The sequence below is a fragment of the Triticum aestivum genome, chromosome 7B (assembly GCF_018294505.1).
Source record: "Triticum aestivum cultivar Chinese Spring chromosome 7B, IWGSC CS RefSeq v2.1, whole genome shotgun sequence".
Taxonomy (NCBI): Eukaryota; Viridiplantae; Streptophyta; class Magnoliopsida; order Poales; family Poaceae; genus Triticum; species Triticum aestivum.
The window spans coordinates 309,175,397-309,247,485 of NC_057813.1; the positions used below are offsets into that span (position 1 = coordinate 309,175,397).

The 72,089-nt window shown below is 44.3% G+C and overlaps 1 protein-coding gene and 1 long non-coding RNA gene across 8 annotated transcripts in view; both read right to left on the bottom strand.

Annotated features, from left to right (window-relative positions):
- LOC123156533 (uncharacterized protein OsI_027940) overlaps positions 1 to 1,040 on the bottom strand; it is a 6,183-nt gene extending 5,143 nt beyond the window's left edge. Inside the window, exon 1 of the mRNA XM_044574656.1 lies at positions 839 to 1,040. Coding sequence (XP_044430591.1) covers positions 839 to 843 — 5 coding nt within the window. The 5' untranslated portion in view covers positions 844 to 1,040. The remainder of the gene's footprint in view (positions 1 to 838) is intronic.
- An 11,096-nt stretch (positions 1,041 to 12,136) lies between these two features.
- On the bottom strand, positions 12,137 to 18,432 carry LOC123160619 (uncharacterized). 7 transcript variants are annotated; one of them, XR_006480273.1, is made up of 10 exons: positions 17,990 to 18,432; positions 17,770 to 17,908; positions 17,485 to 17,598; positions 16,818 to 16,959; positions 16,379 to 16,470; positions 15,867 to 15,963; positions 15,245 to 15,338; positions 14,364 to 14,497; positions 14,071 to 14,203; positions 12,137 to 13,980 (listed from the first exon to the last, which is right to left on the bottom strand). It is a non-coding gene; the product is annotated as an uncharacterized lncRNA (long non-coding RNA). The 7 variants fall into 7 exon arrangements; XR_006480271.1 differs by having other exon boundaries at positions 14,288 to 14,497; XR_006480272.1 differs by having other exon boundaries at positions 12,137 to 14,203; positions 14,288 to 14,497; positions 17,485 to 17,593; positions 17,770 to 17,903.
- Between the last annotated feature and the right edge of the window lie 53,657 nt (positions 18,433 to 72,089).

Here is a 72,089-nt window from a genome sequence, read left to right on the forward strand (position 1 = left end):
CGCCATTAAGCTCCGGCGTATAGAACCGCACTGCTGCATGCTACACATTACTTAATTATGTTATCCACAGTGGCCAGTAGGTGCTAAATTTTAAGCATTCCTTGCAGATCAGACAACGAGGTAACCAGCTCGAATTCAATCGGAAAGTGCTTGCAGAAACCCTAAGTAAAACCGAAATGTAACCAGAGCAGAATTCTTGGAATGTTGGAAGAAACATACTCCCACGAGATCTGAACAGACAACAAACAGAACAAAAAAAATCCAATATCCCACAAGATCGAGTTCTATCTCTATCAATGACAGCAGCAGAACCAAGTAAAGCCTAAGAAACAAAATACTCGCAATACAAACAGCACGCTCGCCAAGAACAACAGCAGAATACCAATTGAAATCTAGAAAAAAAATAACAATAAAATCGGAAGAGAGCAATTAACAAGTTAGCCGCGATGGGACCATGAACTGCCGTAACAACTATATCATCTAGACTCCACGTAGTAAATCAAAGCATACGAAGGAGAACGAAACAGCTCGAATTTTTCGCAACGTGTAAACAACGAGTGAGACAGACAAATCCGTAAATACCGAAACCTAGAGACGCATAACCCAACGGTACCCGGTCGAGCCCCATCTGAGCACAAAAATCTGACTGCTTAAGTGGACCAGCTAAACCGAGGGAAGCAACAAATCCTCGCGGGACCGCGAGACGAGGTATACCCCAGATCCAATCGCGCAGTTGGATGGTACAAAGTCGTACTTTGTATAGAATCTAAAGCCGAATTGGAACAGAAGAGAAGAGAGGAAACGCTAGATCGGATGGAGATGCTCAGGTTCCGCTCACCTCATCTTGCTAGGCACCGGCGGCGGCGGCGGCGGAGGCGGGGAGTGGGGAGAACGAGGGTTTTGAGAGGTTTTGGAATGGCAGGGTGCGAAGTGAGAAGAGATGGCGAACGAAAATAGGGTACGGCAGGTAATAAGGGTAAAGACGAGCAAATAGCAGGCCGGGTGTACCGATCTCGGAGACCGCTCGCGCGGACGTAGCCGGGCCGTGGCCCATTAACGCCTGGCTGGCTGGCTCGCTCGCTTAAGCACTCGTTCACTTTTATGGGAGCTCCTATACGGCGCTGCAGGCGCCCGTTCACGCTCCTGGCGCCTGCAGCGCCCCGCACTGGGCCGGCCCACGAAGACGTGCAGACCCGCGAACGGAAAAAGCTCGCAAAAAATAGGGGAAAAGGTTGCGTTGCACGGGTTTCGATCTCCCGACATCGTGCTAACGACCAGGTGCCACCATCCACTCGAACTACTTGCCTTCCGTGATTAGTAACAGAGGCAAATGCCTAATAACAAATACGCAGCGCTATATATATTGAACTGAACCATTCATCTACTGTACCACTTAATTCTTTTGAATTATTTGGGAAAAGAGAAAAAGTTCACAAAACTAAAAATAGTTCATTGATTTTTAAAGTAAGTTCATCGATTTTGCAACAAAGTTCATTAAATTTGGGAAAAGAGAAAACGTTCAGTGATTTTCGAAAAAAGTTCAGAAAACAAAAAAGTCCAGTGATTTTCGAAAAAAGTTTATCAAATTTCAAATAAAAGTTCATCAAACCAAAAAAAGTTCACTGATTTTAAAAAAAGTTCACTGAATTTGAAACAAAGTTCAATGAATTTGAAAAAAAGTTCAACGAATTTTAAAAAAGTTCAACGATTTTGGAAAAAGTTCATCTATTTTTATAAAAGTTCATTGAATTTGAAAAAGTTCATGAATTTGGAAAAAACAGTTCATCAATTTTGAAAAAAAGTTCATCGAATTTAAAAAATGTTCATGTAATCTAAAAAAGTTCATCGATTTTGCAAAATCGTTCATCGATTGTTTAAACACGAAATCCTTTTGAAAGTCACGCATTAAAAAAAGGAAAAAAGGAAAAACAGAATAAAACCGTCCGTAAACTAAACCGCAAACCGGGGAAAACCATTTTGGGAAGGTTCTGGAAGCTTCCCAAAACCGGGCATTCGCGAACCAGAAGAAACAAATAATAATGCGCGAGCGAATTTATTGTGCACACTAGGAGGGTGATGGCGCGGTGGTTAGAGCTCAAAGATGGTAACGAGCTTGGTGTGGCTTCGATTCCCAGTTCTATCACCTTTTTAATGTTTCTGCAAAACAAGAAAGAATTAAGATGGGCCGGCCCGGCTTGGGCTGCTGCAGGCGCCCGTTTGCAAATTGCACTATAACGGGCGCCTGCAGCGCCAAATAGGAAATCCCCACTTTTATGGCGTTCCCTATGAGAGCAACTAATTAACGAGCACTCTTTTGGAAGGCTCGCAACGATCAGCACCACTTGACGATTTGCCACGTGTCGCGCTCTAGACGCTTCCTCCGAATTTCGTTTTTTTAATTTTTCCGCACGGGTTTTCGGCTTTCTAAACGGTTTTCTCCTGGTTTTTTCGATGTTTTGATTTTCCACCGGTCTTTCCTAGCTTCTCGAAAAAAAATTGCGTAAAAAAACACGCTTTCTTTTTTTTCCTTTCACGAGAGTCACGGCTTTGTTTCTACGAGAGGCACGGTTGTGCTTTCGCGAGAGGCACGGTTGTGCCTCTTGGAAAACGGAAAAAAAGCGTTTTCTGTTTTTCTTTTCTTTCGCGGGAGGCATGGTACAAAACGAATACCATGTGTGTTTTGGATCGACTGCTAGGGTTTCATGATTTCTACAATGTGCAGGGCGTGATACTTCTTTTGTGTGCTTTTATTTTTAGGTTTTGACTGAGCAAGGGGAGAAGTTTCGAGGTGTAAACAACATTTTTTGGAGGTAATAGTCCATTAGAATGGTGGCTTTTGTGTTTTTAGTTTATGTGTATTGGTTCTGCCCTCACTAGTTATGCAACTCATTTGTGTCATTGAGAATGCTTGTTGATTTTAGATGGGTAAAAACAGATTTCTGTGTATTGTATTTTTCTGTCATTTTGTCATTGTTGTTTTCAGATGAAGATGATAATGCTTCTGTACAATGTCTGAACTGAAAGTTCCCATGTTTGTCCAGTTATGCTTCACCATGTGTATCTTAGTTAAATTTTCGGTATCAACTAGCAGTATATTAGTTAAATATAATTGTTGCTTTAATGATTATGAGGTTAACGACTCCCCAATTCCACCGCAATTTAGATGTCGACAAGCAGTCCTTCGTACTCCGCAGTGTTGTTGGTTGCTTCCTCCCTAAGGAAATGCATTTGAACCACGTACATGTGTTCTACGGTGGGTGCGACTAGCAGAACTCTAGCACTGGCGCGTTGTAGCGAGAAGGCACCATCAAAGTACATGATCCAATCCTTCTCAGTTTCTCTGCCAGGGAGATTTGATTCTTGAATCTCGTCATCTTGCATTGGCATCCAGCAATGAATTCCGCCAAGGCTCTGCTCTGAATAGTTGATGTACTCTCAAATTTAAGTGCAAAACTCGACACCTCCAATGCCCACTCTACTATTCTGCCAGTTGCCTCTGGATTCCTCAAAATGCGCTGCAACGGAAAGCGAGTGACCACGGTTATCTCATGCGCTTGGAAGTAGTGTCGTAGCTTTCTCGAGGCCATGAGTAGGCCAAAGAGCAACTTCTGCACGCTCGAATACCTTTATCTAGCCTCCTGCATGAGAGAGCTAACAAAGTATACTAGCCGTTGCACCACTTTTTTCTTTGGTGTCATCTACTGATTAACTTCACTTTCTTGCACTATTTTTTTCCTCCGCTGGCATTGGGACTCGCCAGGAAGGACTTTGCCTCGTCGTGGGATGGCTTCACTACCGTCATTTCCTCATTGCTAGCTTCTCTCTATACAGCTAGCGTGGCACTAACCACTTGGTTCCTTGCTGCTAAGTATAGTAGCGACGACTCCTGTGGCCTAGGAGTGACTAGGGTTGGTGCAGAGGACATGTATTTTTAGATCTTGCAGCGCGACCTCCACTTTCGGAGTCCATTTTACTGGACTCGCCTTTTTCAATATCTTGAAAAACGGCAGGGCGCACTCAGCAGGCCTTGAAATGAACCTAATCAAAGCTGCAACACAACCGGCAAGATGTCGCACATCCTTGACGGGCTTGGGCGCTTGAATTTGCTCGATAGCCTTGATTTTGTCGGGGTTTACTTTGATTCCACGCTGAGACACGAAGAACCCGAGAAGCTTGCTAGATGGAACACCAAACACGCACTTATTAGGGTTGAGCTTCATGTTGATTTTGTGCAAGTTCGCAAACGCCTCTTCCAAATCTTGATTGAGGGTCGATCCGTCCTTGCGCTACTGCAGGTTGGTCCCCAATAAAAAAATAGTTATGTTGGAGACGTATCAGCATCCCCAAGCTTAATGCATGCTCGTCCTCAAGTAGGTAAATGATAAAAACAAATTTTTTGATGTGGAATGTTGCCTAACATGTTCATCATATATTATTTTCTTTCGTAGCATGGACATTTGGACTTTTAGATGATTCAAAGCAATAGTCTATAATTGACATGAAGACATCAATACTCAAGCATATCAACAAGCAACCATGTATTTCAAAATATCAACAGTAAAGAAAGCTATCCCTGGCCCATTATGCTCAATCATTAATCCACTCATGAAACACACTCAAATATTAGCTATATCCTATGCACAAGTATGATAATAGTGTTCCCTAGTTGGAGCTTTATAAGAGAAGACGGAGAACTCAAATAAAAATAAAATTGCATAAAGTAAATAGATAGGCCCTTCATAGAGGGAAGCAGAGATTTGTAGAGGTGCTAGAGCTCATAATTTAAATTGAGAGATAAAATTGTTTTGAGAGACATGCTTTTCCTGTCAACGAAAATGACCGAGAATTTCCAATACTTTCAATGTTAGATAAATCATAGGCGGTTCCCAAATATAAAATAAAGTTTATTTCTTTTCCCACCATTCTTTCACAATCCATGGCTAGCCGTATCCACCGGTGCCTTCCATACCAACACTTTATAAGGAATCTATTATTAATAACATATAAATAAAAAATTCATTTCTGGACTGGGCATCCCTATCACCTGCCACACTCTCGTGCAATCACAAGTGAATAAACACTCATCTAGAGGATAACATATCTAGCATGGAAAATATTGGCCACTCCCTCCCGCTTCATAAGCGGTACGGGCACACAAAAAGGAAATTCATTTTGAAAATTAGATTTGGCACATATTGATTTACTTGGAAGGCATGGAAATACTGCATATAGGTAGGTATGGTGGACTCATTTGGAACAACTTTTGGGGTTTAAAGAGTTGGATGCACGAGCAGTATTCCCGGTTAGTGCAAATGAAGGCTGGCAAATAGATTGAGAAGCGACCAACCAAGAAACAAAAACGAGCATAAACGAGCATTAAACATAACTAAAACCGAATAATGCACCACAAATAAGATATAACTTCATTGCAAAACTATTGACTTTCATGCTTGCATAGGGAACCACAAACCTGAACACCAATATTCTTACTAAGCATAATTACTCACCAGCATGACTCACATATTACTATGTCCATATCTCAAAATTATTACAAGGAATCAAGTTTATGATATCCAATGATCTTCATGAAAGTTTTTATTATACCCCCTTGAATATCTATCACTTTGGGACTAATTTGATATATTACCATTGCTACTTTTCAAGCTCTCAAATAAATTTAAATGAGGCACGAGAGCATAAATATTTCTTCAAAATTTTCAACTCCCAAAATAATATAAGTGAAGTATGAGAGCTTTTCTTTAAAAAAAATAAACTACCACCGTGCTCAAAAATATATAAGTGAAGTGCTAGAGCAAATCCTAGTTCAAAAAATTTAAGTGAAGCACATAGAGCAATTCTAACAGATCATAGCATCATTATGGCTCCCTCAAATAGGTGTATACAGCAAGGATGATTGTGACAAACTAAAAAGCAAAACAAGCAAAGACTTGTATAATACAAGACGCTCCAAGCAAAACTCATGATATGTGACGGATAAACATATAGCTCCAAGTAAGATTATCGATGGTCGTTAGAAGAAAGAGGGGATGCCTTCTGGGGCATCCCCAAGCTTAGTTGCTTGGTAGTCCTTGAATATTACCTTGGGGTGTCATGGGCATTCCCAAGCTTAGGCTCTTTTCACTTCTTATTCCTTCATCCATCGTGATCTCACCCAAAACTTGAAAACTTCAATCACACAAAACTTAACAAAACCTTTGTGAGATCTGTTAGTATAATAAAGCAAATCACCACTCTAAGTATTGTTGCAAATCCATTCATATTTTACTATTGCATTGTACCTACTATATTCTAACTTTCCCATGGCTTATACCCTCGATACAATCCATAGATTCATCAAAATAAGCACACAATGCAACGAAAACAGAATCTGTCAAAAGCAGAACAGTCAGTAGTAATCTGTACTTTAACCATACTTCTATAACTCCAAACATTCTGAAAAATTTGGACAACGTAGGCAATTTGTATATCAATCTTGTGTAAAAAATTCAGATTTTTTGTTGCTCGAGTGATTTTTAAAAATTCTGCTACTAGACGTAAAAGTTTATGTTTTCAAACAGGATCAAGTCAACTATCACCCAAGCCATCCTAAAGGCATTACTTGGCACAAACAATTAAAACATAAAAAGCACAATAATCATAACAGAGGCATAATTGTGTATTTATTGAAAAACAGAAAAGAAACAAAAATTAAAGGATAAATATTGGGTTGCCTCCCAACAAGCGCTATTGTTTTACGCCCCTAGCTAGGCATAATGCATAGATTCAAGCATTGTCATCTTTAGTTTTTGCTATATTTGTAAGAGTTTTCTCAAACCCGTGAGGCTCTTTACGCTTCCCAATATTCTCGGGAAATGAGACCATCTTGAGATCCAAAATATCCAGCCGCTTATTACACAAAGTAATCAAAGTATTCATGTGATTGAGGTTTCCACTAATATTTTTGAGAGGTTCATTAGACTTTTGTAACGCAACATAATTTTTCTGTATATCACCCAATTTGTCTAATATTTGAATCCCTTCTTGAGTACAAGTAAATCCTTTTTGTGGTGGTGGAATTCCAAATATTCCCTCTATTATTTCATAAGCAACATTAACATTCATTGTCCGTGTAGTACTAGAGTTCATACCCGAGTAGGTTTAGCCAAGGTTGTTGGCTCTAGTAGTATATATAGGCATATACCCCCGTGTAAACAATCAGCCAAAAAGATCAAAAGCAATAAAGAAAAACAAGGAGCGACAAGCTCCTGTAGCTATCACCAAAAGTATTTTCTTCTATCCAGTTTGTTTTGTACGCGAGTGTTTCACCGACGACGCTGAAGTACATCGATCCAATCGATCAAGCTAGCCAGTCGAGGCGTATACATACGCAAGTTTCCGGCTAGTTGCACGTACGTGTGTACCAGGCACTAATCGATCAAGCTGCCAGTGTGCTTGTTCTAGTTAGCTCTGCACGTACACATACGTGGTGATCCTGGGTTGTTTTGATCTAGAGTTCAAAAACCAACAATTGGTATCAAAGCCTCGACGATCTACGATCTACGATGACAGACAGCGACAAGGAGACGAGCCGACGACAGCAAAGACGGTCCCTGAAATGCTACGAAGAACGGCAAAAGCAATGCCAAGGATATTTACTATGAGTAGTAGTCATCGCATTTGGGATCCAGGTCGCATCGAGGACGTCATGTTTAAGGGGGTGAATATTGGAATTAAACCCAACGTCCCATTACACGTGTGTGTACGTATCGGACTAGTAGTCCCAAGTAGGAACCGACTAGGTTAGCACTTGGGCTGTTTAGCTCCTTTATATACCCATGTAAACCCCACGATGTACCACAACGAAAAAAGAGCAATAAAGAATTTTGTATCTCATGATAGACAACGTCCCATGGTTAAACCTATATAAAAATCGCGGAGAATTTTTTTGCATCTCCTTTTATATTTCAAATACGGTAAGATTCCATTAACCTATACCAGGCATCTTTCAAATTTTCTCCTTATTTCTGTTTGAAGTATAGAACTTCAAAATTAGGTGACAAAGGAGGGGTAGTCATGCTAGTCATGATGACAAGATGACCAAAACAAAAAGGCAAACGATTTTTTTGCATTTTTGCAAAAAACATTTTGGAAGTGGGGGAGATGAAAACAAGAGGCGAATGGCAAATAAAGTAATTGCAAGGAGATGAGAGTTTGTGCGTAGGTACTTGATAGATGTTGATGATGTCTCCCCGGCAACGGTGCTAGAAATTCTTCCTGATTGCTTGTATCTGTGTTGGTATTTCCCCGAAGAGGAGAGGATGATGCAGCACAACAACGGTAAGTATTTCCCTCACTTATGAAACCAAGGTTATCAATCCAGTAGGAGAACCAAGCAACACTATGTAAACAACACCTGCACACAAACAACAAAAACTTGCAACCTAGGGTGTAAGAGGGGTTGCCAATCCCTCCTTGGTATTGAGATAGATTAAATTGTATGAGATTTGATAAATAGATCTAACTAAAACACAAAATAAAATAAATAAAGGAAAAATGCAGCAATGTATTTTTTGGTTTAATATGATACGAAAATAGACCCGAGGGTCGTAGTTTTCACTAGAGGCTTCTCTCGAGAAAATAACATACGGTGGGTAAACAAATTACTGTTTGACAATTGATAGAAAAGAGAATAATCATGACGATATCCAAGGCAATGATCATGTATATAAGCATCACGTCCAAGATTAGTAGACTGAAATGATTCTGCATCTACTACTATTACTCCACACATCGACCGCTATCCAGCATGCATCTAGTGCATTAAGTTCATGGAAAACGGAGTAATGCAATAAGAACGATGACATGATGTAGACGAGATATATTCATGTAGGAATAGACCCCATCTTTCTATCCTTAATAGCAACGATACATGTGTGTCATGCCTCTTTCTGTCAATGAGATTGAGCACCGCAAGATCGAACCCATAAAAAATCACCTCTTCCCATGGCAAGAAAAATCAATCTAGTTGGCCAAAGAAAACCAAAATTTCGAAGAAGAAATACGAGGCTATAACAATCATGCATAAAGAGTTCAACAAAGACTCAAATAATATTCATGGATAGAACTGATCATAAACCCACAATTCATCGGATACCAACAATCACATCGTGAAAAGTCATTACATCAAATAGATCTCCAAGAACATCGAGGAGAACATTGTATTGAAGATCAAAAAGAGAGAAGAAGCCATTTAGCTACTAGCTACGGACCTGTAGGTCTGTGGTAAACTACTCACGCATCATTAGAGGGGCAACAAGGATGACGAAGAAGCCCTCTGTGATCTTTGTCCCCTCTGTCAGAGTGCCGAAAAAGGCCTCTAGATTCGATCTCGTGGTTCTGGAACTTGCGGCGGTGGAAACTGTATTTCCTCGACTCCCCTAGGGTTTTGGGATGTTAGAGTATTTATAGAGGTCGATGTCGGTGGAGAAGCTTCCTGTGGGCTCCAATACCCACTAGGGCGTGCTAGGGGCCTCTAATGCACCATGGTGCCTAGTGGGCCCCACAGGCCTCCTCTCATGCACTTCTTTGGCTCCCTAGGTGTCTTCTGGGCAGAAAAAAAATCTCCAAAAAGTTTCATGGCATTTGGACTTCATTTGGTATTGATATTCTACAAAGTAAAAAACAAGCAAAAAACAACAACTGGCACTGGGCACTATGTCAATAGGTTAGTCCCAAAAATTGATATAAAGTTGCTAGTAAATTAATATAAAACATCCAATATTGATAATATAACAGCATGAAACAATCAAAAATTATAGATACATTAGAGACGTATCACCAGGTCCCACTCGTCATAAGTGGTCACGGCCATGACTCGCCTGCCATTCGCGGCCCACATGTCCAAAGAACTAAGGCCCCATAGGTCAATAACTGACTAGGTAACGGTCAACTGCATTGACCGGACGACAAGGCTCCATTTGGGCTCTTGTGAGAATGGGATGAGTGGTGGAGGGAAAAAGTGAGGAAGTTAGATGCTATGTGCAAAACTAAGCATAACTAAGGAAGGAGGGGCATAGAAATAGAAGTCCCAATAAACAAATATTGGCGAGGAGATCTACTAGAAGGGGGCCACCATACAACCACATGCTCAGGTGGCGCCCCTCCCTCGAGCTTTCGTTTGCCCTACCTCCGGTCCTATAAGTTCTGTTTTGTGGAGAATAAAATAGAGAAAAAGTTTCATCGCATTTTACGATATGGAGCCGCTACCACCTCCTGTTCTTCATTGGGAGGGCTGATCGGGAGTCCGTTCAGGGCTCCGGAGAGGGGGATTCGTTGCCATCGTCATCAACAACCCTTATTCATGAACAACTCCATGATGCTCACCATCGGTACTAAGTAATTGCTTCGTAGGCTTGGTGGACTGATGGAGTTGGATGGGATTTGTCATGTAATTGAGTCAATTTTCTAGGCCTTGATCCCTAGTATCCATTATGTTCTGAGATTGATGTCGCTATGACTTTGCTATGCTTAATGCTTATCACTAGGGCCTGAGTGCCATGATTTCATGTAACAGCCCAAGCGTGATGCTCCATGTTTTGTAACCTCAACCCTCTTGTCATGAGTGAATACCATGTTGGCATTAATATATTATTGCATCATCATCATTGTCAAGCATGTGCCATTTCATTTTGTTGCTTATGATCACCTTGTGTTACTTCATGCATTGCACCCATCATGCCCATATTCTGCTTGCCTCATGTATGCTAGTGTGTGTTCTTCTTTCCTTCCCTCTCTTCTTGCTTAGCTTCATTTGATTCAACCAAGTGGTCACCAAAGTCAAGCATGAACTCCTTCTTCTTTCATCTCTTCCATTTATTTGCAAGTGGGTTATTTTGTTGCCTCAAATAAATGTCCACCATTTCTCTTTAAATCATATACGTTTTCATTACCCTCTCTCTCAAGTTTCAGTATTTTCGAAGTTGATTTGGTTGGGTTAAAAGATGGCTCAACTTTGAATTTAATTCAAACTTGGATTTTTTTCTACCTTTAAAAATTGCCACAACAATTTATTCAAATATTCCATAAACCAAGGATTCTGGGCATATTCTTATTTCTTCCACACCCCTCCAATCTATCGGGGTTTTACTCTCTTTAATTCTGCTTGAAGAAACTGGAAAAAAGGAATAGCAGAGGGAGAGAGAGCAGCCCAGTAGTAGCAGTGGCAGTAGCCCAGCCAGCGAGGCCCAGGAGCGCCCGCCTAGCCCACCTCCACCCCAAGCGCGCCCTCCTTCCTTTTTTCACCTAGACGCACCCGCACCCCCGCTAAGTCGCAGCCATGTGGCAAGATCGGCCCCGCCTGGCAGCATCCCGCTACAGCGCCCGCATACCCACCTTTTCGTCCACCTCGCTCCCCCGCCATGGGGACCGCAAAACCATGGGCACGCGAGCTTCGCATCGTCGCCTCTGGCCTCCTATAAATCCCCTCTCCATGTCCCGGCCTCCTCCAGGGTTCCCCTCTGATGTAGGTAGAACCCTATATGCTCGATCTTTCACGTTTGGAGGGAATGCTATCAAGAACACGAAGAACACGGGAGGGGAAACGAGGAAAACATGAGGAAATACATAAGAGAAAACACTCAACCAACAAGAATGTAGTCACACATGCACTAGATCGTCGAGACACAAAGTGATACAAGATCCGAATCCAACAAAGGATGATACATATGCTAACTGATTCTTCTCCGTGAGGAGGTCTTTAAGAGGGTCTTCTCCGAGAGGAGATCTTAAATCCAACGAGGATCTTCTCCGAAGAGGTGTCGGTCCCTCGCGGTGGAGTAGATCCGGATGGATGAGCAAGGCTCTATCTCAAAGTATGAGCTATCACAATGCTAAACCTAGAAGAGAGGTGGAGGAGTCATATATACTAGATCGGGTTCGCGCCTTGGCGCAAGGGTGCTGGTCACAACATTTTTACAAAGCATGTAACAATTTGTCGGTAGGAACCCAAGTATAGCATGTGCAGACAACCAATTGTGTTAGAAGCAAAACATAATGTGACTGAAGATGACATCAGGTTATAAGGCAGAATCAAGCTCGGTGCTTTCATACGACCAGAGATAAAACACAGGACCATACATTACTTTTTATGACAGAGATATGTATTAAAATCTAAAGTCTATACATGTCTTTGTTCAGAGCAAACTGAAAATAGCAACATACCACCAGGTGGTACCTTCCACTACAAAGACAACAACGGGAATCTTTATGTGTTTGCTGATGGTGTGACTTGCACAAGTAACTCCACACTTAGTCCAACAAAATGATGAGGGGTTCCATGTCTCCATGGAGCTGGCAGATCTGAGAAGCACAAAGGATGACATTAGGAGTAAACTGGAGATATCATGAACACAAATTTGCCAAAAAATGCAGGGATCAAACCGAAACGTGCTAATTGAATTGGGAGTACAACAGTCACTTGATTTTATGCAGACCTGGCAAATAAAAGTAAAAGTAAGCACAATGGAGATGTACTGTCATACAACGAAAATAGGGAAAAAATACAGTTATCTGGTTCATGTTTATTGCCTCCTTGGTGCAGAGACAAATATTAAGAAGCTCATGAGGAATTAGTAGTCACCATGCTCTGTTTAGCACGCATAGTTGAGTAGTACATCATAGAAAAAACATATGTATTTTAGAGCTAGAAGGAATGATAAATTAGAGACCAGTATCAGCTATGCCACTGCTATAAATAGGAGTCCAGTTACACACTACTAACTATAGTTCCCCATATAATATAGAGTCGAATTTCTTTTGAAGACGTATACCTCAAAATACACACATTGAGTACTCATGTGCTGGGTAGTGACAGCGGCTCGTTTCATGTGCAATGAAAATTCAGAGGTCCTCTCCAAATAAATGAAAATAGCAGCTTTCTAAGAAAGAAAGAAAAGTTTGCATACATAGGCACAAACTATATTCACTGAATACTGACTAATAAGACCACCACATCTAGAATAAAAACAGTAAAGAATCCCAAGGCCAAAGCACACCCTGAACATTAACTTGCATATTGTTGGCATCAAAAAAGTAGAACTACCAAAATCAACCCAATAACTAATTAGGCCAAACACTCTAGGAGGCAGACATGTTTATAGCCAACAATAGTTTGCATTCATAGGGAAAGCCGATCTCTAACTTAGTACCCTATATTGTACAACCATGCATCTCATCTCAAAGACCATTCAGGTTTATTCATGTCATGCTTGAAATATATATCTGTTACTACATGGACAAACATTGGTATGAGAGAGAAGAAATCTTTACATAAGAGAGAGAAGAGTTCCTAACCAGACTAAATCAAGGACCAACAAAGAACAATAAAAGATCAAGAACAACTTATATGCAATAAAGTTATAAGAGAGAATAAATCTTTACACAAGATGGCTATAAACACTGGAGCATAAGTAAGCAACGCCTTTAAATACAAATAAAAAGGGTTTGATGTTCATTGCATAGTGGGCTCAGATTCGCCTTTCCTCGATCATATAACCTACCCCCATCATCTCTTATCACCAGATCAATCTGTTTATACAATGGAGCTTCCCTGGTTATCAATCAACAAGAATGACCATCCAAGGACAGATCAATAGGTATCACAGGATCAAAGATGATTCTAGAGACAACAGGGAGGATCCAACTTGATACCCATAGGTACCTCAATTGCTCAAAGGCACACTTATTTCAGCCACAGTTAATCATCATCGCCCTAGCACGAACACCACCGCCACAGACAAAGCAAAATGACGAGAATACCCTCGGTGGGGCACCAAAATAACGCACGGTGGCACGAAACAGAGTGAAATTATTCATTCTAGCAGTGTTTGCCCTAGATCCAACGGCCCAGCCTTCTCCAGATCTTGATCGGACGGACGAAAACACATCAAGGGGAACGATCCAACGGCCGAGAATCGCTGAGCTCTGAGGAGGCTTGTAGGAACATCCATCTCTTATTTCTTGATGTCACATACAGTAGCCAAAGAAGAGGAACAGGAGGAAGATGGAGCTCACCGAGGGAGGTTGTAGCTGAGGCAATACTCAGTGCGCGCCGGGGTTGCGCCTGAACGCCGTCCAACCGGCGAGGAATCGCGTCGGAGTTGCACCTTGCACCGTCCCGCCGACGAGCACAAACGCATCAAACAACCTGTGTAAGAAAGGCGTCACTGTTTATCAGAAACAATTATTTAGTAATTACTATTTAGCAGAATGGCTAATAGATAAGACATACAGGTGCAAAGATCTCATGCTCTCATGGTTAAGCCTGTCTTTTTTGAGAAAAGACACCCCCGAGTCAATCACCTCACCTAGCGGTAGCACAAGAGCAAGCTTGTCTTTCTCTCCCATTCCTTCAGCGTCAATACTACCGCCACCATAAATCCAGAACCAGAAGATGATAGCTCAATAATATAGTACATGTGCCATGCCACGCTTTATAAACCTACAGGAAGCACAGCAAACCCTCAAATATAATTTTCTGTACAACATCAACAATAATAATGTCAGTGAAAGCGACCAGAATGCCGATATTGTCGCACGTCATTTTTAGACTGTTCTTGATTAGCTAGCATCTTCAGGTTAGCTAGGATTAAGTCTTGGTTTTGTAAAGCTTGTACACACAGAGAGCTTAACCCAGACAAATTAAAATTAATTCATGGAATGGAAGGATATGTACTAACCATTAGTTATCTAAAATCTAAAAAATGCTCAAGGTTTGTGTAGTAGTAAATGGAGCAAAATGGAAACATACATATGTACAAATCCAAGAACAACACCAACTGAAGGATTGATCCTTTCCAAAGAACTTTGGAAGATGTAGGCATAGATTTAACCTTGGATATCTGGACCAACCTCTGATAATTCACCTATCTAAATATATATGTCATCAAGCATTAACTACACGATTATTTGCCTAGGAAGTTCTGCACAGTGTATGGATTAAGCAACTAATGCTCGTGAACCTGATGCACAGTGTATGGATTAAGCAACTAATTCAACCCTGGTTCAGAAACAGAGGTAACAAAAACATAGGCATTTTAAGCACCAGAAGAAAATCAATATTCATATGAATCATTTAAATAAACCAGGTCAATATAATCACACATGATTAGAAGGAAATAACTGCATTGTTATTGGCCAGGGGCAGGGCCATCGCCGCTCAATGCTGCAAGAACAGATCGTCGCTCACCTGAACCAAGGCACAAATCCAAAGCTGTCTGTGGCTAGTGCAAGACCATTGGGGTACCAAAACCCATAAAACATCTCATCCATACCTGATCGATCTGCAAGCAAACGTTACAAAGTAAATGCACGAGGTTAACCATTTTTCAGGGACAACTTATGAAAAAGCAGCATACACTACAAAAAAACATAGGAGCAATGTTGGAAGATAGGTCCACCCATGAAAATCCATTAGCAGCACACAAAACAACAAAGAAGGCAATCAAAAGAAGACTAACCTGCACATTCCATATTTAATTTTAAACTGAGCATAGATATGAACCTGAACTATTTTACCTAAACATATGATTAGGATAAATCTATGGTTAGGATAAGCCTTAAAGAGCTACATGTACATGCCTGAGACACCGTAGATTTCCTATTCAAGCATATAGTCAGGATAATCTGAAATAAGTAGGACCTACAGGCCTAAATACTGTAGATTCGAAATCACATGTTAAATTTTATCTCATACTAAGCTTATTACCTAAACTACATGGCTGTTGTCCACACAGGGAGAGAGAGAGATGTGTGAGAGAGAAGGAAGCGAGGAGAAGGAAGAAAAGGGGCGCAGTTCCCCAACGACTCACCGGCGCGGCCGATTGCAGGAGGAGAAGACATCATAGTGCGGGAGCAAGGATGAGGCGCGTTGTGCTCTGTCCAGTCGAGGCATCCATGGCGGCATTCCTGTGAAAAAAGTAGAGGAAGAGAGAGGTAAGGAGCAGCAGGGGAGAAGAAGAAGAGAGAGAGAGGGGGGGAGGCATCCATGGCGGCGTTCCTGTGAAAAATGCTTTGTGACTGACCAACAAAATTAGAAAACAATTGGATAAGAAGAATTTATGATAAAGGCTAGAAGATATAAAAGGACACCAAATTTAAACCGAGCCTTTGTTTCTATCATTTTTTTCCACCTAGAATGAAAAGCACAATCTGCGAGGAACTTGCAAAGCCAATCAGTACATACATGGTTTTAGAAGAACACGAACATAACTTTTCTTCATTAGGACTTTTGCAATTTATTAGGAAGAATTTGTTTCAGGAGGGCAAGCACAAGTTCATCATGATGCAACAGTGAACATTCACCGTGTAAAATCAAGATTACCTGAGACGGTGTTGTGGACCAGCCAAACCATCTAGTGTCGCTGCAACTTCACAAAATGCTATGAGTCTCTCCCTGTTGCCATGCACTACTACCTACGAGTTAAACAAACATGTTTTTATTGCCTCGGTCTTAAAAATGTGATGACAATATAACACTGACAAGCACAAAGCCTAATGATTTAAGGAGAGTGCTCGGCCTTTTCTGTCAGGATCAAACTTTGGACTAGATGTTCTTGCATCCATTATTTCTCCACAAAATTAAACATTGGAAGAGTACCATCATTTCACCAGCCTCTTATTCTGCTCTATTAATATTGCTTATTTTCTGAAATATGTGTCCCTACATTAGCTTTCTGAATATGTGACACATTACATCATATTAACTTGTAAAGGAGAGGAACTAAATCAAGCTAGGCAATAGAAGAGCAAGAGGAGCTTACCCATCTTCTTCTTCCCGCACTTCTCCGGACGAACAGTGGCGGCTCGGGTCGGGGCAGCATTTTGGGGCAGGCGTGCGGGCAGCGCTGTCATGGCTCACACAAGCGGTGGCACGGCCATTTCGTGGCACCAACAAACATGGGCCTACAGATCAACAATTACTATAGTTAAGAGTATGAACAACCATGATCAAGTGCAGTTCAACAATCAAATAGGATGAGAATAACGGACATGCTATACACAATAATCATAATAAAAGAATAATAATTGAGGCCTCATCCTTAACTTGTAAAAGAAAATTAAGCCTGCACTTGATCCTGTTTTTTGCTACTAATCAGTGAGTCCCTATTATTAGCTAAAAGGGGACCAACATTTATCTTTGTTCTTGCAAATTGTGATTAATATCACTGAACAACAATACTATAGGATATCTTGTAGTGCAGCAATCATGTACACTTATGTTCTTATTAGCCAACTAAGCAAGCAGAAAAACTAAAAACAATGCATCACTGTGTAGATAAGCGACAAGCAAGCAAACTGAACAACTAACACCCTGTATATAGTATCTCTGCTACAATCTAACGATCACACATAACACTTACATATGTAATTCACAGCAAAAAAATATTGAGCTTTCTCATAACAAAGAAAACAATTCTTGCATAATACCTGCAAAGCAATCTGGTTGGAACCTGCAAAGCCAATCAAGCCCACAACATCAACAGCCCCTCATTTCTAGTGAATGTATCCGTTCAGTATATTCACCAATTGCCCATCCCTATTCTGCAAAGAACAGAACATCACTCAAAAGCTTGCTTTGATTTTCATCGAACAACTTGTAGACATACAACTTGTACACATGTACAGAAAAGATTATGCACAAACAAATATGAGAAGGCGAGTACATGAGATAAGAGATCGGGCTAATCGGGAGGAAGAGAGAAGTGTGGGTACCTGCAAGAAAAGGATAGAGAAATTGGAGGTGCATGGAGGTGGTACGGTGTCTTCTTCCTCTTCTCCTCCTGCTCCCTCCCTTCTCTAAATCCATCTTTCATCTCGTGCTGGGTACATGAGGCCGACACGGCCGACTGACCTTGAGGAGAAGGGAACACAGTCAGGAGCTGGTAGCAAGAGGGGGTCAAAGAAGAGGAAAGAAAGAGAGACAGAAATGAACCTGCAGATAATCGCATCTGGCAGTGCTTGGGGATGGCGGCGCGCCGGGGTCGAACCGGTCCACGGCGGGCCCCTCGCCGCCTTCCTCGGCCCGAGAAGAGGAGCGGGAGCCGGCCGTCATCATCGGCGGTGACGAGGCGGGTGGGCACCACGACGGCCACACAGAGGGAGAACGCTTCTGTCTGCCTATCCTCCCCGTACGAGCGCCATGTCGACTGCAGTAGAGAAGGGGAGGGGCGCGGCGGCGGCTGCAGTGGAGAAGGGGAGGAGCAGGGAAGGGGAGGAGCGTGCTGGGAGATGGCTGAGCCATGACAGCGACGTCTGAGGGGCGTCGGCAGTGGCGAAGTGGGCGGGGCAGCGAGGTCTGGTGGAGGGAGAGGTGGGGGAGAGGAAGAGGAAGGGAGGCGGGTGCGTGGGAGGGAGCGAGGCGGCTGCGGGAGGGAGGAGGAGCCGGCTAGGGTTTCAACACGGGCGTGGCCCCCTTTTATACCCCTTGTATGCGAAATGACGAGAATGCCCTCGGCGGGGTAGCGTAATTACGCGCGGTGGCACGAAACAAAGTGAAACTATTCATTCCAGCAGTGTTTGCCCCAGATCCAACGGCCAAGCCTTCTCCAGATCTCGATCGGACGGACGAAAACGCATCAAGGGGAACGATCCGACGGTCAAGAGTTGCTAAACTCTGAGAGCGCCCGGGAGTGACTCGATCCCTTATTTCTCGATAGGCTAAGGGGACAAAGGGGTACATGGGCCTCAGCCCAACACGCGCACGCAGGCGGGGTCCGGATCATCCGGGTGGGGAACCAGATGATCCGGGCTCTGTCCGGATGATCCAGGTGATGGCCCGGATGAGTTGATGATGCACACGGTGGCGGCGTTGGCCCGGATGTCCGGATGGGGGTCTAGATGTCCGGCTGGTGTCCGGATGATCCGGGTGCTCGTCCGGAGGATCCAGCTTTGGGTGTCGTTGGGCTTGGCTGTTTTCCTCTCCGTCTTCACGCATGTCTTCCGCTTCCGATTCTCCTTGCTTCCTAGCTTCTCCATGGCTAACTCCTTGGTACCTGAGTATGCAAAGCTTCTCCGTTTGAGGTAGTAGCCATGTCCCGTGTGATTCGAAAGGGAGTTGTGAGAGGAGTGATGTCACCTTGGTTTCGAGAGCTCTTGCACGTGCTCTTGTCATAGGTCCAAGTGGTGTTGTAGGAGATGTAGATGCGTCCATGGGGATGATCATGGGATGCTCCGCATCACCCCCCCCCCCCTTGGGAAAGATCTGACCTCGGATCGAAAGCTTCATCACCATGGTATGGCGAGAGGTCTTTGACATTGAAGATGTCGCTCACGCTGTAGTTGTCGCTCGGGAGGTCGATCTTGTAAGCATCGTTGTTGTAGCGTGTGATACGTCACCATCGTATCTATAATTTTTGATTGTTCCATGCCAACATTCTTCAACTTTCATATACTTTTGGCAACTTTTTATACTATTTTTGGGACTAACATATTGATCCAGTGCCCAGTGTCAGTTCCTGTTTGTTGCATGTTTTATGTTTCACAGAAACCCAATATCAAACGGAATCCAAACAGGATAAAAATAGACGGAGAATTATTTTGGAATATTTGGGATTTTCCGGAGGAAGAATCAACGCGAAACGGTGCCCGAGGTGGCCAGGAGATAGGGGGGCGCGCCCTCCCCAATGGGCGTGCCTGGCACTCTCCTGGGCCACCCGTAAGGCAGTTGACGCTCTTCTTTTGCCGCAAGAAAGATAATTTTATGAGAAAAATCTGGGCGAAAGATTCACCCCAATCGGAGTTACGGATCTGCGGATATAAAAGAAATGGTGAAGGGGAAGAATCTGAGAACGCAGAAATAGAGAGAGACACAGAGACAGATCCAATCTCGGAGGGGCTCTCACCCCTCCCACGCCATGGGAGCCAAGGACCAGAAGGGAAACCCTTCTCCCATCTAGGGAGAAGGTCAAGGAAGAAGAAGAAGAAGCGGGGCTCTCTCCCCCTTGCTTTCGGTGGGCCGGCCCCAATGCTTACAGTAGCAAATTTCCCTCAAGTGGATGACCTAAGGTTTATCAATCCGTGGGAGGTGTAGGATGAAGATGGTCTCTCTCAAACAACCCTGCAACCAAATAACAAAGAGTCTCTTGTGTCCCCAACACACCCAATACAATGGTAAATTGTATAGGTGCACTAGTTCGGCGAAGAGATGGTGATACAAGTGCAATATGGATAGTAGATATAGGTTTTTGTAATATGAAAATATAAAAACGGCAAGGTAACTAATGATAAAAGTGAGCACAAACAGTATTGCAATGCTAGGAAACAAGGCATAGGGTTCATACTTTCACTAGTGCAAGTTCTCTCAACAATAATAACATAACTGGATCATATAACTATCCCTTAACATGCAACAAAGAGTCACTCCAAAGCCACTAATAGTGGAGAACAAACGAAGAGATTATGGTAGGGTACGAAACCACCTCAAAGTTATCCTTTCTGCTCAATCTATTCAAGAGTCTGTAGTAAAATAACACAAAGCTATTCTTTCCGTTCGATCTATCATAGAGTTTGTACTAGAATAACACCTTAAGACACAAATCAACCAAAACCCTAATGTCACCTAGATACTCCATTGTCACCTCAAGTATCCGTGGGCATGATTATACGATATGCATCACACAATCTCAGATTCATCTATTCAACCAACACAAAGTACTTCAAAGAGTGCCCCAAAGTTTCTACCGGAGAGTCAAGACGAAAACGTGTGCCAACCCCTATGCATAGGTTCATGGGCGGAACCCGCAAGTTGATCACCAAAACATACATCAAGTGGATCACGTGATATCCCATTGTCACCATAGATAAGCACGGCAAGACATACATCAAGTGTTCTCAAATCCTTAAAAACTCAATCCGATAAGATAACTTCAAAGGGAAAACTCAATCCATTACAAGAGAGTAGAGGGGGAGAAACATCATAAGATCCAACTATAGTAGCAAAGCTCGCGATACATCAAGATCGTGTCATAGAGAGAACACAAGAGAGAGAGAGAGAGATCAAACACATAGCTACTGGTACATACCCTCAGCCCCGAGGGTGAACTACTCCCTCCTCGTCATGGAGAGCATCGGGATGATGAAGATGGCCACCGGTGAGGGATCCCCCTCCGGCAGGGTGCCGGAACGGGCTCCCGAGAGGTTTTTGGTGGCTACAGAGGCTTGCGGCGGCGGAACTCCCGATCTATTGTTCGCTTCGATGTTTTTAGGGTATATGGGAATATATAGGCGAAAGAAGTCGGTCAAGGGAGCCATGAGGGGCCCACGAGAGTGGAGGGCGCGCCCAGGGGGGTGGGCGCGCCCCCCTATCTCGTGTCCTCCTCGAAGCTTCCCTGGCTTGCACTCCAAGTTCCCTGGATTGCTTCTGTTCCAAAAATAAGTTTCCCGAAGGTTTCATTCCGTTTGGACTCCCTTTGATATTCCTTTTCTTCGAAACACTAAAATAGGCAATAAAACAACAATATGGGCTAGGCCTCCAGTTAATAGGTTAGTCCCAAAAATAATATAAAAGTGTAAAGTAAAGCCCATAAACATTCAAATAGATAATAAAATAGCACGAATGCTTCATAAATTATAGATACGTTGGAGACGTATCAGCCCTCCACCCTCTGTATTCCGCCAACGCGGCTGATGATGGGCTCAATGCGCTCCTCGAGCACCGAGAGGTCTGCATCGCCCGACAAGCTATCCAGCACGGTGTCGAAGTCAAGTTCGGGGTTCCAGTATGCCAGCTTGGTGAGGACCTTTGTCATGGTGCCCCAGCAAAGTTTCCGGGCCTCGCTGGACAAGGAGCTCGCCCGGTTGGAGTCGAATCGTTCCAGGGTTCCAAGAACACCCTCGAAGAACAAGGTCAGCTTGGCGTTGGGGCTCGTGCTTGATTCTGGGGCGTACCTCACATCCGGCATCCCCATGTCGGCCAACTGCTTGGTGATCCTATTGGTGACGTCGGCGAGGCGGCTGATCCAAAGGTTCTCGCCCTTCACAAAATCCGCGTGGTTGGCCTTGTCGTTCTTCCGCAGCTGCCTCTCCTCCGCCAGGCTCTTGGTCAGGGTTCCCTCCCGGTCTTTGGCCTCCGTGAGCATCTTCTCAAGACCCTCCAGCTTCAGCTTCAGGTCCTCGATGGAGTCGTTGGCGCGGACAAGCTGCTTGGCCTTGGTGAGGATGTCGTCCTACGCCTCCGTTAGGGTGCAGCTGGTCGAGTCCCTTTCCTTCGTCAGCTGATCAGCCCTGGCCTTCAGGCCGTCCTGCTCCACCTCCAGCTCCTTCACCTTGTTGTCGTGGGCCAGAGCTTGGGCATCGAGCGCTTCCTTGTGCTTATGCTCCAGCTCATGGGTCCGCGCTGCAGCGAGCTTCTCGACCTCTTCATCCTTGCCGCGGAGTGCGGCGGCAAGCGTCGCCTCACGGGCGGCGAGGTCCTCCTCCTGGGAGTCCAGCTCGGCCTGGCGCTGGGACCGGATGGCCTCGGCCTTGGAGGCCTCCTCCCTCGCCTCCTCCTGGGTCTTCTCGATGTCGGCCTGCTTCAAGAGAAGCTCCAGCTCACACTGCACCAGCTGGCCTTGGGCGGCCTTCAGCTCCTCGTGGGCCTGGTGGAACCAGGCCTGCGCCTCGACAACGCGCTTCCCAACATCCGCCTCCGCCTGGCCCGCCATCGCCTCCCTGGACTTCGCCTTGTCCAGGTGGGTGCGATGGAGTGTCTGCAGCTTCCAGAAGCTGGCGCCCATGGCCTGAAGAAGCTGCTCCTCCTGGGTGCCACCGCCACCAGCGCTCGGTTCCTCGACAACCTCGAGCCCGGCAGTGGCAAGCACTTCATCATCGAACACCTCCCCCTCGGCCGATGCCCTGGTGCTCGCCATCCCGGGGAGGTGGACGAACAAGTCGTCGCTCACCTTCAGATATTTGCCGGAGTCGGGGGCAGCGGACGAGGAGGGTTGGTCGTCAACCTCCTCCTCCTCGGTGGCGTCCTTGCCGGCCTCCCCGGCAGGGCCCTCACCGGCCTCCTCGGCAGCGGCTTTGCCGGCCTCCCTGGCGGTGCCCTTGCCGCCCCCCTCGGCGACAACCTCGCCGGTCTGTTTGGCAAGCCCCTTGGCGGCATCCTCGACCGTAGTCTCGGTGGCCTCCTCGGCGGCGACCTCAGCCTCGGCCATGGCGACATCCCTCATGATGGTGTCGGTGTCCTCCTGGTTTGCCGAGGGGGGGGGTCTGGATGCCGAAGGAGGAGATGAGGCAGGGCCAAATCAAGAAAAGAAAAATAAGAATAAAGAAGGTCAAATGACTCACCCGTGCCGGCCTGAGAAGAAGTGGCCCCCTCCCCGCCAACATCCGTTGCCGGGATGGAGCCACCAGTGCCCAAGTCTACCTCCTCCTCCTCCGTGCGCATGGGCTCGGTGTCTGGTGCCCTTGCCGGGGATGCCCCTCGGGGTGGTGTGGTCGATGGGGGCGGCATGGTGGGGGTGGCCCTTGGTGGCTCCTCCTGCTGCTACCCTCCTCCTGCAGCCGCAACAAGGTTAGTACCAAAAAGTCACGCCCCGACGCATGTTGATAGGAGGTAGGTGGTGAACGCACGCCGGGGGCTGAGCCGGGGGCTGCGCCACGAGCTGCTGTCTGGGCTGCTCTCCACCACCAACGGTGCCTTTGAGGTACCCGCCGGGGGCTGGCTGCCCGTCGAGGCCTTGGCCCTTTTCGCCACCTGCTAGGCCAGCGTCTCCATTTCCCTGCGAAGATGAAGATGAATCAAGGAAAACGGCACGATTGGAGAGGATGGAAACGGTGAGGGGCGGAATGCTTACTCGTCCTCCTCCTCCTCTTCTGCTGCTTTCCTCTTCCTCCTCGGGCTTAGGGATGAAAAGTCGAAGGCCACATCTATGCCGGCGCTGGCGGGAGGAGGGGAAGGCGATGGAGTCTAGTAGCATTTGGATGAAGAAGAGGTGGTTGTCTTCTTCTTCGCCACCGTGGTCTTCTTCTTTGTTACCGCGGCCCTCGTCAGGAGCGCGGCTTCCCCTAGAACCCCTCGTAGCGGCTCGGCCCTGCCAGATCAGACCAGCTCACCAGAGCTAGCCCGATGCAGGACGTGTCTCTTATTCGTGCCCGAGGGGTCATGGGCCCCGGCCTCCTCCTTGGACGATTCCTCAGTCGCGTCCTCGACGGAGGGGGCCTCAGCGCTAACGCTGCCCGCCTCCTTGGCGGACTTCACCCACTCGGTGAGCTCCTTCTCTTCTGCGGCCACGGCGGCCTCGTTCTCCATGCCGCCAGCGTCGCCGGCTAGCCTGGCGAGCTCCACCTCCATCGCTCTGGCAGCGATGTAGTCCAGCTCCTCCTGGGTGGTGTCTTGGATGAGCAGCGGCTCGTCATGATCGAGTTCTTCGACTAAGTTGTCGAAGAACTCCTCCACCGCGTGCGCCGGGGGCTCGACCCAGGCTGGGTCAAGACCGTGCGCGTTGAAGACCGACATCATGGCGAGGATGTCGGCCTGCCGGGTGTTGTTGCTCAGCGGGACCACCCCCGGCGGCAGCCCGAACAAGGGCCCCTTGACAACCTTGCCAGACTTTGCAGCCTTGCCGGTCCTCTCCACCTTGCCGTCGGCGAACACGTCGAGCTGGAAGAGCCTCCGACAATACTAGGAGTGCCCCAGCACCGTGAAGTTGTGCTTCAGGCCGGTGCGAAGCCTCATGATGTCAACTGCATTCCTGAAATCCCAGGCCGGCCTCCCCTTGTTGTGCAGCGGAGCGATTCGAAGGCAGATGAAATCTGACACAACCATCTCGAGGGTGAGCCTGGCCTCGGTGAGGTGGTGAATTATGGTGGTGGCGATCGAAAATTTCTTGTCATTGGGGTCGAGGTCGCTCCAGTCCGCGCCACGAAGTAGCGGCTCCCGACAAACACCACGGCAGAACTCCGGTGGGTTCTCCTCCATGATCCAGCACCACTGGCCCCGCCACTCCTCCCACCTCTCCTTCGTGGCACCCTCTGGGTAGGCGCCTTTCTCCTAGGCCCTCGGGATCCAGGCAACGGTTCCAGAAAGGGCGCCCCGGGTAGGACGCGGGGGGAGAACTAGTGGCGAAAAAGCGCCGTGCTGGGCACCACCCCGACGAAGCCCTTGTAGAGGTGGGCGAAGTACGCCAAGCACGCCACAACATTCAGCGTGAGGTCCAACAGGTGGAAGCCAAAAGTGCGCATGACGTCGTTGAAGAAATCAAAAAAAGGGGGGCAGAGCCTGCAGAAGAAGAAGTCGACGAAGAATGGGTACCGCTTTGGGCCGCCCTTGTTGCAATCCACGGGGAGGGCGTGCGTGGCAGGGTGTGCCATCGTTACCGCCCCCCACAAAGGCTTGAAGTAGTACTTGAGCTCGAAGACGTTGACTGTTGACGGGGTGAAATAGGCGGACTGCCCTCGCTGCGCCGCCGCCTTGCTCTCCGACGTCTCCTTCTCCTTCGTATCCTTGGCTACGCCCTTGCCCTTGCCAGATTTAGGCGCCATGGCGGCTGGGAAGAGGGCGAGGAATCGAAGGCAGTGGGGGGCGTTGCAATGGTGAACAAGAGCTTGAGGAGGAAGAAGATGAGGACAGCGATGTCAAGATTGGGGAGAGCACAAGGAGTAAATGAGCCGCGCGCCTGCGGTTATTCCTTTTTACGGGGAAGACGTGGGCCGCCTCTTTCCCATTTACTATGATGTGACGCATGCCTGCAGCAACCGCCCCACGCATGCCCCCCACGTCGCGCATTCAACGCAGGTTGTGGGGAAGCGCAGCCGACGAAAATATTACCGCTATAAAAATGGCCCCGCCTGCCCGCACACCGTTTTTGGGCCTAGCCCTACAACACATTGCGCTTATGTGTGGCCCAGGCCCGGGGGCTCCTGTCGGTGTCTAAAGTAGGGGCGCTCCTTTGTAACCCATACTTGTGCACGGGCAGTCGGAGCCACGCCTACGTCCACGCCTAGCAGGGCAGAGGGAGGAGCCAAAGCTACAAGATAGTCAAAGCAACGCCAAGACAGAGGCATAAAGAGCAAGAAGGCGAGGTGGTTTCCCCCGGCAAGGTCCTTACCGGGGCAACCTCCATGGCCCCGGCGAGGACCTTGCCGGGGCAGCTTACCCAACGCCAGCGGGGCGCGCCACCCTTGAGTCCTAGGTTTTCCAACGCCACCAACCATGTTGAGACCAAGGCTCGGGAGGCGCCTCCTTGGTGGCATGCAGATCTTTGTGAAGACAAGAAATACTCCAAATCAGATGAGGATTAGAAGACGACGAACCTCGGCGAGATCCTCGCCAAGGAAACCCACGAGACCCCCGGCAAGATCCTTGTCGGGGACGACCATGACGCCACGGCAAGACCCTTGTCGGGGCCCCGACAAGGCCCTTGCCGAGGACATCCGCAAGGCCACAGCCAGGCCTGCACCCGCCAAGTTTCTGCCGCCGCTCCCATGCAGCTGCCAGCCCACCAGCTAGGCAGACACCTGCGTGTCAATGTGAGGTTTCCAAGCCAACTCAGCCTATGCCTACGTGGTGGCATGCAAATCTTCGTGAAGGCCCTACCACCACGCCACCTCAGCAGCCTGCCAGCCTACATGGCGCTGACCACCTCGCTGGACCGGGCGCATGTCGAAGCAGGGCGGGGCGGCGATAAAGCAAGGGGACACATCAGATGGCGCATTAAATGCGTCTTGTCCCGTAATGGCTAAGCGATAAGCTTAGCCACAGTACACCGATGCCACCTCCTGTGTGCCACGGTGGCGATCCCCTTGATTATAAAAGGAGGCCCAAGGCATCCAGGAGAAGGATTCGGACCCTGGGACAAGTTACGCTCATTGTAGCTAGCTCAAGAACTCCAAGAACATAGATATACACATCAAAGCAGGACTAGGGTATTACGCATCCTCGCGGCCCGAACTTGGGTAAACGACCCGTGTGTGTTTGTGCTGACTGTTGATCCCGCTCTTCTCACTACCCCGCGCACTGCAACCGTAGTAGGGATTCTTGTGATCCCATAGGTGTCGTTTTCCACCTACAAGTTTTTCGCTAAAGTATGCTATGGGGCGCTTCTCTTGCGTTAACACACCTCCTATGTCGTTACCACTAGCATCACAATGAATCTCAAAGGGTTTGTCGAAGTTGGGTAAAGCAAGCACGGGAGCATGAGTAAGCAAATTCTTAAGCTCATTAAATGCGGTATCTTGGGATGGTCCCCAAACAAATGGCGCATTTTTCTTACTCAAGGAGTGTAAAGGTGAAGCAATGCTGCTAAAATCCTTTACAAAGCAACGATAGAAACTGGCTAAACCAAGAAAACTACGCACCTGTTGCAAGTTGGTTGGTTGGGGCCAAGTTTTAATAGCATCGATCTTAGATTCATCTACATGAACACCCTTAGAAGACACAACAAAACCCAAGAAAACAAGCTTATCAACACCAAAAAGACATTTTTCTGCATTAGCATAAAGGTGCTCTTTCCTAAGGGTTTGCAACACAGTTCTAAGATGGGTGACATGCTCTTTGAGGGATTTGCTAAAGACAAGAATATCATCAAAATAGACCACAACAAATACACCAATATAGGGATGAAGAACAAAGTGCATGACTCGCATGAAAGTACCGGGTGCTTTGGATAATCCCATTGGCATAACTAACCATTCATATAAGCCAAATTTGGTCTTAAATGCGATTTTCCATTCATCACCTTCTTGGATGTGTATTTGATAGTAGCCACTCTTAAGATCAATCTTAGAGAAAATGGCGGCTCCGCTAAGCTCATCAAGCATATCATCTAAGCGTGGAATAGGATAGAGATATCTAACGGTGATAGCATTGATGGGACGGCAATCGGAAACCATTCTATAAGTACTATCTTTCTTTGGAACAAGTATGACCGGAACGGCACAAGGGCTCAAACTTTCACGTACTTGACCGTTGTCGATTAGTTGTTGCACTTGCCGTTGGATCTCCTTAGTTTCCTCGGGGTTGACGCGGTAGGGAGCTTTGTTAGGTAGAGGTGCTCTGGGGATGAGGTTGATTCGGTGCTCAATGCCTCGTAGTGGAGGTAGACCCGAAGGTACCTCATCCAGGAAAACATCTTGGAATTCCTGCAAAAGAGAAGACAACACTAAAGGTAGATCATGAGAGGTGTTAGTTTTTGGTGCCTCGTCTTTGCACACAAGGATAAAGTGCATGACACTTGATGGGTTCTCACATACTTCTCTCACCTCACTTTTGGTGGCAAATAGGAATAAGTTTTTCCTGTCGCTCATCATGGAGGCACTCGATTTTGGCTTGTGGCGCTCACTCTCTTTTGGGTGGTTCACTCTCTCACTCTTTTCTCCATGATGGGTAGCTTGCTTGTCAGCGATCACTTGACTTGGAGACATAGGTCGTAGCACATACTCCTTCCCTTTCATCTTGAAGCTATAGTGATTGGTATGCCCGTTGTGGATGACGTCGCGGTCAAATTGCCATGGTCGACCAAGAAGGAGGTGGCAAACGGACATCGAGACAACATCACACTCCAAAGTGTCTTCATATGCTCCAATTTTGAAGGAGACTTTGACCATATGTTCAACTTGTATAGTGCCGGAATCACTTAGCCATTGGACCTTGTATGGGTGCGGGTGCTTCATCTTGACCAATTGGAGCTTGGAGCATAGTTCTTCACTTGCCAAGTTGTGACAACTACCTCCATCGATAATGACCTTGACAGATCTTCCATTGGTGCCGGCCTTTGTGTGGAAGATGTGGCATCTTTGGTCTTTGTCTTGTTGATGTTGAAGAGTTAAGACTTTGGAGATAACGAGAGCGGGGCTCGAATCCTCATCACAAAAAACTTAATCATCTTCATCTTTGTTCGTGCGCCGGTGCATGACTACTTGCTCAAGGGCTTCCATCTCCTCTTCACTCATGGAGTCATAGGTTCCGTCGTCATTGGTACACTCAAAGGACTTGTGGCCTCGACCGGCGCAAGTGAAACACTTGAAGGAGCTTGTCTTGATGGTCTCATCGGTTGGAGTAGATGATGAAGCGTGCGGCTTGAAGTTGCTTTTAGTAGAAGGAGGACGACTTGAGGTTGTCGAAGCTTTCTTATAACGCGACTTGTCGCTGTTGCTTGTAGATGGCTTGGTTGAGGTAGAAGTTGTTGGAGTTGTTGAAGCTTGGGTGTTGGAGAAGCCGTAGGTCTTGGACGAGTACTTGGCGTACTTGAAGTCATCTTGCACTTGACTTTCCGCTTTGGTAGCTTGATGCACGAGCTCAATGAGGTTGGAGTAGGGTTGGAAGTCGGCAATCTTCTTGATGGGATGATTGAGGCCATTCAAGAAACGTGCCATAGTTTGCTCATCATCTTTCGTGACATTGGCTCTTATCATGACTATCTCCATTTCCTTGTAGTATTCTTCAACACTCTTTGTTCCTTGCTTGAGTAGTTGGAGCTTCTTGAAGAGATCGCGGGTTGTAGTAGGTTGGCACAAAGCGTGCTCGCATGACATCTTTCATTTGAGCCCAAGTGGTGATTGGTGGTTCACCTCTTACTTCTTGGCGCTCAAGGACTTGTTCCCACCATATGAGCACATAGTCTTGGAACTCAAGTGATACCATAGCGATCTTATTCTCTTCCTCATAGTTGTGCACTTGTGCAAACAAAAGATTTTGTCGAACTTCAATGCCCATGATAGGTACTCTTCTGGATCATTGCGTCCATTGAACTTGGGCATGGTGAGCTTTAGGTTGCCGTAGAGCTGCTCTTCATTGTGTTGGGGTCGAGGGTGATGATGACGCCATTGGTGTGGATTATTATCAACCTCATGTTGCTCTTGGTGTGGAGGATTTCCATAGTCGTCTTGCTCTTGTTGAACTTGAGGTTGTGGAGGAGCTTGTCGAGCTTGTGGAGGAGGTCGAGGAACTTGACGTTGCACTCTTGGTTGGTAGTTCTGCTCTTGGATTTCTTCGCGAAGTGCTTCCTCTTGATTACACCTATCACGGTTGCGTTTGGAAATGGCTCGACTTGATTCTTGAAGGGCACGTTGCGCCTCAAGAGCTTGTGCTTCACGTTGTTGTTGTTGTTGTTGTTGAAGACGTTGAGCCTCGATGTCTTGTTCATCTTGATGTTGTCGCGCTTGTTCTTCCTCTTGGCGACGTTGATGTTGTCGTTCTTGAGCTTGTGCAAGAGGAGCTTGGTGTTGACGATGACGATGTGCTTGCTCGTCGACTTGCTCTTGTGGATGATTATCGTGTAGATGATTATGAGATGCTTGACGATCGTGACGCACGGCTCGACATAGAGTGTTTGATGTCGGTGTACTTGAGCCGGAGAAGGTGTCGTCGGTGTGTCGACTCGAACGACTCCGTCTTGAGGATGAAGAAGTGGAAGAATGGTGGTTCACCAACAAGGCACGAATCTCATCCATTCTTGCATCGTTCTCTTGTTTGTGAGCTTCTAGCTTGTTGTCGAAGTAGTCTCTTGTTCGTTGCTTGGAGAGTCGCAAGTCGGTGGCGAGATTGTCGATGCGGTCACCCATTGCTTGTTGCTCTTGATGCAAAGCTCATTGTGCACCGAAGAGGTGGCTGTTGGTGACATATGATGACATGTCATCGTCTTGCTCGATGAAGAGTGGGTTGGTAGAAGAACTCGGCCTATCCATCATTCCAAGCAAAAATGTGAGTGGCGAAAGAGAAGAACTTATACCAAATGTACCTTGACGGATGTTGAAGATGGACCAATGATCATTCAAATGTGGACAAGGAAATAGCACAATTGGTGCCAATTCTTGTCGGTTCTCACACCTACACAAGTAAAAGCTTATGGTGGAGCTCGGTTAGGATGGTGGCACAAAATTTGATGCAATTGTTAGTTAGACTCAAAGATGTTGAAAAAGATTCGCAAATTCGCAAATGCAACAAGTAGACCAAGCAAGTAGCGGTACACGGAAACACACACACAAATAGATAAGTGGGGTTGTGCAAACCAAAAATGAGCCAAAATGTGGAGTCCACGAAAATGCACTTGTTGCACAACATTAAAGAGACGGTAGCATGATTGCACAATAGGCGGATACGGAACTTGTGCACAACCTACTAAGCAAAAATGCAACGACTTCTATCCCAAGTATGCTATATGTATGGTATTTCGGTGGTATGATCCAACATGATCGGATATGACAATCTTTATGTAGTATGATGCTATGGTTCTTGCTTATAAGCTCTTTGCTTATATTCCTCTTTTTGCTTAAAAGCTTGTTTGGCTCTTTCACTTTTGAGCTCTTTTCTCATGCAAAACTTCATGAACCAAGATAGCAATTGTGTATGCAATGACAACTTTGTGACACAAGAGATGATATCAAGATATGCACCATGATGATATGGTATGTATGCTTATGGAGAGTATGATCACTAATGTGCACAAGTCACGTTGCCGGCAATACGCAAAGTCTAGTCTCGATGGGTAAGCAACGCAAAAGTAAGGCTATGGTGATTATCAATGCAATGGCAAAACATAGACAAAGAAGTCGTCGAGGTTACCGTCTGTAGCAATGATGAGTAGTCGGCAAAAATGAGCGGTGGTGATGTTGATGTCGCGCCGTACATATATAGCCGAAACACAATAGGACACGGAAACCACAACTCAAATTCTCGAACCCAAAGTCGAATGGTGGTACGATGGGGGTATGTCGTGGGGTTTGCGGAGTTAAGGTGGTGGTGGTCGAAGTGTGGTATGCGGAGGCGTAGGTGACGGTGGACAAAAACTGCAGAAAATGCAGTTTGGGCAGACGAAGCCAGATGATCCGGGCCAGGAGCCGGATGATCCGGGCGGGTCCGGATGATCCGGGTCAAGGTCCGGATGATCCGGGCAAGTCAACTGTGCATGGGAATGGCTCGGGATGAACTCAAAAACAGGGAGAAATTCAAAGATTTCATGGATTTTGGATGGATTTCGAGGGTGAGATGGTGGGGAAAGGCAAGATCCACTAGTTACACAACGAATCCACGAATCAAAATCAACAAAACATCATCAAAACCAACAAATAGCAAAAAAAATTGGGGCTATTTTTGGTGGGGATTTTCGGATTTAGGATGAAATCAACAAAATCAAGCTAGAAAACAAAGGCCGGGGGCTCCAAAAACGTGATCAATGTGGCTCATGATTCCAAGATGATGTAGGGTAGAACCCTAGACGCTTGATCTTTCACGTTTGGAGGGAATCCTACCAAGAACACAAAGAACACGAGAGGGGAAATGAGGAGAACACGAAGAAATACACAAGAGAAAACACTCAACCAACAAGAATATAGTCACACATGCGCTAGATCATTGAGACACAAAGTGATATAAGATCCTAATCCAACAAAGGATGATACATAGGGTAACCGGTTCTTCTCCGTGAGGAGGTCTTGAAGAGGGTCTCCTCCGAGAGGAGGTCTTGAATCCAATGAGGATCTTCTCCGAAGAGGGGTCGGTCCCTCGCGGTGGAGTAGATCCTGATGGATGAGCAAGGCTCTATCTCAAAGTATGAGCTATCACAATGCTAAACCTAGAAGAGAGGTGGAGGAGTCATATATATAGGCTAAGGGGACGAAGGGGTACATGGGCCTTAGCCCAACACGTGCACACAGGGGGGGTCCGGATGATCCGGGTGATGGCCCGGATGAGTTGATGACGTAGGCAGTGGCGGCGTTGGCCCAGATGTCTAGATGGGGGTCCGGACGTTCGGCTGGTGTCCGGATGATCCGGGTGCTCGTCCGGATGATACGGCTTTGGGGTCCAACTTCGGGTGTCGTTGGGCGAGTTATCCGAATCGTCCGGACCGGGGTCCGGATCGTCCGGGCTCTGTCCGGATCGTCCCGGCCCTAGTCCGGATCGTCCGGCCAGCCTGGGACTTGGCTGTTTTCCTCTCCGTCTTCACGCATGTCTTCCGCTTCCGATTCTCCTTGCTTCCTAGCTTCTCCATGGCTAACTCCTTGGTACCTGAGTATGCAAAGCGTCTTCGTTTGAGGTAGTAGCCATGTCTCATGTGATTCAAAAGGGAGTTGTGGGAGTAGTGATGTCACCTTGGTTTCGAGAGCTCTTGCACGTGCTCTTGTCATAGGTCCAAGTGGTGTTGTAGGAGATGTAGATGCGTCCATGGGGATGATCGTGGGATGCTCCGCATCACCCTCTTTCACCTCCGACGTCGCTCCGACCGTGTCCTGGGCGCATCCGAGAGCCCGTACTCATAGCCGATGTGCTCTCTGTTGAAACCAGCCACCACCACATTATCCATGGAGATCGCCAAGTTCCCCTACTTCCTCGACATCGACTACTTCACGTCGGGAGCCCCAAGTCCGCTGTCTTCTTCCTATTCTTCCTTGTAGGCCACTTCAGTGTCTCCGGCCAAATTTCGGTCGGCTCCATCCTCCTCTCGGCCATCCAAGCACACCGCCGTGCTTGTGGTACGTGCGCGCATCTCCTCATGCCCTTCCCCCTCGAATGCATGATCTGATTATGCTTTCCATGTGCACCCAAGTCCGGAACCATCGTACCCTACCTCCGACGAGTGCTCCGCCCCCCGTAGGTCACGTGCGTATGTCCTGCAAGTGCATCACATTAGGTAGGGTCGATTCTACCTATTGCGTGTCTTGTTTAGCCGCAACATCGTCGTGGTTGAGTTCATCGCCGCCACCTCTATCACCTCGTCGCCCGCAGTGCTCCCATCATCGTTCGGCATCGTGTGTGCCATGCGAGTACACTGATAGCTTCCTCGCTTCCATCCAACCCCTTCACCACATGATTGGTTCACCGGAGTGACTCGCCATCACTGTTGTGCTTCCCTGCTTTCTCTATTTTTGTCACAGCCAATATGTGATCCTATCCGAGAGGAACTCGAAGGTCCCACCAGGGATAGAGCCGCATATTGGAGATGCTTTTGCAAGGTGGATATCATTACATCGTACCATTACATAATAGATGGGGATACATACAAAAGGCATACAATGCCACATGAATACGAGATATGAAAATATCCTCATGACCCTGGTGTTATGTGGAATTTGATAAAATTGAGTTGGACATTTTTAGAGGCAGAAAAATAAATCAAGTTTGAATTAAATTCAAACTTGCTCCATTTTTGAATCCAACCAAAACAACTCCAAAATGGATGAAATTTGACAAAGAGGTATAAGGCATGGAGTATGATCATCATGAAATAAATGAACATTAATGGAGGCACAAACAATGCCACTTGGCATGAAAGCGAAGGTTTGAAAGAAAGGAAGAAGTGATAAGGTTTGCACATGGAGAAAGGTCTTGATGAAATGATGAAGATGTAAACAACCGTAGGAGGAGGGGAATAAGGAGAGCGCACAAACAACACGTCAATATGATGAATGCAAACCCACAAGATAATCATGATGAAAATAAAAATGACAAAAGGGATATCATATATCATATAACAAGCAAGATGACCATATCAACAACAAGGATGGCAAAATATAATCAATAATGAGCATGATGCAAGAAGCAAAAACATGACAAGGCACTCAACATGATCATGGCATAAACATGTAGGAATGAAATATGCAAAACAATTATGATAAGAGGATGGAGAAGATGCATGATGCAAAATGAAATAAAATAAACATCACAATCATGAACATATATCAAAGTAAGATGATCATGGCATGCAACCTAGTTTTATTTAAATGCCATATGAAACTCAGGCATTACATCCGGGTCGTCACAATTTCCCCCTACCTCCCTCCATTCTTCAGGCTGCAAACGCGTGGGCCCCTAGTCCCTCATAGGGCTAGGTCAAGAGGGGCAAAGCCCCCACTTTGTCAGACCCACCAAACCAGCCCAGCTAGTCGAGTGGCACCACCTCCACCCAGACGACCCAAGTTCAAATTGCATTAGCCGCAATGGTTTATCGCCCCTTTTCCCGTTTTCTTTGTGCCACTCACAAGCGAGACCCACTTGTCATGCTCCCGGTCACTCCCACAGGCTCACCCTTCCCACGTGGCCCCCAGGGGCCACCACTCATCCCTTGTGGCTAGTGGTAGCTGGGGTACACCTAGCAGTTCCCCCTTTTTTCAGCTTTTATTCCAATTTTGGAGTATGCCAGATTTGGCATATCCCATGTTTCCATTTTAGGAGTAATAGTATATATTGAAATTGTGAGTTTTTTCATTCATGATCATATGCATAGTATATATCAAAATGGGGTAGAAAAATCCAACTAATCCAGCTAGGGCATTAATTCTGTCATTTGAGCAAGTTCTGGTGCATGTTATTGTGCATAACTTGCCATTTTGCGGTTTTTTTGTGATTTAATTCAAGCATCTTATGATGAAACTTTGTACATGTGTTTGGAGCACTTTCGTGCCTACTTGCTGCTAAAATTATTTTCTTGCAATGAAAAAAACTATTTAAGCACTGTTTCAAGCTTGCAAAGATATCATGATGTTATTGATGTCCTGCCATGTCTAGATTCTACCAAGTCTAAAACTGCATGTTATAAATCATTGCATTTGGTCTTGATGAATGCCAATATAACTCTTTTGGCCATGTTTGCTAAACATGATTTGCACTACATCAATAGTACTTGCTAGTCATGCCCTTTTATGACATGTGAAGTTCTTGTTGCATCTCTTAATCTTGGTCTAAATTGGTGATGTTACTATAATAGTTTCCTATTAACGAGAAGTTGCATCTTGTGAGCTCCATATTACTAAATCACGCATCCGTTCTTTTGTGCCAATGTAATAAAATGTATCTTCACTACAAAAAAACACTTCTGTTATGATACGTGTTTGTCACAACAGGTCACATTTTCTGTCATGCATGTGCATCCATGACAATTTCATGACATAATCAAGATAGTCATACTTGTGCTATCATAGAAGTGTTCCATGACAATACGTAAATTATCATCACGGAAGCGTCCACTTCCGTGATGATAAATGGCATTTCATGGAAGTGCTTTCGGCAAGGGTAACCGACACATGGCATCCACCGTAACGGGTCGCTGTTCAGCTATCAGGTTTCAGTTTAGATCCGATAACCCATTAACAGTCGGCACCAATGGGGATTTTCCATGTGTAAAATTCTCATTGGCTCTAGTAGCCACGTGTCAGCTCTGCATTGGGATAGATGTCAATCACCCAATGGACAGGAGGCGCCTACGATACATCAACACATGGCAAGACCCAACAACGGCCCATTTAGGTTAAAAAGGCTGCACGGTCAAAATTAGCGGGCTGGCCCATTAACGGCTTGCTTGTAGATGGCCGATTCGCAGTTAAGGCCCGTAGGAATAGTGTCAAATTGGCCCGTCGATGACCCGTTCTTGATTTGTCATCATTGCAGCCCATGGTCACTTCTGGCTAGTTAACAGTCTGCTAAGTATTTGGGCTGAATTATGTCCCGCTGTGTTTCTGGCCTGTTAAGGGTCCTGCTTCATTTGGGTCCATTTATTATGCAATGAAACTTTCGGCCCATAAAACAACCGTGAAGGAATTGGGTCATATTCAGCCATGTCTGACATCCGGCCTGTTAGCGGCCCACTGTAGATTTGGGCCACTTCCATCTTGTTGTGTTTTTCGTCCTGTTAACGTCGGACGAAATCCATGGGCCATATGTGGCCCAACATCACATCGGAACGACCCATATAAATGCTAATACTAATCAAGCCCGACCGCACTTCCGGCCTGGTAAAGGCCCGTGTAGTAGGTTGGCGCATTTACGGCCCGTCTGAATTTTGTCATGTGAATGATCGGCATTGTAAATGGGCCACCGTGAGCTGAGATACATTTTGGCCTCCGAATGACCAGTGGGTTATTTGGCACATTTCAGGCCCAACAATTTTTCAGTCTCCTAAAAGCAATGGGAATAATCTAGCCCAATTAGGGCCCAATCCGACTCTCGGCCTATGTCGTGGTTTGGTCACGGTAGATGTCCTAGTGAAAGGACTTAGGTGTGAGGCCATTGCTATGGTGATTAACTTGTCAGGGTTGAGCGGGACGAGAGACACGGGTTTACCCAGGTTCGGCCCCTCACGGTGGAGGTAAAAGCCTACTCTTGCCATTGTTGCTATTGCTTGAGTATCGATTACAAGAGAGCGGATTCACTTGACCTTGCTATTGATTGATTGTAAACTGCCCTATTCTATGCCGGGAACTCACCTTTATATACAGGTCGAGGCCGCCAGCTTACAAGAGTCTGGGTCAGGTCATAATACATGACAGATCCTAACTCTAACTCACCTTGCCTTCTATGACAAGTCTCCATAAGGCGGCTTACAACTTTAGGTCCCGTCTTCTAGCCTTGGGCCTTAAGCCGGCCCATCTTGTGAGCCACCCCTCCAGCCCCGCGTCTTGGTCACTTGGGCCTGTCTGAGGCCCGACTTAGTGAGTTGCCAGCGGCCTAACCCAGCCTTTCAGGGCGGTTATATCGTAGGGTTATATCCCCAACATTAGGCCCAAGATTGATTTGAACTTGTTCATGTCAATCTTAACTCCCTCCATCTGGTGAGTCTTTTCTTTATGCTTCTTAGTTGCAACCTTGAAAGTCTTCATAACCCGCCATAAGAAAAATATGACGTCACCTCCATAACTTCGGGAAACCCTTCATGACATCATAACGAATCTTCATATAAATCCATCATTTTGAGAATCGAGGCGTCCCTTAGTTGTAAAATTTATTGTGCCTCCTTGATTTTTCCCCTGGCCATTCATTGTTACCTTTTTCCTTATAAATAGGCATGAGGCCCCCTCTTTTTACTTTTTATCTCGTCTCCTCCACTTCTTCTTCTTTGCGAGTCCCCTTGCAACCGGAGCTCTGATGTCTACTATGCAACCTTGTTCTTGTAGACTCGTGTTGGGCCTCCAAGCGCAGAGTTTTGTAGGACAGTAGCAAATTTCCCTCAAGTGGATGACCTAAGGTTTATCAATCAGTGGGAGGTGTAGGATGAGTGCCAAAACATGCATCAAGTGAATCAATAGAACATCCAATTGTCACCATAGATATCCCATCGCAAGACATACATCAAGTGTTCTCAAATCCAATACTCAATCCAACATATTGAAACCTCAAAGAGCAAGACTCAAATCATCACAAGAAGGTAGAGGGGGATAAACACCATATGATCCAACTATAATAACAAATCTCGTAGTACATCAAGATCATGCAAAATCAAGAACACGAGAGAGAGAGAGAGAGGTCAAACACATAGCTACTAGTACATACCCTCAGCCTTGAGGGTGAACTACTCCCTCCTCGTCATGGAGATAGTCGGGATGATGAACATGGCCACCAGTGATGGTTTCCCCCTCTTACAGGGTGCCGGAATGGGCTCCCGATTGGTTTTTCGTGGCTACAGAGGCTTACGGCGGCGGAACTTCCGATCTAGGTTTCTTTTCGGGGGTTTCTGTATTTATAGGAATTTTTAGCATCGGAAACAAGTCAAGGGAGTTCCCGAGGAGTCCACAAGCCCGGGGGCGCGCCCTAGGGGGGCGCCCTCCACCCTTGTGGTTGCCTCGGGACTCTTCTGGCCCAACTCCAATGCTCCGTGGGCTTCTTCTGGTCCATAAAGAATCGCCGTAAATTTTTAGCTCGTTTGGACTTTGTTTGATATTCCTTTTCTGTAAACTAAAAAACAAGGAAAAAACAAAAACTGGCACTGGACTCTAGGTTAATAGGTTAGTCCCAAAAATAATATAAAATAGCATATTAATGCATATAAAACATCCAAAACACATAATATAATAGCATGGAACAATAAAAAATTATAGATACATTGGAGACGTATCAATCATCCCAAGCTTAATTCCTGCTCGTCCTCGAGTAGGTAAATGGTAAAAACAGAATTTTTGATGTGGAATGCTACCTAACATATTTATCCATGTAATTTTCTTTATTGTGGCATGAATATTTCGATCCATAAGATTCAAAACAAAAAGTTTAATATTGACATAAATACAATAATACTACAAGCATACTAATAAAGCAGTCATGTCTTCTCAAAATAACATGGCCAAAGAAAGTTATCCCTTCAAAATCATATGGTCTTGCTATTCTCCATCTTCATCACACAGAGTATTTAATCATGCACAACCCCGATGACAAGCCAAGAAATTGTTTCATACTTTATTTTTCAACTTTCACGCAATACATGAGCATGAGCCATGGGTATAGCACTATAGGTGGAATAGAATATGGTGGTTGTGGAGAAGACAAAAGAAGGAGCAAGTCTCACATCAAGTAGGCAAATTAATGGGCTATGGAGATGCCCATCAATTGATATCAATGCTAGTGAGTAGGGATTGTCATGCAACGGATGCACTAGAGCTATAAGTGTATGAAAGCTCAAAAAGAAACTAAGTGGTGTGCATCCAACTCGCTTGCTCACGAAGACCTACGGCAATTTGAGGAAGCCCATCATTGGAATATACAAGCCAAGTTCTATAATGAAAATTTCCCACTAGTATATGAAAGTGACAAAATAGGAGACTCTCTACATGAAGATCATGGTGCTACTTTGAAGCACAAGTGTGGAAAAAGGATAGTAGCATTTCCCCTTCCGTCTTTTCTCTCATTTTTTTATTTTGGGCTCTTTGAACTCTCATTTTCTTCTTTTTTTTTCTTTGGAGTCTCATCCCGACTTGTGGGGGAATCATAGCCTCCATCATCCTTTCCTCACATGGGACAATGCTCTAATAATGATGATCATCACACTTTTATTTACTTACAACTCAAGAATTACAACTCGATACTAGAACAAGATATGACTCTATATGAATGCCTCCGGCGGTGTACCGGGATGTGCAATGATCAAGAGTGACATGTATATAAAAAATATGAACGGTGGCTTTGCCATAAATACTGTGCTAACTACATGATCATGCAAAGCAATATGACAATGATTGTATGTGTCATAATAAACGAAACGGTGGAAGTTGCATGGCAATATATCTCGGAATGGCTATGGAAATGCCATAATAGGTACGTATGGTGGCCATTTTGAGGAAGAATATATCGTGGGTTTAATGCACCGGCAAAAGTTACGCGGTACTAGAGAGGCTAGCAATGGTGGAAGGGTGAGAGTGCGTATAATCCATGCACTCAACATTAGTCATAAAGAACTCACGTACTTATTGATACGTCTCCAACGTATCTATAATTTTTGATTGTTCCATGCTATTATATTACCCTCTTTGGATGTTTATGGGCTTTACTTTACACATTTATATCATTTTTGGGACTAACCTACTAACCGGAGGCCCAGCCCGTATTGCTGTTCTTTTGCCTATTTCAGTATTTCAAAGAAAAGGAATATCAAACGGAGTTCAAACGGAATGAAACCTTTGGGAGCATGATTTTTGGAATGAACGTGATCCAGAGGACTTGGAGTGCAAGTCAAGAAGCAGTCGAGGCAGCCACGAGGGTGGAGGGTGTGCCCACCCCTACAGGGCAGGCCCCCCTATCTCGTGGTCCCCTTGGGCGGCCACCGACCTACTTCTTCCTCCTATATATACCCACGTACCCCGAGAACATCCAGGGAGCCAATGGAAAACTATTTCCACCACCGTAACCTTCTGTATCCGCGAGATCCCATCTTGGAGCCTTTGCTGGTGCTCCGCCGGAGGGGGAATCGACCACGGAGGGCTTCTACATCAACACCATAGCCCCTCCGATGAGTTGTGAGTAGTTTACCACAGACCTTCGGGTCCATAATTATTAGCTAGATGGCTTCTTCTCTATTTTTGGATCTCAATACCATGTTCTCCTCGATCTTCTTGGAGATCTATTCGATGTAACTCATTTTGCGGTGTGTTTGTCGAGATCCGATGAATTGTGGGTTTATGATCAAGTTTATCTATGAAAAATATTCGAATCTCCTCTGAATTCTTTTATGCGTGATTAAGTTATCTTTGCAAGTCTCTTCGAATTATTAGTTTGGTTTGGCCTACTAGATTGATCTTTCTTGCAATGGGAGAATTGCTTAGCTTTGGGCTCAATCTTGCGGTGTCCTTTCCCAGTGACAGCAGGGGCAGCAAGGCACATATTGTATTATTGCCATCGAGGATAAAAAGATGGGGTTTATATCATATTGCATGAGTTTATCCCTCTACATCATGTCATCTTTCTTAATGCGTTACTCTGTTCTTATGAACTTAATACTCTAGATGCATGCTGGATAGCGGTCGATGTGTGGAATAATAGTAGTAGATGCAGGAAGGAGTCGGTCTACTTGTCACGGACGTGATGCCTATATACATGATCATGCCTAGATAATCTCATAATTATTCGCTTTTCTATCAATTGCTCGACAGTAATTTGTTCACCCACCGTAATACTTATGCTATCTTGAGAGAAGCCACTAGTGAAACCTATGGCCCCCGGGTCTATCTTTTATCATATAAGCTTTCAATCTACTTTTATTTGCATCTTTACTTTTCCAATCTATATTATAAAATACCAAAAATATATTTATCTTATCATACTATCTCTATCAGATCTCACTTTTGCAAGTGGCCGTGAAGGGATTGACAACCCCTTTATTGCGTTGGTTGCGAGTTCTTTGTTTGTTTGTGTAGGTGCGTGGGACTTTTGAGGAGCCTCCTACTGGATTGATACCTTGGTTCTCAAAAACTGAGGGAAATACTTACGCTACTATTGCTGCATCACCCTTTCCTCTTCAAGGAAAACCAACGCAAGCTCAAGACGTAGCAAGAAGGATCTCTGGCGCCGTTGCCGGGGAGGTCTTCGCTTAAGTCAAGACATACCAAGTACCCGTCACAAACTCATCTCCCTCGCATTTACATTAGTTGCCATTTGCCTCTCATTTTCCTCTCCCCCACTTCACCCTTGCCGTTTTATTTGCCCTCTCTTTCCCAATCTTCTCCTCTCTCTTTCGCTTGCCTTTTTCTATTAGCTTGTATGTTGGATTACTTGTCGCCATGGCGCAAGATAATACCAAATTGTTGATTTCTCCAATACCAATAATAATGATTTCCTTAGTACTCCGATTGCTCTTCTTAATGATGTCGAGTCTTGTGAAATCAATACTGCTTTGCTGAATCTTGTTATGAAAGATCAATTCGCCGGCCTTCCTAGTGAAGATGCAGCTACCCATCTAAACAACTTTGTTGATTTGTGTGATATGCAAAAGAAGAAAGATATGGATAATGATATTGATAAATTGAAGTTATTTCCGTTTTCACTTAGAGATCGTGCTAAAGTTTGGTTTTCGTCTTTGCCTAAGAATAGTACTGATTCATGGAATAAGTGCAAAGATGCTTTTATCTCTAAATATTTTCCTCCTGCTAAGATCATCACTCTTAGGAACGATATTATGAATTTTAAACAACTTGATCATGAGCATGTTGCCCAATCTTGGGAAAGAATGAAATTGATGATTCGCAATTGCCCTACTCATGGTTTGAATTTATGGATGATCATACAAAATTTTATGCCGGATTGAACTTTGCTTCTAGAAACCTTTTAGATTCGGCCGCGGGAGGCACGTTTATGGAAATCACTTTAGGAGATGCTACAAAACTCCTTGATAATATTATGGCTAATTATTCTCAATGGCACACCGAAAGATCTACTAGTAAAAAAGTGCATGCTATAGAAGAAATTAATGTTTTGAGTGGAAAGATGGATGAACTTATGAAATTGTTTGCTACTAAGAGTGCTCCTATTGATCCCAATGATATGCCTTTGTCTACTTTGATTGAGAATAATAATGAATCTATGGATGTGAATTTTGTTGGTAGGAATAGTTTTGGAAACAATGCTTATAGAGGAAACTTTAATCCTAGACCGTTCCCTAGTAATTCCTCTAATAATTATGGAAATTCCTACAATAATTCTTATGGTAATTTTAATAAGTTGCCCTCTGATTTTGAGAATAGTGTAAAGAATTTATGATCTCTCAAAAGAATTTTAATGCCTTGCTTGAAGAAAAATTGCTCAAAGTTGATGATTTGGCTAGGAACGTTGATAGACTTTCGCTTGATGTTGATTCTCTTAAACTTAGATCTACTCCTCCTAAGCATGATATCAATGAGTCTCTCAAAGCAATGAGAATTCCATTAATGAGTGCAAGGAAAGAACCGCTAGATTGCCTGCTAAGAAAGATTGCTTTGTAAAAGCGTGTTCTTCTAGTTTCAATGAAAATAATGATGAAGATCTTAAAGTTATTGATGTGTTCCCTATTAGATCTTTGTTTTGCAATATGAATCTTAATAATGATGGGACTGAAGATGAGTCAACTTTAGTTAAAAGGCGTCCCAACAATTCGGAGTTTTTAGATCTTGATGCTAAATTTGGTAAAAGTGGGATTGGAGAGGTCAAGACTTTAAATAGCATTGAACCCACTATCTTGGATTTCAAGGAATTTAATTATGATAATTGTTCTTTAGAAGTTTGTATTTCCTTGTTGCAATCCATTGTGAATTGTCCTCATGCTTATAGTCAAAATAAAGCTTTTACCAAACATATTGTTGATGCCTTGATGCAATCTTTTGATGAAAAACTTAATTTGGAAGTTTCTATACCTAGAAAACTTAATGATGAGTGGGAACCTACTATAAAGATTAAAATTAAAGATCATGAGTGTTATGCTTTGTGTGATTTGGGTGCTAGTGTTTCCACGATTCCGAAAACTTTATGTGATATTCTAGGTTTCCATGATCTTGATGATTGCTCTTTAAATTTGCACCTTGCGGATTCCACCATTAAAAAGCCAATGGGAAGGATCAATGATGTTCTCATTGTTGCAAATAGAAATTTGGGGCCCGTAGATTATCGTTCTTGATATAGATTGCAATCTTTCTTGCCCTATTATTCTTGGTAGACCTTTCCTTAGAACGATTGGTGCGATTATTGATATGAAGGAAGGGAATATTAGATTCCAATTTCCATTAAGGAAAGGCATGGAGCACTTTCCAAGAAATAAAGTCAAATTGCCTTATGAATCTATCATGCGAGCCACTTATGAATTGAGTGCCAAAGATGACACTACTTAGATCTATCCTCGCTTTTATGCCTAGCTAGGGGCGTTAAACGATAGCGCTAGTTGGGAGGCAACCCAATTTTATTTGTGTTTTTTGTTTTTGTTTCTTTTTAGTAATAAATTTTGCATCTACCTTCTGTTTAGATGTGTTTTTATGTTTTAATTAGTGTTTGTGCCAAGTAGAACCTATAGGATAACCTATGGTGATAGTTAATTTGATTCTGCTAAAAAACAGAAACTTTGCGCGCACGAAATTAGTTTTGTTAAATCACAGAAACGTGCTTTTGCGTTGATTATTTTTGCTATAGATCAATAGATAAATTTCCCAGGACTTCCTATTTTGGTAGGATTTTTAGAGTTCCAGAAGTATTCGTGGGTTACATATTGCTACAGACTGTTCTGTTTTTGACAGATTCTGTTTTTCGTGTGTTATTTGCTTATTTTGATGCATCTATGGCTAGTTTTAAGTGGTATGAACCATAGAGAGATTGAAATACAGTAGGTTTAACACCAATATAAATAAATAATGAGTTCATTACAGTACCTTATGTGGTGGTTTTGCTTTCTTTCACTAACGGAGCTTATGAGATTTCCTGTTGAGTTTTGTGTTGTGAAGTTTTCAAGTTTTGGGTAAAGATTTGATGGACTATGGAATAAGGAGTGGCAAGAGCCTAAGCTTGGGGATGCCCATGGCACCCCAAGATATTCAAGAATAGCCAAAAGCCTAAGCTTGGGGATGCCCCCGGAAGGCATCCCCTCTTTCGTCTTCGTTTATCGGTAACTTTACTTGGAGCTATATTTTTATTCGCCACATGATATGTGTTTTGCTTGGAGCGTCTTGTATGATATTAGTATTTGCTTTTTAGTTTTCCACAATCATCCTTGCTGTACACACCTTTTGGGAGAAGCCCACTTGATTGGAATTTATTAGAAATTTAGAATACTCTATGTGCTTCACTTATATCTTTTGAGCTAGATAGTTTTTGCTCTAGTGCTTCACTTATATCTTTTAGAGCACGGCGGTGGCTTAATTTTGTAGAAATTGCTAGTCTCTCATGCTTCACTTATATTATTTTGAGAGTCTCTTAGAACAGCATGGTATTTTCTATGGTTATAAAATTGGTCCTAGAATGGTAGGCATCCAAGTTGGGTATAATAAAAACTATCATAGGAAGTGAATTGGATGCTATGATCAATTTGATACTTGATGATTGTTTTAAGTGGAGGTAGTGATATTAAAGTCATGCTAGTTAGGTGATTATGAATTTAAAGAATGCTTGTGTTGAAGCTAGCAAGTCCCGTAGCATGCACGTATGGTTAAAGTTGTGTAACAAATTTGAAACATGAGGTGTCCTTGGATTGTGCATCCTTATGAGTGGCGGTCGGGGACGAGCGATGGTCTTTTCCTACCAATCTATCCCTCTAGGAGCATGCGTGTAGTGCTTGGTTTTTGATGACTTGTAGATTTTTGCAATAAGTATATGAGTTCTTTTGACTAATGTTGAGTCCATGGATTATACGCACTTTTACCTTTCCATCATTGCTAGCCTCTTCGGTACCGTGCATTGCCCTTTCTCACCTTGAGAGTTGGTGCAAACTTCGTTGGTGCATCCAAACCCCGTGATATGATACGCTCTATCACACACAAACCTCCTTATATCGTCCTCAAAACAGCCACCATACCTACCTATTATGGCATTTCCATAGCCATTCCGAGATATATTGCCATGCAACTTTCCACCGTTCCGTTTATCACCATGACACGCATTACTATTGTCATATTGCCATTGCATGATCATGTAGTTGACATCGTATTTGTGGCAAGGCCACTTTGCATAACTATTCATACATGTCACTATTGATTCATTGCCCATACCGGTACACCGCCGGAGGCATTCATATAGAGTCATATCTTGTTCTAGTTTTGAGTTGTAATTCATGAGTTGTAAATCAATAAAAGTGTGATGATCATCATTATTAGAGCATTGTCCCCCAAAAAAGAAAAAAGATGAAAGGCCAAAAAGGAAAAAAAAGAAAGGCCAAAGAAAAAAAAAGAAAGGCCAAAAAAAAGAAAGGCCCAAAAAAAGAAAAAAAGGGGGCAATGTTACTATCTCTTTTCCACACTTGTGCTTCAAAGTAGCACCATGTTCTTCATATAGAGAGTCTCATATGTTGTCACTTTCATATACTAGTGGGAATTTTTCATTATAGAACTTGGCTTGTATATTCCTACGATGGGCTTCCTCAAAGTGCCCTAGGTCTTGGTGAGCAAGCAAGTTGGATGCACACCCACTTAGTTTCTTTTGTTGAGCTTTCATACATTTATAGCTCTAGTGCATCCGTTGCATGGCAATCCCTACTCCTCATGTTGACATCAATTGATGGGCATCTCCATAGCCCGTTGATTATCCTCGTCAATGTGAGACTTTCTCCTTTTTTGTCTTCTCCACACAATCCCCATCATCATATTCTATTCCACCCATAGTGCTATATCCATGGCTCATGCTCATGTATTGTGTGAAAGTTGAAAAGGTTTGAGATTATTTAAGTACGAAACAATTGCTTGGCTTGTCATCGGGGGTGTATAATTTGGGAGCATTTTTGTGTGACAAAAATGAAGCATAGCCTAACTATATGATTTTGTAGGGATGAACTTTCTTTAGCCATGTTATTTTGAGAAGACATGATTGCTTTGATTAGTATGCTTGAAGTATTACTATTTCTTATGTCAATATGAACTTTTATTTTGAATCATTTGGATCTGAACATTCATGCCACAATAAAGAAATTACATTGAGGATTATGCTAGGTAGCATTCCACATCAAAAATTCTGTTGTTATCATTTACCTACTCGAGGACGAGCATGAATTAAGCTTGGGGATGCTTGATACGTCTCCAACTTATCTATAATTTTTGATTGTTCAATGCTATTATATTACATGTTTTGGATGTTTATGTGCTTTACTTTACACATTTATATCATTTTTGGGACTAACCTACTAACCGGAGGCCCAGCCCGTATTGCTGTTTTTTTCCTATTTCAGTATTTCGAAGAAAAGGAATATTAAACGGAGTTCAAACGGAATCAAACCTTCGGGAGCGTGATTTTTGGAACGAATGTGATCCAGAGGACTTGGAGTGCATGTCAAGAAGCAGTCGAGGCGGCCACGAGGGTGGAGGGCGTGCCCACCCCTATAGGGCATGCCCCCCTATCTCATGGGCCCCTCGGGCAGCCACCGACCTACTTCCTCCTCCTCTATATACCCACGTACCCCGAGAACATCCAGGGAGCCAACAAAAAACTATTTCCACCGCCGTAACCTTATGTATCTGCAAGATCCCATCTTGGAGCCTTCGCCGACGCTCCGCCGGAGGGGGAATCAACCACGGAGGGCTTCTACATCAACACCATAGCCCCTCCGATGAGTTGTGAGTAGTTTACCACTGACCTTCGGGTCCATAGTTATTAGCTAGATGGCTTCTTCTCTCTTTTTGGATCTCAATACCATGTTCTCCTCGATCTTCTTGGAGATCTATTCGATGTAACTCATTTTGCGGTGTGTTTGTCGAGATCCGATGAATTGTGGGTTTATGATCAAGTTTATCTATGAAAAATATTTGAATCTCCTCTGAATTCTTTTATGTGTGATTAAGTTATCTTTGCAGGTCTCTTTGAATTATCAGTTTGGTTTGGCCTACTAGATTGATCTTTCTTGCAATGGGAGAAGTGCTTAGCTTTGGGTTCAATCTTGCGGTGTCCTTTCCCAGTGACAGCAGGGGCAGCAAGGCACGTATTGTATTGTTGCCATCGAGAATACAAATATGGGGTTTATATCATATTGCATGAGTTTATTCCTCTACATCATGTCATCTTTCTTAATGCGTTACTCTGTTCTTATGAACTTAATACTCTAGATGCATGCTGGATAGCGGTCGATGCGTGGAGTAATAGTAGTAGATGCAGGCAGGAGTCGGTCTACTTGTCACGGACGTGATGCCTATATACATGATCATGCCTAGATAATCTCATAATTATTTGCTTTTCTATCAATTGCTCGACAATAATTTGTTCACCCACCGTAATACTTATGCTATCTTGAGAGAAGCCACTAGTGAAACCTATGGCCCCCGGGTCTATCTTTCATCATATAAGCTTTCAATCTACTTTTATTTGCATCTTTACTTTTCCAATCTATATTATAAAATACCAAAAATATATTTATCTTATCATACTATCTCTATCAGATCTCACTTCCGCAAGTGGCCATGAAGGGATTGACAACCCCTTTATTGCGTTGGTTGCGAGTTCATTGTTTGTTTGTGTAGGTGCATGGGGCTTTTGAGGAGCCTCCTACTGGATTGATACCTTGGTTCTCAAAAACTGAGGGAAATACTTACGCTACTATTGATGCATCACCCTTTCCTCTTCAAGGAAAACCAACGCAAGCTCAAGACGTAGCACTTATTGCAAAAGTCTATTAGCTATCAAAACAAAGTACTACACGCATGCTCCTAGGGGGATAGATTTATAGGAAAAGACCATGGCTCGTCCCCGACCGCCACTCATAAGGAAGACAATCAATAAATAAATGATGCTCCGACTTCATCACATAACGGTACACCATACGTGCATGCTACGGGAATCACAACTTTAACACAAGTATTTCTACCAATCCACATTTACTCACTAGCATGACTCTAATATCACCATATTTGTATCCCAAAACAAATTCAAGGAATCAAACTTCTCATAGTATTCAATGCTCTTTATATGAAAGTTTTTATTATATCCCTCTTGGATGCCCATCATATTAGGACTAAATTCATAACCTAAGGAAATTACCATGCTGTTTAAGAATCTCAAAATAATAAAAGTGAAGCATGAGAGTTCATCAATTTCTTCAAAATAAAACCACTGCCGTGCTCTAAAAAGATATAAGTGAAGCACTAGAGCAACTACCCAGCTCAGAAGATATAAGTGAAGCACATAGAGTATTCTAATAAATTCACGATTCATGTATGTCCTTCTCAAAAGGTGTGCATAGCAAGGATGATTGTGTCCAAATAAAAAGCAAAGACTCATATCATACAAGACGCTCCAAGCAAAACACATATCATGTGGTGAATAAAAATATAGCCTCAAGTAAATTTACGGATGGATTGAAGATGAAAGAGGGGATGGCATCCGGGGCATCCCCAAGCTTAGATGCTTGGTTGTCCTGTAATATTACCTTGGGGTGCCTTGGGCATCCCCAAGCTTAGGATCTTGCCACTCCTTATTCTGTTGTCCATCAAATATTTACCCGAAACTTGAAAACTTCACAACACAAAACTCAACAGAAAACTCTTATGCTTTGTTAGTATAATAAAGCAAATCACCACTTGGGTACTGTTGTGAACTCATTATAAATTTTTATTTGTGTTATATCTATTGTATTCCAAAATTTCCATGGTTCATACCCTCCGATACTACTCATGGATTCATCAAAAAAGCAAATAACACAATGAAAACATAATCTGTCAAAAACAGAATAGTCTATAGTAATACGTAAACTTCGTATACTGTTGCAACTCCAAAAATTCTTAACAATTAGAACAACATAGACAATTTGTATATCAATAATGTATAAAAAACTCAGAATTTTCTCGCACTCCAATGAATTGAAACAATTCTGTGACTAGAAGCAAATGTTTCTGTTTTTGCACAGAATCAAGTCAACTATCATCCACACTATCCCAAAGGCTTTACTTGGTACTTTATTGAAACAAAAGATATAAAACATGATTACTACAGTAGCCTAATCATGTGAACATGCAAAAATAGTAGGGGTAAATATTGGGTTGTCCCCCAACACACTTTTCTTTAATGCCTTTTTAGCTAGGCATGATGATTTCAATGATGCTCACATGAAAAGATATGAATTGGAACATAACAGGAGCATCCTGAAGCATATGACTAGCAAATTTAAGCCTAACCCACTTTCTATGCATAGGGATTTTGTGAGCAAACAATTCATGGTTACAAGAATCAACTAGCAAAGGAAGGCAAAACAAGCATGACTTCAAACTTTCAACACATAGAGAGGAAACTTGATATTATTACAATATGTAAAAGCATATGTTCCTCTCTCATAGTAATTTTCAATAGCATCATGAATGAATTAAACAATATAACTATCACATAGAGCATTATTTTCATGATGCACAAGCATAGAAATTTTATTACTCCCCACATAAGCAAAATTCTTCTCATTCATAATAGTGGGAGCAAATTTAACAAAATAACTATCATGTGAGTCATAATCCAATTGAAAATTAAAATCATGGTGACAAGTTTCATGGTTATCATTATTCTTTATAGCATAAATGTCATCACAATAACCATCATAGATCGCAACTTTGTTCTCATAATCAATTGGAGCCTCTTCCAAAATAGTGGATTCATCACTAAATAAAGTCATGACCTCTCCAAATCCACTTTTATCAGTATTGTGAAAGATTCAACATCCTCCAAAATAGTGGGATCATTAACTAGAGTTGACACTCTTCCATACCCACTTTCATCAACATAATAATCATAAATAGGAGGCATGCTATCATCACAATAAATTTGCTCATCAAAACTTGGGGGACTAAAAATATCATCTTCATCAAACATAGCATCCCCAAGCTTATGGCTTTGCATATCATTAGCATCATGGATATTCAAAGAATTCATACCAACAACATTGCAATCATGCTCATCATTTAAAGATTTAGTGCCAAACATTTTATTAACTTCTTCTTCTAGCACTTGAGCACAACTTTCCTTTCCATCATTTTCACGAAAGACATTATAAAGATGAATAATATGAGGCAACCTCAATTCCATTTTTTTCTAGTTTTCCTTTATAGACTAAACTAGTGATAAAACAAGAAACAAAAAGATTCAATTGCAAGATCTAAAGATATACCTTCAAGCACTCACCTCCCCGGCAAAGGCACTGGAAAAGAGCTTGACGTCTACTACGCACCCTTCTTCTTGTAGACGTTGTTGGGCCTCCAAGTGCAGAGTTTTGTAGGACAGTAGCAACTCCCCTCAAGTGGATGACCTAAGGTTTATCAATCTGTGGGAGGCATAGGTTGAACATGGTCTCTCTCAAACAACCCTGCAACCAAATAATAAAGAGTCCCTTGTGTCCCCAACATACCCAATACAATGGTAAATTGTATAGGTGCACTAGTTTAGTGAAGAGACGGTGATACAAGTGTAATATGGATAGTAGATATAGGTTTTTGTAATCTGAAAATATAAAAATAGCAAGGTAACTAGTAACAAAAGTGAGCAAAAACAGTATTGTGATGCTTGGAAACAAGGCCTAGGGTCCATACTTTCACTAGTGCAAAGTCTCTCAACAATGATAACATAATTGGATCACATAACAATCCCTCAACATGCAACAAAGAATCACTCCAAAGTTTCTATCGGAGAAGTAGGACAAAAATGTGCATCAACCCCTATGCTAATTGGATCACATAACAATCCCTCAACGTGCAACAAAGAATCACTTCAAAGTTTCTACCGGAGAAGTAGGACGAAAATGTGCATCAACCCCTATGCATAGATTACCCCAATGCCACCTCGGGAATCCGCGAGTTGATTGCCAAAACATACATCAAGTGAATCATTAGAACATCCCATTGTCACCACAGATATCCCATCGCAAGACATACATCAAGTGTTCTCAAATCCAATATTCAATCCAACATAACGGAACCTCAAAGAGCAAGGCTCAATTCATCACAACAAGAGTTATAGAGGGAAGAAACACCATCCAACTATAATAACAAAGCTTGCGGTACATCAAGATCGTGCCAAATCAAGAACACGAGAGAGAGAGAGAGATCAAACACATAGCTACTGGTACATACCCTCAGCCCCGAGTGTGAACTACTCCCTCCTCGTCATGGAGACCGTCGGGATGATGAAGATGGACACCGGTGATGGTTTCCCCCTCCAGCAGGGTGCCAGAACGGGATCCCGATTGTTTTTTGTGGCTACAGAGGCTTGCAGCAACGGAACTTTAGATCTAGATTTCTTTCTGGGGGTTTCAGGATTTATAGGAATTTTTGGCATCGGTCTCACGCCAGGGGGGTTCCCGAGGAGTCCACGAGCTAGGGTTACGCGCCCTAGGAGGGCACCCTTCACCCTTGTGGTTGTCTCGGGACTCTTCTGGCCCAACTCCGATGCTCCATGGGCTTCTTCCGGTCCATAAAAAATCACTGTAAATTTTCAGCTCATTTGGACTCCGTTTGATATTCCTTTTGTGTAAAACTCAAAAACAAAGAAAAAACAGAAACTAGCACTAGGCTCCAGGTTAATAGGTTAGTCCCAAAAATAATATAAAATAGCATATTAGTGCATATAAAACATCCAAAACAGATAATATAATAGCATGGAACAATAAAAAAATTGTAGATACGTTGGAGGCATATCAAGCAACCCCAAGCTTAATTCCTGCTCGTCCTCGAGTAGGTAAATGATAAAAACAAAATTTTTGAGGTGGAATGCAACCTAACATATTTATTTTTGAGGTGGAATGCTACCTAACATATTTATTTTTGAGGTGGAATGCTACCTAACATATTTATCCATGTAATTTTCTTTATTGTGGCATGAATATTCAGATCCATAAGATTCGAAACAAAAGTTTAATATTGACATAAAAACAATAATACTTCAAGCATACTAATAAAGCAATCGTGTCTTCTCAAAATAACATGGCCAAAGAAAGTTATCACTACAAAATGATATAGTCTGGCTATGCTCCATCTTCATCACACAAAGTATTAAATCATGCACAACCCCGATGACAAGCCAAGCAATTGTTTCATACTTTTGATGTTCTCAAACCTTTTCAACTTTCATGCAATACATGAGCGCGAGCCATGGATATAGCACTATGGTGATACAAGTGTAATATGGATGGTAGATATAGGTTTTTCTAATATGAAAATATAAAACCAGCAAGGTAACTAATGATAAAAGTGAACACAAACGGTATTGCAATGCTTGGAAACAAGGCCTAGGGTTCATACTTTCACTAGTGCAAAGTCTCTCAACAATGATAACATAATTGGATCATATAACAATCCCTCAATGTGCAACAAAGAATCACTCCAAAGTTTCTATCGAACAATGTAGGATGAAAACGTGCATCAACCCCTATGCATATATTACCCCCAATGTCACCTCGGGAATCTGCGAGTTGAGTGCCAAAACATACATCAAGTGAACCAATAGAACATCCCATTGTCACCACAGATATCCCATCGCATTACATACATCAAGTGTTCTCAAATCCAATACTCAATCCAACATAAGGAAACCTCATAGAGAAAGACTCAATTCATCACAAGAAGGTAGAGGGGGAGAAACACCATATGATCCAACTATAATGACAAAGCTCTCAGTACATCAAGATCATGCCAAATCAAGAACACGAGAGAGAGAGGGGTCAAACACATAGCTACTGGTACATACCTTCGACCCCGAGGGTGAACTACTCCCTCCTTGTCATGGAGACCATCGGGATGATGAATATGGCTACAGAGGCTTGCGGCAGCGGAACTTCCGATCCAGGTTTATTTCTGGGGGTTTTGGGATTTATAGGATTTTTTGACGTCGGTCTCACGTAAGGGGGGGGGGGGGCGAGGAGTCCACAAGCCAGGGGGCGCTCCCTAGGGGGGGCACCCTCCACCCTTGTGGTTGCCTCGGGACTCTTCTGGCCCAACTTCGATGCTCCATGGGCTTCTTCTGGTCCATAAAAAACCACTGTAAATTTTTAGCTCATTTGGACTCCGTTTGGTATTCCTTTTGTGTAAAACTCAAAAACAAAGAAAAAACAGAAACTAGCACTGGGCTCTAGGTTAATAGGTTAGTTCCAAAAAATATATAAAATAGCATATTAATGCATATAAAACATCCAAAACAAATAATATATAGCATGGAACAATAAAAAATTATAGATACGTTGGAGACGTATCAAGCTCTGCCACACCCGTCGACCCACGCCAATCTTCTTCGCTTGAGGTCGCAATGCCACTTCATCGTTGTCGGGACTCAGCGACGCACCTTTGCTTTCCTCCATCACTGTTAGGTACCACTTTTCTTCTTTCTCAGATCTACACTAGGTCACCTGAGTTCATGGAGTTCGTAGGCATTCATCCATTTCCCTGTTCATCAGAACTTGAGTAGAAGTTGTTTTTTGATCTGAAAATATCATTGAAATACTGCGATTGTAAGCTTGACATCCATCTAAGATTTTGAACAAACTTTCTTCTCTCCAAATTCAATGGGTAGCTCATTAGTACTTCTGTCACCATTGTTTTAGGTTTAGCAATTATTTTTCTTTTTTGAACTGCCCACAGATCCATAAATATAGCAACTGATATTGAAACTTGTTTGCTCCACACTTAGCAGAATTTTGCAATCCTGAATCATAGATAATCCGCCCTTGCATCTTGGGAGGCTTACCGACATACCTATAACCCGCCAACATTTGGGGTGACTTACCTGATGCGGAGCATCCCACGTTCATCCCCATGTACACTCCAACTACTCTCCAAGCCCCAAGAGGACATATGATGAGACCTCGAACATACGCCATTGGACACAAGGTGAATTCACTCCTCTTAGAACCGTCACTTTCCGCATGTGAGACATGGCTACTAACTCATGCATGGACCTTGCATATACTCAGGTACAACCAAGATGACCATGGAGAATCCAAGGACCAAGGCAAGCATGGAAGAGGAGAAAGAAGAAGAAGAACGGAGCAAGACAGGACTTGCCCGGATCATCCCGACCCCCAGCCGGACGATCCGGACCAAGCCCGGATGATCCGGATCCCCGCCCGGATGATCCGGGTAACGTGCTCGAAGACACCCGAAGCCTGCTCGATGAAGCCGCATCATCCGGACGGCCGCCCGAATCATCGGGACCCCCGACGCCCGGATCATCCGGGACCCCATCCGGATCATCCGGACCATGCCTGCGTGCGTGACTTGGGCCGAGGCCCGTGTACCCCTTCGCCCCTCACTTACCCCTCCGTGGCTTAGCACTATAAATAGACCCCTCCTCCTCCTAGTTAGGGTTAGCATTGTGATAGCTCATACTTTGAGATAGGGCCTTGCTCATCCATCCGGATCTACTCCACCGTGAGGGACCGACATTTCTTCGGAGAAGATCCTCGTTGGATTCAAGACCTCCTTTCAGAGAAGACCCTCTTCAAGACCTCCTCACGAAGAAGAACCGGTTACCCTATGTATCATCCTTTGTTGGATTAAAATCTTGTATCACTTTGTGTCTCGATGATCTAGTGCATGTGTGAGTTTATTCTTGTTGGTTGAGTGTTCTCCCATGTTTTTCCCTCATTCCCCTCCTCGTGTTCTTTGTATTCTTGGTAGGATTTCCCTCCAAACATGAAAGATCGGCCTCTAGGGTTCTACCCTACATCATCTTGGATCAGAGCAAGGCTGATCACAAATTTTGAGCCCCTACCCCTCTTTTTCTAGCCTAATTTTGTTGTGTTCTTCCCCAATTTTGATAATCCCCAACAAAATAGCCCCAATTTTTTTTTGTGATTTGTTGGTTTGATGATGTTTTGTTGATTTTGATCAGTGGATTTACTTGGTTTCAAGTGGATCTAGCTTTCCCCCAAGTTTCCCCACCTTCCATCCATGAAATCTCCGCAATTTTGGCCCCGAAATCACCATTTTCCGCCCAAAAATTCGTCCCAGAGAGGAAATCCCGAGCAGTTTGACCTGCCCGGATCATCCGGACCTTCACCCGGATCATCCGGACACCTCCCGGATCAGCTGGGCCCTCTGCCGGACGTCCGGATAACCTACGCACCCGAATACCCGTACCGGAGCTGACGAACCCGGATCATTCGGAAGTACTCCTGGATCATCCGGACCAAGCCGGGATCATCCAGACCTCCTCTAGGATGTCCGGCTAACCCTGAAACTGACACTGCTGAAATTTTGTTTTGGTCATAACTAATTCATCCGAAGTCCGTTTTTGACGTTCTTTAGTTTGTTTTGAAGCTATTGACACCCCCATCCCATAAAAATATCACCAACATCATTTCACTCCATCAAAGTTTCGGAACTTTGGCATCTTTGCCTAGGGCCACCACCATATCATCCGCATTACCACCACCGACTTCCGCAACCTAACCCATTTTGTTCCCTATAGCATTAGTGGTTGCTTGAGTAGTGATTCGAGTCTCCTAAGGTGTTTCAGCTACTTAGGGACGGTTGCTTCTTCATCAACCACCACCAGCACTTTCAAATAACCTTGCCCACCATACATTTCGCCAACCCAACTTAACCCAATTTTTGTTTGAGCTTGTTTGAGTTGTGGCTTGTGTCTCCTAAGGTGTTTAGGCTACTTAGAGATGGCAACTTCAACTCCAACTCGCATAGCCCATCATCCCACTTCCGCATTGCCGAGTGCAAACTACCACCGCTTTCCGCTACCACCATTTGACTTTTGCCTTTGGAGATTTTGAGTTTGCGGTTTTTCCTTTTCCTAAGGTGTTTCGGCTAATTAGGAACGGGCAGACTTCGGCAACACTGCCTCTCATCATCACCAAGGACGGTAACCTCGACGACACCATTGTATATTCCCCTTTCCATTGCATTGATAACCCCTAGCCCATTTTGCGTTAGTTGCCTATCGAGACTAGCCATTGAGTATTGCCGGCAACATTACTTGTGCACATTAGTGATCATTGGTCTACACCTTCTATTGCATATATACCATATCATATTGGTATCATTTCGGCATCATATCATCTCTTGTGCCACAAGTTTGTCCCCGCATATATACAATTGCTATCTTGGCTTGTGCATTGTGCAAAAGTGGCCATAAAAAAGAAATAAAGCTTTTAAGCAAAAGAAAGAGAGAACAAAGAGCTTGTAAGCAAGTGCCATAGCATCATACCACATTGCATATAAGATTGTCATATCCAATCATCTTGGATCATCTTGAGAGAAACGTCGGGAACCATATATACATAACATACTTGTGATAGAAAGTTGCTACATTTTGCATATCATAGGTTGTGCACAAGTGTTGTATCCGCCTATAGAGCAATCGTGCTAGCGTCTCTCTTGAGTTGTGCAACACGAGCGTTTTCCGTGGATTCCACATTTTGTGCTCATTCCTTGGTTGCACGACCCCATTTATCTATCCATGTGTGTGTTTCCGTGTGCCATCCATATTGCTATTGGTCTACTTGTTTCGCTTGCAAATTTGTGAATCTCTTTCAACATTATTGACTCTTGCTAACATTTTGCATCAAATTGTTTGTGCCACTATCCTCACCGAGCTCCATCATAAGCCTTACTTGTGTAGGTGTGAGAACCGACAAGAATTGGTACCAATTGTGCTATTTCCTTGTTACACATTTGAATGATCATTGATCCATCTTCAACATCGGTCAAGGTACAATTGGTCTAGTTCTTCTCTTTCTCCCACTCATATTTGCTTGAGTCTTGTGGTGGATAGGAAAGCATTTCATCTCCGGTCTACGACAACAACGACGACGTGAACAACTACATCACCAAAGCATCCATCCTCGATCTACAATGGCAAATGCAGGGCGCACAATCAAGACTGCGAGAGCGCATCGAGAACATCTCCATATACATTCTTCACTCCGAAGCAAGGAAAAGGGACTACATTGACAAGAAGCTTTCCACACAAAAAGAGGAGAAAGATGCAAGGATGGAGGAGATTCGGGCCTTGATCAAGTCTTCTTCCCCTTCGTCATCTTCAAGGCGGCGACGTTCGAGCCACAAGTCCTCGGAGCGCGAAAACGATGCAAGCGCAATTCGTCCACGTCCACATCTTCGTGACGACCACCATCACATTCGTGATCCACATTGTCATGAAAGACAAGTCACCTCCAAGCAACATGTGCACGACGACGACGAACGACATCTCCTATGAGATCAAGTATGACAACGACACCATCATCATGAAGATGCTCCACAAGAGCAAATGCACAAGTCCCAACAAGCCCTACTTCACACCAAGTCGAAGCTTCATGAGCAAAAGAGAAGACCACGAGACGAGCACCACCACGATGGAGCTATGGCTACATCAACCACTTCGGCATCTTCACCAAGTGTTCTCAAGGCATCTTCGCCTTTGGACGTACGACATCTTCGCCTACTTCCCATGAGTTTGCCTACATCGACATCTTCAACAACAAGGCGACCACCTACGAGCAAGAGCGACACTCCCATCATCGGAAGCCCCCCAAGGAAGATGGCCGAGCATGGGAAATTCCCTTTGGGTATGGAGACAAGCTACGAGGTGCCACATCATATGGGCCTCCCACACCAAGATGGTGACAAGAAGGTCGAGAAAGGGCCATCCCCTTCGACCACGGCGATGAGCATGAACCTCTTCAACTACATGAATATGACACCCACATTGGACTCATACTCCGAGTCAAGCTACGCGACCGCACATGGATACATTTGCACCTACATCTCTCTGACACCCACATATGTCAAGATGACCCATTTGTCATGTGAGGAGAGCCACCACCCCATGAGTGAGATGAGTGACTCCACCATATATGACATTGAGAGCATTTCCTATGAGAGGATGAGTGTGACCACCACTAGCCCCACACATGAGAGCATGCCACACATCCTATGTGAGGGTGAGCGCCATTTGAGTGACTCCATCACCCATATGAGTGAGAGCATCCTTGAGGGAGTGAGTGAGCCACAACACTTAGAGAGTGAGGTAGTTGACACGGCATGTGGGGCCACTAGATTTCTAACGACTTAACCTCTACTCCTAGTGTGTTTTCTTCTTTGGTGCTAGGTCTCCTACATGACAACATGCCTACCCTCGACAAGTCCATCCCTCCAATGGGAAAACCAATGGCCAGGGTGGACGATGATGCACCCCCCACATGGTTCCATCAAGACGAAGATGACAACGAGTGGATCTTAAACACCTCACCTACAACACATGAGCGGTGCTCCAAAGGTAACATAGGTGATGGTGCTTCTCTTGTCCCACTAGCGGACTATCTTACCAATGATTGCTTGCATGATGTTGACCCACCTATTCCCATGCTTCATGCTAGTGCGACTTCCTCATGTCATGCCTTACCTATTTATGATGAATATGATGATGAGCATGTTGAGTTGCCTAGTTGTGATGCTATGCTCCATAGGATATCGTGTGAAAATTCTATTGGTCACGTCATGTTTGACAATCCTTTGAACTTGTCATATGCTATGAGTGAGATCTCCCATATTGCATCATTTCGATCTCAACATAGTAACTATGCATGCCCCGTTAAAATCAATCCTATTTGCACTTATGGCATAGATGACGAGATGATGGTCATTGGCTTTTGTTTTTCATGTGATGATATTGCCATGCTTCCTTTACATGATTTGTGAAATTCATCTACTATGTCATGCCATGATCACATAGAACCAAATATGCTTTCTTTTGGATGTTGTCAATATTCTCCATGTGATGTTTCCACTAATGCTCATGAGGAGACCCCCATAGTTTCCTCATACATATTAGGAGATTTTGATACATCCCATACTTTGCATGATTCCCATAATTGCGTGCATCATATGCATTTGATGAATAACAATGATGTACATATATCTCATGATGCATTACATTCTTTGAGTCTCCGTTATGCCATACATAATAGCAAACCTCTCATGATGGATGACATGTTTCTATATCACGCATCTCATTTATTTGAGCATTGGATATTTTGTGCTAACCAACACAAGCACGTGCGCATCATGATGGATGATGTGTACATATACCACACACACACAATTTTTCCTTTGCCTTTGCTTTGTGTAGGTACTTATGAACAATCTTCAACGTCACAATCCCAATAGTTGACGAAATGAGCTCTTGAGAGCAACGACGGTTTGAGATCTCGTGGACTATCATTCCCACCATTCTCTTTGCAGAACGACTACGCGCATCTATTTTACTTGTCTCTCACACGGCTATGGGCTATTTACCACTTGTCACCTTATGCTCATTTTCCCGTCTTCACTTTGCATGTTATCCTTGCTTCTATGCCTTTGCCATGCAATTGTAACCCTTGTTTGCATCTACCCATGATTCACCATTATGCTACTTCTATGTGTATTTGCATGCTTGGTGGAGATACTTGTTGCTATTGCCATGTTTACCATGTGCCACATGCTATTATTGATTCTTGTGTTAGGAGAGTCATGATGTCCCATTGCTATTTACATATCGCCTCTCGCCAATACATTGATAATATTTTTCTCATATCTTGCTTTCGTGCTTGTGATATGTCATGTGCATTATTCATGCCCACTATTTGCACACATGACATGCTTGCCATAATTCCCTCTAGTATGTTGCATCTTCGCACTACTAGCTTGCCTAACTTGATTGCTATGATTGCTTGCTATGTTGCATCACCCATGTTCCACTGTTTCTCGCTTTCTTGGGTTGATGACATATATGCTACATGCCTCTCACATGATATATCTTGCTCATTGTCACTTGCCTCCAATAGTTGCATTTATGCTTATTGATCATGGAGACTTGGACATATTAGTTGTGAAGCATGCTTGTTTACTTGAGCCTCTTGTATTTGGTTGTTCTTGCATCATATGCCTCCATATTATGAAATGCTCCCTTGTACTTTCTTATGATCAGTATGATGCATACACTTGTTGGTTATCTTACCACATGAATGATAGGTTTTGCACTTCCGCTAACCTCATTTGTTTTTCCGAGTGTTTGTCATGTTCTTTCGTTTTGAAGGATTCACAAGACATTACCGTCATGAGACATATTGGCTATGTGAAGGCATACATGATGTGCAACACCAACATTTTCGACATCCTCATAAAGGTGAACTCCTTCCCTTCGAGCCACCCTCAAGTACGCATATTGGATGGGTCACTCTTTCATTGTTGTTTCCTCCTTGTTGTCTACATGATACATCTCGCAAACGGAGGAGCGACATTGGAGATTGGTTCTATGGACCTTCACATTGAGGAGCACTCACACTTATTGGATGCACCTTCGGAATTCCACTCATGCAACGACATCGAGCATTGGTACACCAACACCTCCATATTTGTTGATTGTGCTCACACATGTCATGCTCGATGGACATATCATACTCACCACAAGTTTTCACCCTATGCATGGATTGAGTCACATTATGATTGCCTTGTTTCATCTTGTATTTCTATGTCATCCATGATATATGAGCTTGTGCACTTCCTTAGCAAATTTGTTGCGATCTTCCTTGATGGCATATTCATACATCATGATCATATTGTCCACCATCAATTGCATGATAGCATACATATATTGAGCCTCCATTGCCACATTCATGCTATTGATGAACCGACTCTCTATGACATCATTTTGCACAATGGTAGAATTTGTCACTTTGTGCACCATGCTATTTACCCCATGAATGCTTTATGTATCATTTTACATCTTCATCATGTGTCTTGCCACACGCAATCTTGCCGCACAGACTCATACTTACTTCATGGACACTTTGTGTGCGCTAACCATTGTATTTCCAAGTGTACTTTGTGTTTTCTCATTTTGCATGTACCACATACCGGAGACACCTTGGAGTACTTGGATTGCGCAATGCCTTCATCTATGTCCAACTACAAGTCCGTCTACGACAACCGTTTCCATGGTGATGAGGATCACGATCCGAGGTCGGATCTTTCCCAAGGGGGGGGGGGATGATGCGAGCATCCCACGTTCATCCCCATGTACACTCCGACTACTCTCCAAGCCCCAAGAGGACATATGATGAGACCTCAAACATACGCCATTGGACACAAGGTGAATTCACTCCTCTTTGAACCGTCACTTTCCGCATGTGAGACATGGCTACTACCTCATGCATGGACCTTGCATATACTCAGGTACAACCAAGATGACCATGGAGAATCCAAGGACCAAGGCCAAGAATGGAAGAGGAGAAGGAAGAAGAAGAACAGAGCAAGACAAGACATGCCCGGATCATCCGGACCCCTAGTCGGACGATACGGACCAAGCCCGGATGATCCGGACCCCTGCCCGGATGATCCAAGTAACGTGCCCGAAGACACCCGAAGCCTGCTCGACAAAGCCGGATCATCCGGACGGCCGCTCGGATCATCCGGACCCCCGACGCCCGGATCATCCGGGACCCCATCCGGATCATCCGGACCATGCCTGTGTGCGTGACTTGGGCCGAGGCCCGTGTACCCCTTCGTCGCTCACTTACCCCTCCGTGGCTTAGTACTATAAATAGACCCCCTCCTCCTCCTTGTTAGGTTTAGCATTGTGATAGCTCATACTTTGAGATAGGGCCTTGCTCATCCATCCGGATCTACTCCACCGCGAGGGACTGACACCTCTTCGGAGAAGATCCTCGTTGGATTCAAGACCTCCTTTCAGAGAAGGCCCTCTTCAAGACCTCCTTTCGGAGAAGACCCTCTTCAAGACCTCCTTAGGGAGAAGAACCGGTTACCCTATGTATCGTCCTTTGTTGGATTCAAATCTTGTATCACTTTGTGTCTCGATGATCTAGCGCATGTGTGACTTTATTCTTGTTGGTTGAGTGTTCTCTCGTGTTTTTCCCTCGTCCCCCTCCTCGTGTTCTTCGTGTTCTTGGTAGGATTTCCCTCCAAACGTGAAATATCGGCCTCTAGGGTTCTACCCTACATCATTACCCTTATGTTACTCATTCATATACCGCTCATGATAAATCATTGCCTTTCTAAATAACTCGCCTCTTCCTTTGTAGTTGGCTCAATATGTCTAAAACTAGTATGTACAATTGTTGGCCTTCCCTAGTCACTGAAGTTATTCTCAAAGATTATCAAGGCCCTCCTGGCAACTTAGGAAGAAATTGGTTGGCGAGTCAGTCAAGGAGAGAATATCGCCAATCCTGGTGAAGGAGAAGTGATAGTCTTTACTGATCACATTCTTAGAGGCTTTACGCCGCCCGAGTCTAAGTTCTTTTGGGACGTCTTGCACTACTTCAGCCTTCATCCTCAAGATATAGGCCCAAATTCAGTATCAATCTTTGCCACTTTCAAATTTTCTGTGAAGTATATATGCAAACAGAGCCTACTATCACGCTCTTCAAGGAATTCTTCTACATGAACCACCAAACTGAGTGCGGATGGTCCAAGTCAAGTATTGGGCGGAATCTCAATCCAGAGACGTGGGTTTCCTGCAGCTACCCTACCTAGTCACCCCAAAGGATGGGTTAGGACCTGGTTTTACTACAAGAATACTACCCCAGCAAATGATAACCCTCTGCCGGGCTATAGAGCTGATCGTCTCCCTATCAACCATGACCTGCCAAGCAAGCTTCTTCCAGATGAACACACCGAGGCGCTCCAACTATCCAAAAGTAAAAGCTTTGTTGGCCAATGGGTTAACTGGAGTCGACTTAACCCGATGATGAGTCTCATGGAAAATTCTTCCCTTAAGTCGTCGGCCGGGTTAATGTATGAATACTCCAGCGAGTCAGATGACCTTCAACAGTATAGCTTCGACAATTTTACTGCTGAGGAGATTTTTAAAACTATGAAGACCTTGCTTGGAGAAAGCCAAGAAAGTTGTAATAAAATAGGACTATATTACCATTCTTCAAACTCAACCCGGCTCCAGATGTAAGTACTTGTTTATGTCCGTCTTGATTTATTCTGTGTCTTACTTGTCAATCCCTCTTCATTACACAGCCTGACTCTGCTTTCTGGAAAAGAAAGATAAAGACTGCTGTGGCCAAAGCCAGGACTAGCCCAAAGTCGAAGAAGAACAATCCAGCTACTGTAGTTGAGCCGACTGCTGTGGGCGAGTCAGCTAATGCTGGCGATCAATTAGAGGTAGAACTCGACTCTCTTGGTTGACTATTTATTGAATTAGCTGACGCCTCTTATTCTCAGGATGAGGCTGCCACAAGCCGGGCTGACGACATTGAGGTACTTCCTATCTCTTCCAGCTCAAACTCCGCACCTCCAGAGAGAATACAGCGGGTCTTACAGAAAGTAAAGTTTTCTCATCTAGATGCTCACTTAGATCCACACTTTATTTTGAAGAAAACTCAAAATGAGCCAAGACGCCAGACTCGGAGTGGCGGCTCAGGCGATTTAATGGTCGGGTTAGCTCGTGAACCCTCTTCCCGTAAGTGGCCTGCTGAGGTGCCACACAGTCCAACTCCTTCTTTACCCAAAGCTGGTCTTATGAGACATCCTCTTAACCCTTCTGACCAATTACTAGGAGTCGTCACCGTCTTCAGGCAGCTCATCTTCAACCCAGCTGCATGTCTTCGTTGTAAACCCAGGGTGAGTACTTGAACTTATTGTTAACTTAAAACTTATTTTCATATACGTCTTAATATTCCAATGTAATCACATGGTCAAAGACAAGAATAAGAAAATAAAAGTTGGCAACTCTTCCAAGGCCCCCAAAATACCTGAGTCGGAGGAACAGGTGCTGGCGACCCCTGAGGCCAACACCAAAAACCCTGAAGAGCCTCACAACCAACAAGATGATGAAGACATCAATACCGTTGTTACACCCACAACCCCTACTACTATACATACTTGGCTAATTACTAGAGCTCGGGCACGCCAATTGAATCACCAGGTACTTTTATTTCTTGGTAATGTTTCTAATGTTCATGAGAATATGATGTTGCCTAAATTTGATACATTTGTTTTGCTTACAAATGAAGGGCCTAGCTTGGAGAAGGATGAACATTGGACCAAGAACAAGCATGGAGATGATGGCATGCACAAGGGAAACAAGAACGAAGTTTCAAGTGATGATTTCAGGACTTTGAAGCCACCGTAATGAGTGCATGAAGTCTTGGACAAAATATACAAGATGCCACTTCATAAATTTCGTCCAGATGCTATTATAGGTGTCGCGTCACCTTATTATTGGGCCAGGCCCATGTAATTTCGAAATACATAAGTATAGGCCATTTTAGAGTCCGTATGTGTGGGGAAATAAGAGTTAGGGTTGGTTTCTGACCCCTTCCCCAAGGACCACGAAATTCCCCCCTCTTCCTCCATATATACAACCCTTAGGGCGTCGTTTAGACTTTGGGTTTTGTTTAGATTAAAAGTTCGCCATAGCGGCAACTTCGCGTACTTCATTTGTGTTCAACAACCAGACCAAGACATCACAGAACCCCATCTTGATCAATAAAGCTTTCATCTTATATTCGCAATATCCAGATTGCAATTTCAGTTTCTTGCTTGTTCTTCGTTTGCTCGTAGGAAATAGACCCTCGTGGTCAGGTTAATCATGCTCTGGCATGGTCAATAACCTCTCGGAGTTGGTTTAGCAATTGCCAAGGCACGACGTCCTCGCACGTATGTAGTCGAATCGTCAAAGTCTACTCCTCCAAAACGATAATCACCATCTCATTGAAAGACATGACACCTTTGCCTCTATCAAGTGGTATCAGATTTCCAGGTTGCTCGGTGAGATTTTACAGTTTTCATAGTTTAGATCGAGTCTGTTCTTCATACCTACAGTCCACAAAAAAGCCAAAAAAATTTAGGGTTAGTTCATCATATCCGAACCAATCTAAGCCTTTGCATAATCTTTTTAGGGTTTTTGCTTTGTTGAATTTGTGGTTGCATCGTCGTGTCTAGTTGCTGGTCTTAGCTTCTAGTGTTTTAGAGTTACGAGTTCTGGTCATAAGTTGTCACGCCGCCGCCGCACTATCATCATTGCCCCTGCCATCTACCACCACCGCTTATCCGCCACCGATCCATATCCATATACCATCACCAATCCGTATCCATATACCGCCACTAGTACGTATCCATATACCACCACCGCTGCCATATTTTTCCATCATATATTCGCCACCAGTCCGTGTTCCACCGCCCTACATATATCCGCCACCAGTCCGAGTTTCCACCAGATTCATCTCCGCCACTAGTCCTAGTCTGAGTCCATTATTTGCTCCTTTGTTTTCAATTTCTAGATCATGACATACTCCGAGTCATGACCAAGTTGGACTCCCCAACTTCAGTGCTACCCGTAGTAGAAAAATAGTTCCAGTTTAAAGAAAACTAAGTCTTGAAAATTTTGGCTAGGCAGTATTTAGACCATTTCTAGACTTTTTCGAGAAAAAAATTTGTTGCAGAGCAAAAAAAAGGAAAAAAAGGTGCAAAAAAGAGAAAAAAAGAGAAAAATAAATCAGAGTGTGCTCCTCCCTTGATTACGTGCCGCACCGTGATTTTGTTAGTTTCTAGGCTCGCGTCTCTAGCACGGTCTAGCCTAGGACCAACATAGTACCGTCGTTGAGCGTTTATTCAACTTTGCATCTCTGAATTGATTACTGCTGACCCTTTTTGATACCATATTATAAGCCTTCCCAGCTCCACATACATCTACGTCATGCGTTTGACTCTCCCTGGTAATTGCTCTATCCAAGCTTTGAGAGTTTTGACTACAACGGTTGTCGATCACCACATGCTGCTGGGTAAGAACTGGTAAGAATTTGAGATTTGCTTGAAGGATTTGTGACACCCCACCACCACCACTTTCCAGTAGTTTATAGGATCATATTCTTGTCTGTTTCTATTGCTGCTAACTATTGCAGGACCACAAGCCGACGAGCTTGACTGGGAGAACATGATGAACAAGGAGCTTCATGGTAAGTTTCATCAAATGTTGGGCCAACAGGTGGAAGACGTTATGGCCAGTTTTGGAAAGGCAATGGAGAAGATGGATGACATTGAGAAGACAATTGACACCAAGGTGGACGCCATGTTTGATGAATTATTCAAACATCTCCCACAACCACCTCCACGCCGCGATACAGTAGGGCGAGCACAGCGTGTTCCTCTTGAGCCAGGACAAAATGCTGGTGCCTTTGCTACTGTCGTTGATGCTTCTGTAGCTCCTGCTGCTACTGCAGAGGTGGAAGACTATTACGAGGATGAGGTTGATCAAAATCAGAACTACGTGCAGCCACCAGCACCACCACCAGTAGGTCGACCTCAGGTATATATTTGGAACGATAGGCCTGCACCACCACCTCAGGTACGAGATCATGACCATATTAATAACCTGAAATTGAATATTCCACCGTTTGAGGGTAGATACATTCCTAATATATATATCTTACTTGTGAGTTAGAAACTGAACAACGTTTTACATGTTTACAATATCCCGAGGAGAGATGGGTTGCTGCTGCTATTTGTGATTTCACTAGTTTTGCATGTGTATGGTGGTCTGAACATTGTAGATTATATCCTATTCCCGCTACTTGGGCTACTTTGAAAACTGCTATGCGTACTCGTTGGGTTCCACCATATTATCAACGTGAATTACTTCAAAAACTGCAACGTTTGAGACAAGGAAAAAAAATTCTCTAGAAGAATATTATCAGGAATTACAAACTGACATGATTAGATGTGGTATTGTTGAGGAGAATGAAGCTATGCTTGCACGTTTTATGGGTGAAAGTGAATAGGTGATTTTTATGAAAGTCTTCAAAACATGGATGTTTTGAATACAAACGCTAGAAATGAACCTATTGATATGCAGCGGAAGGTAGACTACACTAGACAAGCCATAGTCAAGTAAGCAATGCAGTGAAAGCACTAAGACTATAAGCAGCTAGGTAGATTGGATCAGGATGGAAGATAGTATGAAGCCAAACAGATAATAGTCTTCACACAGTGAAGTCAAACAGATAAGGCAAGTAGCAAAGACTTCACAAAGACAAACTGTAAGTAAGGCAAGAGAGGTAGGATAGAACCAGTTACTCGGAGAGGACAAGGGATTTGTTCGACCATTTCCAGTTGCTGTGACAACTGTATGTCTGGTTAGGGAGGCTGAGATTCAACTTAGAAGACCGAGTCTTCACCTTATTCCCCTTGAGCTAAGAACACTCAGTCCTCGCCCAATCACTCTGGTAAGTCTTCAAGGGAGACTTCCAAACCTTCACAGACTTCGTTCACAAGCAATCCACAATGACTCTTGGATGCTCAGAACGCGACACCTAACCGGTTGGATGATTCACAATCCTCAAGTGTAACAAGTCTTCATATCACGCGGACAGAAAGACTTCAGTGATGCCTAACACTCTTTGGCTCTGGGTGTTTTAGGCTTTGTCCTCGCAAGGATTTCTCTCTCTCAAAGGCTTCGAGGTGGGTTGCTCTCAAACGACAAAAGCCGTGAACTAACTCTGAGCAGCCACCAATTTATGGTGTAGGGGGTGGGATAATTATAGCCACAAGGCAACCCGACCTGATATGTCCGAAATGACCCTGGGTGACTAAGGAACTAACACGTGTTCCAACGGTCAGATTTCAAACACACACGACAACTTTACTTGGGCTACAAGTAAAGCTGACTCATCCAGCTCTGGATAAGATTTGCTCTCATTGTCTTCGCTCGAAGACATAGGATTTGGGTTGAGCATCACTTCAGCCATTCTGACTTTGTTCACTTGGACCCCACTTAACAGTACGGTGGTTCCTATAACTCAACAAAGAAGAAAAGGAAACAACGAAACAACACAGTCTTCGCGCTCCGTAGTCTTCACTCAATGTCTTCTCATATCATAGTCTTCAATATGAATATCTTCACATACCACCATTGTCGTTAATGTCTTCATACATTTTTAGGGGTCATCTCCGGTAGGTAAACCGAATCAATAAGGGACACTACCTACGTTATCCTGCAATTCTCACAAACGCATTAGTCCCTCAACCAACTTTGTTGTCAATACTCCAAAACCAACTAGGGGTGGCACTAGATGCACTTACAATCTCCCCCTTTTTGGTGATTGATCACAAACTGGTTGAAGTTTTCAACGGGAATAAAGTATGTGAAATTGTAAAGGATAGGGTATTGTCTTCATAAGTGGCAAAGGCTCCCCCCTGAAGATGTGCATATAAGTAATTTGCTTTTGGAATGCAAATGCACATGGCAGGTTGTACTTGTGGAGATCCTCTTCAACTTATGAAGATAATTCATCATGCATGAAATGATATAACTAAGAGAGTGACATGCATAATGAAAAATGGATGTCTGTAGAATGATCTAAGTGCGGAAGTTATCATCGCACATGGAAAAGCAAATAAGTAGCAGATGACCATCAAGTTTAAGTGTTACAACTCAAAGAACGAAATGTATCAAAAGCAAGAGTTGTAATCACTAGGCAAAATATAAAGCAACCGCCTATATGAACCCGCTTGAAGACTATCAAACTCATATGCTTCTCCCCCTTTTGTCAGTAATGACCAAAAAGGTTTGAAGACATAGAGTCTACTCGTCCTCATGAGGAGTAGGTGAAGCAACTGGGTTGTCGTTGTTGTTTGGCGGCGCAGACGAACTTGGTGCAGTGTCGATACATGCAGAAGTAGGGGGCGGTGAAGTAGCATCGTCTTCATCATCGATCACTTTGGCATACACAGTTGCCGCGGAGGAAGAATAGTCAGAGTCTTCAAGGGATGGAGTTTGACGGAGGACAGCATTCCGTGGAGGAGTGGAGTCAAACTTGAATCTTTCAGTGAAGCCATCGTCTTGAAGATCTGCTTCAGCACTGAGCAGTTTCAAACTCTTCCATGATCGCCGACAGGTCTCATGAGTGACAAAGGCATTCTTGGTGGCAAGATTTCAAATGCGATTGACGTCCACCAAGAGGCTTTGCATCTGTCGCTTGAGCCAGAAGTGATGCTTGTCTTGTTTCTGATGCAGTGCCACAAGAAGTTCTCGGTCATTTAGGACGCGAGAGCGCTTCTTAGGCCTTTGGGTAATTGTGCTCTCAGTAGCTTCAGTTTGCGCACGATGAGGCAGACGAGTGTTCCCAGCCATTGGATAGACACGAGTTACTGCTTGGGCTCCTTCCATGGGCTGAGTGAAGCTTTGGTGTTCAGCATTTTGAAGACAAAGAGGCTTCTTGGTAGGCTCAGGGTATATGGCTTCAACTGACATATCAACCTCTGGTAGAAAGATCAGATGATTGCGAGCAGAGGGCTGATAGTTGATAGTAGAGAGTAGCTTGATGAGGTGCATGACCCATGGAGCATAGAATTTCAGGCCAAAAAGGTCAGATCCAGACGCAGCCAGTTGCCAGAGGAAGAATTCTTGTGTATTGAAGCTGATGCCATTGAGGATGTAAAAGACCAATGTCTTCATGGCTCCTTCAAGTTTTGCAGCTGATGAATGCCCTTTGATGGGCCATAGAGTCCGCCTGATGATGTGATATATTGTGCGAGGCAGATACTCAAGGTCATCAACAAAGAACTCCTTTGGGTATTCAGCGTCACGTGGCAGAGGCTTCATCATGCTCAACATCTGGCTCATGTTGGGCTCTGGCTTATGGAAGATGCTCTCCAGTGCATTGCGGTGGAGTTGACAATCAGGTTCGAACAGCTCTCCGGGAGTGGGTAGGCCTGTAAGCTCAACGATGTCAAGAGCTTTGGCTTCATGATGAACATTTCCTGTCATCCACTCGAGAACCCATGTCTTTGTATCCCCGTTGTAGCCGCGAATGTGGAGGGTAGCATAGAATTGAAGCAAAAGTTCCTCATTCCAATGTTCTTTGTTTGTCACAAAGCTAAGCAGACCTGCATCACGAAAGCAGTCAAGTGCTTCTTCTAAGCATGGCAGTCCAGCAATGGCTTCAGTGTCGAGGCGCATATGAGGGAAAATGCGCCCTTAATCATACAGAATGCATGAGTAATAGCTTCGCTGCTGATAGCTCCAGAAATGATCAGATGATATTCTTGGCCTTGAGTAGGGGTTCTTTGCGCTGTCAAAGAAGGTGTTGTGGCTTTTGAAGCCATTTGCATTGAAGGACCCTGTAGAGGTGGCAGTACCTGGGAACCTTGGCAGTCTTGGCTTTGGTTTCGGGACCTGAGGCCTATGCTCAATATGATAATCAAACTGAGGACCAGAGACATTAGGCGGAGGGACCAGAACGGGCCATTTGACGGTGATTAGCTGGCCATGGTTGTATGCTTGCTCAATTGTATGGGGCCTTGGTGACGGAACAGGAGCAGTGGCAACAACAGAGGCTTCAGGCTGCACAACAGAAGCTTCAGGAGCAGTTGCAGCATTGGCTTCTGGCATATTGGTTGGTGCAGGCTCCACACTTGCTTCAGCCATGACTACGTCATTGGCTTCATTTGTGTTGGTGGTGGCAGCCTCAAGATTTTTAACCTCCACTTGACGAGCTGGAGGGTCTCGCACTGGCACGTTTACTTCAGGAACAACTTCTTCAGTAATGGGGGGAGTAGGGACACGTTCTTCTTCTTGTTCGTCATCGGCTGATGCAGCCGGATTGTCTTCAGCAGCTTTGGCTTCAGACACAGAGACATTCACAGTCGGAGTGGCTTCTGGAAACACATGACGTGCAACAGATTGGTGGTGCACTTCTCCTTCTGGAACGCTCAAAAGAAGGACTTGAGGCCTTGGTCCTTTGCGAAGCCTGTGTAATACGGGCGACGCCATTGGAGATGGAGTTGGCTGGGCCTCATCCTCTTTTTCTTGCACAGGTGGTGTGACTTGTTGTTGTTGGGGAGTACTCGGGGAGTCTTGTTGTTGTGGGTGATCATCCCATGATGCATCCTGAGCAATTGGCGTCAGAGGACGACCAATGCTGATGATTTCGCTGTTCGTGAGAACAGGCGATGATACCAAGTTGTGTTCGATCTGAGGAAGAACTACATCATCTTCAACATTGTCATGGTGACCAATGTCTTCAGCAGCGATGGGATCAACTGCTAGAATGTCTTCAGCTTCATAAGCCTCTGTGGAAGCAGGCTCATGAACAATCATCCGTCGTTCTTGGTGTTCAGATGTAGGGCGAACCATCGAGATAGGTTCAACAACTAAGGGCTCTGTGGGAGCAGCCCGATTCTTCTTCGTTTTGTGCTTCTTCTTGGAGGGAGCAACATCAGAGGCTTCTGTATTTTTCCTTTTTCTGGCTTCAGCCTCGGCAGCCCTCGTCTTCTTCAGT